We start from the raw sequence: 72,089 nt of genomic DNA on the forward strand, positions 1-72,089 counted from the left end.
GTATAGTGCGTAAGAATACTCCCATGCTACAAAACTCCCATAAAGTGTTTCCTACCCTCGGGAGACAGAACTAGTGTAAACTGCCTCTAACTACTTCCAATGTACAGAAATCCTGTAAGCTGCTTCTCTTTTACTCAGACTACTGAAATCCTGCATAGAGCGTAAGACTACACTCATGCTACAGAACTCCTGTGAAGTGTTTTCTACCCTCAGGATGCAGAACTCCTGTAAACTGCCTCTCACTACTTCCAATGTACAGAAATCCTGTAAGCTGCTTCTCTTTTACTCAGACTACTGAAATCCTGCATAGAGCGTAAGACTACACTCATGCTACAGAACTCCCGTGAAGTGTTTTCTACCCTCAGGATGCAGAACTCCTGTAAACTGCCTCTCACTACTTCCAATGTACAGAAATCCTGTAAGCTGCTTCTCTTTAACTCGGACTACTGAAAACCCTCATAGTGCGTAAGACTACTCCCATGCTACAGAACTCCCATAAAGTGTTTTCTACACTCAGGATGCAGAACTCCTGTAAACTGCCTCTCACTACTTCCAATGTACAGAAATCCTGTAAGCTGCTTCTCTTTTACTCAGACTACTGAAAACCCGCATAGTGCGTAAGACTACTCCCATGCTACAGAACTCCCGTAAAGTGTTTCCTACACTCAGGATACAGAACTCCTGTAAACTGCCTCTCACTACTTCCAATGTACAGAAATCCTGTAAGCTGCTTCTCTTTTACTCAGACTACTGAAAACCCGCATAGAGCGTAAAACTACTCCCATGCTACAGAACTCCCGTAAGTGTTTCCTACCCTCAGGATGCAGGACTGCTTTAAACTGTCACTCACTACTTCCAATGTACAGAAATCCTGTAAGCTGCTTCTCTATTACTCAGACTGCTGAAAACCCGCATACAGAGGAAGAATTCTCCCATGCGACAGAACACCCGTAAAGTGATTCCTACACTCAGGATGCAGAACTCCTGTAAACTGCCTCTCACTACTTCCAATGTACAGAAATCCTGTAAGCTGCTTCTCTTTTACTCAGACTACTGAAAACCCGCATAGTGCGTAAGACTACTTCCATGCTACAGAACTCCCGTAAAGTGTTTCCTACACTCAGGATGCAGAACTCCTGTAAACTGCCTCTCTCTACTTCCAATGTACAGAAATCCTGTAAGCTGCTTCTCTTTTACTCAGACTACTGAAAACCCGCATAGTGCGTAAGACTACTTCCATGCTACAGAACTCCCGTAAAGTGTTTCCTACACTCAGGATGCAGAACTCCTTTAAACTGCCTCTCACTACTTCCAATGTACAGAAATCCTGTAAGCTGCTTCTCTTTTACTCAGACTACTGAAAACCCGCATAGTGCGTGATAATACTCCCATGCTACAGAACTCCCGTAAAGTGTTTCCTACCCTCAGGAGGCAGAACTCCTGTAAACTGCCTCTCACTACTTCCAATGTACAGAAATCCTGTAAGCTGCTTCTCTTTTACTCAGACTGTTGAAACCCGCATAGTGAGTAAGCATTCTCCCATGCTACAGAACTCCCGTAAAGTGTTTCCTACACTCAGGATGCAGAACTCCTGTAAACTGACTCTCACTACTTCCAATGTACAGAAATCCTGTAAGCTGCTTCTCTTTTACTCTGACTACTGAAAACCCTCATAGTGCGTAAGACTACTCCCATGCTACAGAACTCCCGTAAAGTATTTCCTACACTCAGGATGCAGAACTCCTGTAAACTGCCTCTCACTACTTCCAATGTACAGAAATCCTGTAAGCTGCTTCTCTTTTACTCAGACTACTGAAAACCCGCATAGTGCGTAAGAATTCTCCCATGCAAGAGAACTCCCGTAAAGTGTTTCCTACACTCAGGATGCAGAACTCCTTTAAACTGCCTCTCACTACTTCCAATGTACAGAAATCCTGTAAGCTGCTTCTCTTTTACTCAGACTACTGAAAACCCGCATAGTGCGTAAAACTACTCCCATGCTACAGAACTCCCGTAAAGTGTTTCGTATACTCAGGATGCAGAACTCCTGTAAACTGCCTCTCACTACTTCCAATGTACAGAAATCCTGGAAGCTGCTTCTCTTTTACTCAGACTACTGAAAACCCGCATAGTGCGTAAGACTACTCCCATGCTACAGAACTCCCGTAAAGTGTTTCTTACACTCAGGATGCAGAACTCCTTTAAACTGCCTCTCACTACTTCCAATGTACAGAAATCCTGGAAGCTGCTTCTCTTTTACTCAGACTACTGAAAACCCGCATAGTGCGTAAGACTACTCCCATGCTACAGAACTCCCGTAAAGTGTTTCCTACCCTCAGGATGCAGGACTCCTTTAAACTGCCTCTCACTACTTACAATGTACAGAAATCCTGTAAGCTGCTTCTCTTTTACTCTGACTACTGAAAACCCTCATAGTGCGTAAGACTACTCCCATGCTACAGAACTCCCGTAAAGTGTTTCCTACACTCAGGATGCAGAACTCCTGTAAACTGCCTCTCACTGCTTCCAATGTACAGAAATCCTGTAAGCTGCTTCTCTTTTACTCAGACTACTGAAAACCCGCATAGTGCGTAAGAATTCTCCCATGCAAGAGAACTCCCGTAAAGTGTTTCCTACACTCAGGATGCAGAACTCCTTTAAACTGCCTCTCACTACTTCCAATGTACAGAAATCCTGTAAGCTGCTTCTCTTTTACTCAGACTACTGAAAACCCGAGTAGTGCGTAAAACTACTCCCATGCTACAAAACTCCCATAAAGTGTTTCCTACCCTCGGGAGACAGAACTAGTGTAAACTGCCTCTAACTACTTCCAATGTACAGAAATCCTGTAAGCTGCTTCTCTTTTACTCAGACTACTGAAATCCTGCATAGAGCGTAAGACTACACTCATGCTACAGAACTCCTGTGAAGTGTTTTCTACCCTCAGGATGCAGAACTCCTGTAAACTGCCTCTCACTACTTCCAATGTACAGAAATCCTGTAAGCTGCTTCTCTTTTACTCAGACTACTGAAATCCTGCATAGAGCGTAAGACTACACTCATGCTACAGAACTCCCGTGAAGTGTTTTCTACCCTCAGGATGCAGAACTCCTGTAAACTGCCTCTCACTACTTCCAATGTACAGAAATCCTGTAAGCTGCTTCTCTTTAACTCTGACTACTGAAAACCCTCATAGTGCGTAAGACTACTCCCATGCTACAGAACTCCCGTAAAGTGTTTCCTACACTCAGGATGCAGAACTCCTGTAAACTGCCTCTCACTGCTTCCAATGTACAGAAATCCTGTAAGCTGCTTCTCTTTTACTCAGACTACTGAAAACCCGCATAGTGCGTAAGACTACTCCCATGCTACAGAACTCCCGTAAAGTGTTTCCTACACTCAGGATACAGAACTCCTGTAAACTGCCTCTCACTACTTCCAATGTACAGAAATCCTGTAAGCTGCTTCTCTTTTACTCAGACTACTGAAAACCCGCATAGAGCGTAAAACTACTCCCATGCTACAGAACTCCCGTAAGTGTTTCCTACCCTCAGGATGCAGGACTGCTTTAAACTGTCACTCACTACTTCCAATGTACAGAAATCCTGTAAGCTGCTTCTCTATTACTCAGACTGCTGAAAACCCGCATACAGAGGAAGAATTCTCCCATGCGACAGAACACCCGTAAAGTGATTCCTACACTCAGGATGCAGAACTCCTGTAAACTGCCTCTCACTACTTCCAATGTACAGAAATCCTGTAAGCTGCTTCTCTTTTACTCAGACTACTGAAAACCCGCATAGTGCGTAAGACTACTTCCATGCTACAGAACTCCCGTAAAGTGTTTCCTACACTCAGGATGCAGAACTCCTGTAAACTGCCTCTCACTACTTCCAATGTACAGAAATCCTGTAAGCTGCTTCTCTTTTACTCAGACTACTGAAAACCCGCATAGTGCGTAAGACTACTTCCATGCTACAGAACTCCCGTAAAGTGTTTCCTACACTCAGGATGCAGAACTCCTTTAAACTGCCTCTCACTACTTCCAATGTACAGAAATCCTGTAAGCTGCTTCTCTTTTACTCAGACTACTGAAAACCCGCATAGTGCGTGATAATACTCCCATGCTACAGAACTCCCGTAAAGTGTTTCCTACCCTCAGGAGGCAGAACTCCTGTAAACTGCCTCTCACTACTTCCAATGTACAGAAATCCTGTAAGCTGCTTCTCTTTTACTCAGACTGTTGAAACCCGCATAGTGAGTAAGCATTCTCCCATGCTACAGAACTCCCGTAAAGTGTTTCCTACACTCAGGATGCAGAACTCCTGTAAACTGCCTCTCACTACTTCCAATGTACAGAAATCCTGTAAGCTGCTTCTCTTTTACTCAGACTACTGAAAACCCGCATAGTGCGTAAGAATTCTCCCATGCAAGAGAACTCCCGTAAAGTGTTTCCTACACTCAGGATGCAGAACTCCTTTAAACTGCCTCTCACTACTTCCAATGTACAGAAATCCTGTAAGCTGCTTCTCTTTTACTCAGACTACTGAAAACCTGAGTAGTGCGTAAAACTACTCCCATGCTACAGAACTCCCGTAAAGTGTTTCGTATACTCAGGATACAGAACTCCTGTAAATGCCTCTCACTACTTCCAATGTACAGAAATCCTGGAAGCTGCTTCTCTTTTACTCAGACTACTGAAAACCCGCATAGTGCGTAAGACTACTCCCATGCTACAGAATTCCCGTAAAGTGTTTCCTACCCTCAGGATGCAGGACTCCTTTAAACTGCCTCCCACTACTTACAATGTACAGAAATCCTGTAAGCTGCTTCTCTTTTACTCAGACTACTGAAAACCCGCATAGTGCGTAAGACTACTCCCATGCTACAAAACTCCCGTAAAGTGTTTCCTACACTCAGGATACAGAACTCCTGTAAACTGCCTCTCACTACTGTCAATGTACAGAAATCCTGCAAGCTGCTTCTCTTTTACTCAGACTACTGAATCCCCGTATAGTGCGTAAGAATACTCCCATGCTACAAAACTCCCATAAAGTGTTTCCTACCCTCGGGAGACAGAACTAGTGTAAACTGCCTCTAACTACTTCCAATGTACAGAAATCCTGTAAGCTGCTTCTCTTTTACTCAGACTACTGAAATCCTGCATAGAGCGTAAGACTACACTCATGCTACAGAACTCCTGTGAAGTGTTTTCTACCCTCAGGATGCAGAACTCCTGTAAACTGCCTCTCACTACTTCCAATGTACAGAAATCCTGTAAGCTGCTTCTCTTTTACTCAGACTACTGAAATCCTGCATAGAGCGTAAGACTACACTCATGCTACAGAACTCCCGTGAAGTGTTTTCTACCCTCAGGATGCAGAACTCCTGTAAACTGCCTCTCACTACTTCCAATGTACAGAAATCCTGTAAGCTGCTTCTCTTTAACTCGGACTACTGAAAACCCTCATAGTGCGTAAGACTACTCCCATGCTACAGAACTCCCATAAAGTTTTTTCTACACTCAGGATGCAGAACTCCTGTAAACTGCCTCTCACTACTTCCAATGTACAGAAATCCTGTAAGCTGCTTCTCTTTTACTCAGACTACTGAAAACCCGCATAGTGCGTAAGACTACTCCCATGCTACAGAACTCCCGTAAAGTGTTTCCTACACTCAGGTTACAGAACTCCTGTAAACTGCCTCTCACTACTTCCAATGTACAGAAATCCTGTAAGCTGCTTCTCTTTTACTCAGACTACTGAAAACCCGCATAGAGCGTAAAACTACTCCCATGCTACAGAACTCCCGTAAGTGTTTCCTACCCTCAGGATGCAGGACTGCTTTAAACTGTCACTCACTACTTCCAATGTACAGAAATCCTGTAAGCTGCTTCTCTATTACTCAGACTGCTGAAAACCCGCATACAGAGGAAGAATTCTCCCATGCGACAGAACACCCGTAAAGTGATTCCTACACTCAGGATGCAGAACTCCTGTAAACTGACTCTCACTACTTCCAATGTACAGAAATCCTGTAAGCTGCTTCTCTTTTACTCAGACTACTGAAAACCCGCATAGTGCGTAAGACTACTTCCATGCTACAGAACTCCCGTAAAGTATTTCCTACACTCAGGATGCAGAACTCCTGTAAACTGCCTCTCACTACTTCCAATGTACAGAAATCCTGTAAGCTGCTTCTCTTTTACTCAGACTACTGAAAACCCGCATAGTGCGTAAGACTACTTCCATGCTACAGAACTCCCGTAAAGTGTTTCCTACACTCAGGATGCAGAACTCCTTTAAACTACCTCTCACTACTTCCAATGTACAGAAATCCTGTAAGCTGCTTCTCTTTTACTCAGACTACTGAAAACCCGCATAGTGCGTGATAATACTCCCATGCTACAGAACTCCCGTAAAGTGTTTCCTACCCTCAGGAGGCAGAACTCCTGTAAACTGCCTCTCACTACTTCCAATGTACAGAAATCCTGTAAGCTGCTTCTCTTTTACTCAGACTGTTGAAACCCGCATAGTGAGTAAGCATTCTCCCATGCTACAGAACTCCCGTAAAGTGTTTCCTACACTCAGGATGCAGAACTCCTGTAAACTGCCTCTCACTACTTCCAATGTACAGAAATCCTGTAAGCTGCTTCTCTTTTACTCTGACTACTGAAAACCCTCATAGTGCGTAAGACTACTCCCATGCTACAGAACTCCCGTAAAGTGTTTCCTACACTCAGGATGCAGAACTCCTGTAAACTGCCTCTCACTACTTCCAATGTACAGAAATCCTGTAAGCTGCTTCTCTTTTACTCAGACTACTGAAAACCCGCATAGTGCGTAAGAATTCTCCCATGCAAGAGAACTCCCGTAAAGTGTTTCCTACACTCAGGATGCAGAACTCCTGTAAACTGCCTCTCACTACTTCCAATGTACAGAAATCCTGTAAGCTGCTTCTCTTTTACTCAGACTACTGAAAACCCGAGTAGTGCGTAAAACTACTCCCATGCTACAGAACTCCCGTAAAGTGTTTCGTATACTCAGGATGCAGAACTCCTGTAAACTGCCTCTCACTACTTCCAATGTACAGAAATCCTGGAAGCTGCTTCTCTTTTACTCAGACTACTGAAAACCCGCATAGTGCGTAAGACTACTCCCATGCTACAGAACTCCCGTAAAGTGTTTCTTACACTCAGGATGCAGAACTCTTTTAAACTGCCTCTCACTACTTCCAATGTACAGAAATCCTGTAAGCTGCTTCTCTTTTACTCAGACTACTGAAAACCCGCATAGTGCGTAAGACTACTTCCATGCTACAGAACTCCCGTAAAGTGTTTCCTACACTGAGGATGCAGAACTCCTGTAAACTGCCTCTCACTACTTCCAATGTACAGAAATCCTGTAAGCTGCTTCTCTTTTACTCAGACTACTGAAAACCCGCATAGTGCGTAAGACTACTTCCATGCTACAGAACTCCCGTAAAGTGTTTCCTACACTCAGGATGCAGAACTCCTTTAAACTGCCTCTCACTACTTCCAATGTACAGAAATCCTGTAAGCTGCTTCTCTTTTACTCAGACTACTGAAAACCCGCATAGTGCGTGATATTACTCCCATGCTACAGAACTCCCGTAAAGTGTTTCCTACCCTCAGGAGGCAGAACTCCTGTAAACTGCCTCTCACTACTTCCAATGTACAGAAATCCAGTAAGCTGCTTCTCTTTTACTCAGACTGTTGAAACCCGCATAGTGAGTAAGCATTCTCCCATGCTACAGAACTCCCGTAAAGTGTTTCCTACACTCAGGATGCAGAACTCCTGTAAACTGACTCTCACTTCTTCCAATGTACAGAAATCCTGTAAGCTGCTTCTCTTTTACTCTGACTACTGAAAACCCTCATAGTGCGTAAGACTTCTCCCATGCTACAGAACTCCCCTAAAGTGTTTCCTACACTCAGGATGCAGAACTCCTGTAAACTGCCTCTCACTGCTTCCAATGTACAGAAATCCTGTAAGCTGCTTCTCTTTTACTCAGACTACTGAAAACCCGCATAGTGCGTAAGAATTCTCCCATGCAAGAGAACTCCCGTAAAGTGTTTCCTACACTCAGGATGCAGAACTCCTTTAAACTGCCTCTCACTACTTCCAATGTACAGAAATCCTGTAAGCTGCTTCTCTTTTACTCAGACTACTGAAAACCCGAGTAGTGCGTAAAACTACTCCCATGCTACAGAACTCCCGTAAAGTGTTTCGTATACTCAGGATGCAGAACTCCTGTAAACTGCCTCTCACTACTTCAAATGTACAGAAATCCTGTAAGCTGCTTCTCTTTTACTCAGACTACTGAAAACCCGCATAGTGCGTAAGACTACTCCCATGCTACAGAACCCCGTAAAGTGTTTCCTACACTCAGGATGCAGAACTCCTGGAAACTGCTGCTCACTACTTCCAATGTACAGAAATCCTGTAAGCTGCTTCTCTTTTACTCTGACTACTGAAAACCCGCATAGTGCGTAAGACTACTCCCATGCTACAGAACTCCCGTAAAGTGTTTCCTACACTCAGGATGCAGAACTCCTGTAAACTGCCTCTCACTACTTCCAATGTACAGAAATCCTGGAAGCTGCTTCTCTTTTACTCAGACTACTGAAAACCCGCATAGTGCGTAAGACTACTCCCATGCTACAGAACTCCCGTAAAGTGTTTCCTACCCTCAGGATGCAGAACTCCTTTAAACTGCCTCTCACTACTTACAATGTACAGAAATCCTGTAAGCTGCTTCTCTTTTACTCAGACTACTGAAAACCCGCATAGTGCGTAAGACTACACCCATGCTACAAAACTCCCGTAAAGTGTTTCCTACACTCAGGATACAGAACTCCTGTAAACTGCCTCTCACTACTGCCAATGTACAGAAATCCTGCAAGCTGCTTCTCTTTTACTCAGACTGCTGAATCCCCGTATAGTGCGTAAGAATACTCCCATGCTACAGAACTCCCGTAAAGTGTTTCCTACCCTCGGGAGACAGAACTAGTGTAAACTGCCTCTAACTACTTCCAATGTACAGAAATCCTGTAAGCTGCTTCTCTTTAACTCGGACTACTGAAAACCCTCATAGTGCGTAAGACTACTCCCATGCTACAGAACTCCCATAAAGTGTTTTCTACACTCAGGATGCAGAACTCCTGTAAACTGCCTCTCACTACTTCCAATGTACAGAAATCCTGTAAGCTGCTTCTCTTTTACTCAGACTACTGAAAACCCGCATAGTGCGTAAGACTTCTCCCATGCTACAGAACTCCCGTAAAGTGTTTCCTACACTCAGGATACAGAACTCCTGTAAACTGCCTCTCACTACTTCCAATGTACAGAAATCCTGTAAGCTGCTTCTCTTTTACTCAGACTACTGAAAACCCGCATAGAGCGTAAAACTACTCCCATGCTACAGAACTCCCGTAAGTGTTTCCTACCCTCAGGATGCAGGACTGCTTTAAACTGTCACTCACTACTTCCAATGTACAGAAATCCTGTAAGCTGCTTCTCTATTACTCAGACTGCTGAAAACCCGCATACAGAGGAAGAATTCTCCCATGCGACAGAACACCCGTAAAGTGATTCCTACACTCAGGATGCAGAACTCCTGTAAACTGCCTCTCACTACTTCCAATGTACAGAAATCCTGTAAGCTGCTTCTCTTTTACTCAGACTACTGAAAACCCGCATAGTGCATAAGACTACTTCCATGCTACAGAACTCCCGTAAAGTGTTTCCTACACTCAGGAGGCAGAACTCCTGTAAACTGCCTCTCACTACTTCCAATGTACAGAAATCCTGTAAGCTGCTTCTCTTTTACTCAGACTGTTGAAACCCGCATAGTGAGTAAGCATTCTCCCATGCTACAGAACTCCCGTAAAGTGTTTCCTACACTCAGGATGCAGAACTCCTGTAAACTGCCTCTCACTACTTCCAATGTACAGAAATCCTGTAAGCTGCTTCTCTTTTACTCTGACTACTGAAAACCCTCATAGTGCGTAAGACTACTCCCATGCTACAGAACTCCCGTAAAGTGTTTCCTACACTCAGGATGCAGAACTCCTGTAAACTGCCTCTCACTACTTCCAATGTACAGAAATCCTGTAAGCTGCTTCTCTTTTACTCAGACTACTGAAAACCCGCATAGTGCGTAAGAATTCTCCCATGCAAGAGAACTCCCGTAAAGTGTTTCCTACACTCAGGATGCAGAACTCCTTTAAACTGCCTCTCACTACTTCCAATGTACAGAAATCCTGTAAGCTGCTTCTCTTTTACTCAGACTGTTGAAACCCGCATAGTGAGTAAGCATTCTCCCAAGCTACAGAACTCCCGTAAAGTGTTTCCTACACTCAGGATGCAGAACTCCTGTAAACTGACTCTCACTACTTCCAATGTACAGAAATCCTGTAAGCTGCTTCTCTTTTACTCTGACTACTGAAAACCCTCATAGTGCGTAAGACTACTCCCATGCTACAGAACTCCCGTAAAGTGTTTCCTACACTCAGGATGCAGAACTCCTGTAAACTGCCTCTCACTGCTTCCAATGTACAGAAATCCTGTAAGCTGCTTCTCTTTTACTCAGACTACTGAAAACCCGCATAGTGCGTAAGACTACTCCCATGCTACAGAACTCCCGTAAAGTGATTCCTACACTCAGGATGCAGAACTCCTGTAAACTGCCTCTCACTACTTCCAATGTACAGAAATCCTGTAAGCTGCTTCTCTTTTACTCAGACTACTGAAAACCCGCATAGTGCGTAAGACTACTCCCATGCTACAGAACTCCCGTAAAGTGTTTCCTACCCTCAGGATGCAGAACTCCTGTATACTGCCTCTCACTACTTCCAATGTACAGAAATCCTGTAAGCTGCTTCTCTTTTACTCAGACTACTGAAAACCCGAGTAGTGCGTAAAACTACTCCCATGCTACAGAACTCCCGTAAAGTGTTTCGTATACTCAGGATGCAGAACTCCTGTAAACTGCCTCTCACTACTTCCAATGTACAGAAATCCTGGAAGCTGCTTCTCTTTTACTCAGACTACTGAAAACCCGCATAGTGCGTAAGACTACTCCCATGCTACAGAACTCCCGTAAAGTGTTTCTTACACTCAGGATGCAGAACTCTTTTAAACTGCCTCTCACTACTTCCAATGTACAGAAATCCTGTAAGCTGCTTCTCTTTTACTCAGACTACTGAAAACCCGCATAGTGCGTAAGACTACTTCCATGCTACAGAACTCCCGTAAAGTGTTTCCTACACTGAGGATGCAGAACTCCTGTAAACTGCCTCTCACTACTTCCAATGTACAGAAATCCTGTAAGCTGCTTCTCTTTTACTCAGACTACTGAAAACCCGCATAGTGCGTAAGACTACTTCCATGCTACAGAACTCCCGTAAAGTGTTTCCTACACTCAGGATGCAGAACTCCTTTAAACTGCCTCTCACTACTTCCAATGTACAGAAATCCTGTAAGCTGCTTCTCTTTTACTCAGACTACTGAAAACCCGCATAGTGCGTGATATTACTCCCATGCTACAGAACTCCCGTAAAGTGTTTCCTACCCTCAGGAGGCAGAACTCCTGTAAACTGCCTCTCACTACTTCCAATGTACAGAAATCCAGTAAGCTGCTTCTCTTTTACTCAGACTGTTGAAACCCGCATAGTGAGTAAGCATTCTCCCATGCTACAGAACTCCCGTAAAGTGTTTCCTACACTCAGGATGCAGAACTCCTGTAAACTGACTCTCACTTCTTCCAATGTACAGAAATCCTGTAAGCTGCTTCTCTTTTACTCTGACTACTGAAAACCCTCATAGTGCGTAAGACTACTCCCATGCTACAGAACTCCCCTAAAGTGTTTCCTACACTCAGGATGCAGAACTCCTGTAAACTGCCTCTCACTGCTTCCAATGTACAGAAATCCTGTAAGCTGCTTCTCTTTTACTCAGACTACTGAAAACCCGCATAGTGCGTAAGAATTCTCCCATGCAAGAGAACTCCCGTAAAGTGTTTCCTACACTCAGGATGCAGAACTCCTTTAAACTGCCTCTCACTACTTCCAATGTACAGAAATCCTGTAAGCTGCTTCTCTTTTACTCAGACTACTGAAAACCCGAGTAGTGCGTAAAACTACTCCCATGCTACAGAACTCCCGTAAAGTGTTTCGTATACTCAGGATGCAGAACTCCTGTAAACTGCCTCTCACTACTTCAAATGTACAGAAATCCTGTAAGCTGCTTCTCTTTTACTCAGACTACTGAAAACCCGCATAGTGCGTAAGACTACTCCCATGCTACAGAACCCCGTAAAGTGTTTCCTACACTCAGGATGCAGAACTCCTGGAAACTGCTGCTCACTACTTCCAATGTACAGAAATCCTGTAAGCTGCTTCTCTTTTACTCTGACTACTGAAAACCCGCATAGTGCGTAAGACTACTCCCATGCTACAGAACTCCCGTAAAGTGTTTCCTACACTCAGGATGCAGAACTCCTGTAAACTGCCTCTCACTACTTCCAATGTACAGAAATCCTGGAAGCTGCTTCTCTTTTACTCAGACTACTGAAAACCCGCATAGTGCGTAAGACTACTCCCATGCTACAGAACTCCCGTAAAGTGTTTCCTACCCTCAGGATGCAGAACTCCTTTAAACTGCCTCTCACTACTTACAATGTACAGAAATCCTGTAAGCTGCTTCTCTTTTACTCAGACTACTGAAAACCCGCATAGTGCGTAAGACTACACCCATGCTACAAAACTCCCGTAAAGTGTTTCCTACACTCAGGATACAGAACTCCTGTAAACTGCCTCTCACTACTGCCAATGTACAGAAATCCTGCAAGCTGCTTCTCTTTTACTCAGACTGCTGAATCCCCGTATAGTGCGTAAGAATACTCCCATGCTACAGAACTCCCGTAAAGTGTTTCCTACCCTCGGGAGACAGAACTAGTGTAAACTGCCTCTAACTACTTCCAATGTACAGAAATCCTGTAAGCTGCTTCTCTTTAACTCGGACTACTGAAAACCCTCATAGTGCGTAAGACTACTCCCATGCTACAGAACTCCCATAAAGTGTTTTCTACACTCAGGATGCAGAACTCCTGTAAACTGCCTCTCACTACTTCCAATGTACAGAAATCCTGTAAGCTGCTTCTCTTTTACTCAGACTACTGAAAACCCGCATAGTGCGTAAGACTTCTCCCATGCTACAGAACTCCCGTAAAGTGTTTCCTACACTCAGGATACAGAACTCCTGTAAACTGCCTCTCACTACTTCCAATGTACAGAAATCCTGTAAGCTGCTTCTCTTTTACTCAGACTACTGAAAACCCGCATAGAGCGTAAAACTACTCCCATGCTACAGAACTCCCGTAAGTGTTTCCTAACCTCAGGATGCAGGACTGCTTTAAACTGTCACTCACTACTTCCAATGTACAGAAATCCTGTAAGCTGCTTCTCTATTACTCAGACTGCTGAAAACCCGCATACAGAGGAAGAATTCTCCCATGCGACAGAACACCCGTAAAGTGATTCCTACACTCAGGATGCAGAACTCCTGTAAACTGCCTCTCACTACTTCCAATGTACAGAAATCCTGTAAGCTGCTTCTCTTTTACTCAGACTACTGAAAACCCGCATAGTGCATAAGACTACTTCCATGCTACAGAACTCCCGTAAAGTGTTTCCTACACTCAGGATGCAGAACTCCTGTAAACTGCCTCTCACTACTTCCAATGTACAGAAATCCTGTAAGCTGCTTCTCTTTTACTCAGACTACTGAAAACCCGCATAGTGCGTAAGACTACTTCCATGCTACAGAACTCCCGTAAAGTGTTTCCTACACTCAGGATGCAGAACTCCTTTAAACTGCCTCTCACTACTTCCAATGTACAGAAATCCTGTAAGCTGCTTCTCTTTTACTCAGACTACTGAAAACCCGCATAGTGCGTGATATTACTCCCATGCTACAGAACTCCCGTAAATTGTTTCCTACCCTCAGGAGGCAGAACTCCTGTAAACTGCCTCTCACTACTTCCAATGTACAGAAATCCTGTAAGCTGCTTCTCTTTTACTCAGACTGTTGAAACCCGCATAGTGAGTAAGCATTCTCCCATGCTACAGAACTCCCGTAAAGTGTTTCCTACACTCAGGATGCAGAACTCCTGTAAACTGACTCTCACTACTTCCAATGTACAGAAATCCTGTAAGCTGCTTCTCTTTTACTCTGACTACTGAAAACCCTCATAGTGCGTAAGACTACTCCCATGCTACAGAACTCCCGTAAAGTGTTTCCTACACTCAGGATGCAGAACTCCTTTAAACTGCCTCTCACTACTTCCAATGCACAGAAATCCTGTAAGCTGCTTCTCTTTTACTCAGACTACTGAAAACCCGCATAGTGCGTAAGAATTCTCCCATGCAAGAGAACTCCCATAAAGTGTTTCCTACACTCAGGATGCAGAACTCCTTTAAACTGCCTCTCACTACTTCCAATGTACAGAAATCCTGTAAGCTGCTTCTCTTTTACTCAGACTACTGAAAACCCGAGTAGTGCGTAAAACTACTCCCATGCTACAGAACTCCCGTAAAGTGTTTCGTGTACTCAGGATGCAGAACTCCTGTAAACTGCCTCTCACTACTTCCAATGTACAGAAATCCTGGAAGCTGCTTCTCTTTTACTCAGACTACTGAAAACCCGCATAGTGCGTAAGACTACTCCCATGCTACAGAACTCCCGTAAAGTGTTTCTTACACTCAGGATGCAGAACTCCTTTAAACTGCCTCTCACTACTTCCAATGTACAGAAATCCTGGAAGCTGCTTCTCTTTTACTCAGACTACTGAAAATCCGCATAGTGCGTAAGACTACTCCCATGCTACAGAACTCCCGTAAAGTGTTTCCTACCCTCAGGATGCAGGACTCCTTTAAACTGCCTCTCACTACTTACAATGTACAGAAATCCTGTAAGCTGCTTCTGTTTTACTCAGACTACTGAAAACCCGCATAGTGAGTAAGACTACTCCCATGCTACAAAACTCCCGTAAAGTGTTTCCTACACTCAGGATACAGAACTCCTGTAAACTGCCTCTCACTACTGCCAATGTACAGAAATCTTGCAAGCTGCTTCTCTTTCACTCAGACTACTGAATCCCCGTATAGTGCGTAAGAATACTCCCATGCTACAGAACTCCCGTAAAGTGTTTCCTACCCTCGGGAGACAGAACTAGTGTAAACTGCCTCTAACTACTTCCAATGTAAAGAAATCCTGGAAGCTGCTTCTCTTTTACTCAGACTACTGAAATCCTGCATAGAGCGTAAGACTACACTCATGCTACAGAACTCCTGTGAAGTGTTTTCTACCCTCAGGATGCAGAACTCCTGTAAACTGCCTCTCACTACTTCCAATGTACAGAAATCCTGTAAGCTGCTTCTCTTTTACTCAGACTACTGAAAACCCGCATAGTGCGTAAGACTACTCCCATGCTACAGAACTCCCATAAAGTGTTTTCTACACTCAGGATGCAGAACTCCTGTAAACTGCCTCTCACTACTTCCAATGTACAGAAATCCTGTAAGCTGCTTCTCTTTTACTCAGACTACTGAAAACCCGCATAGTGCGTAAGACTACTCCCATGCTAGAGAACTCCCGTAAAGTGTTTCCTACTCTCAGGATACAGAACTCCTGTAAACTGCCTCTCACTACTTCCAATGTACAGAAATCCTGTAAGCTGCTTCTCTTTTACTCAGACTACTGAAAACCCGCATAGAGCGTAAAACTACTCCCATGCTACAGAACTCCCGTAAAGTGTTTCCTACCCTCAGGATGCAGGACTGCTTTAAACTGTCACTCACTACTTCCAATGTACAGAAATCCTGTAAGCTGCTTCTCTATTACTCAGACTGCTGAAAACCCGCATACAGAGGAAGAATTCTCCCATGCGACAGAACACCCGTAAAGTGATTCCTACACTCAGGATGCAGAACTCCTGTAAACTGCCTCTCACTACTTCCAATGTACAGAAATCCTGTAAGCTGCTTCTCTTTTACTCAGACTACTGAAAACCCGCATAGTGCGTAAGACTACTTCCATGCTACAGAACTCCCGTAAAGTGTTTCCTACACTGAGGATGCAGAACTCCTGTAAACTGCCTCTCACTACTTCCAATGTACAGAAATCCTGTAAGCTGCTTCTCTTTTACTCAGACTACTGAAAACCCGCATAGTGCGTAAGACTACTTCCATGCTACAGAACTCCCGTAAAGTGTTTCCTACACTCAGGATGCAGAACTCCTTTAAACTGCCTCTCACTACTTCCAATGTACAGAAATCCTGTAAGCTGCTTCTCTTTTACTCAGACTACTGAAAACCCGCATAGTGCGTGATATTATTCCCATGCTACAGAACTCCCGTAAAGTGTTTCCTACCCTCAGGAGGCAGAACTCCTGTAAACTGCCTCTCACTACTTCCAATGTACAGAAATCCTGTAAGCTGCTTCTCTTTTACTCAGACTGTTGAAACCCGCATAGTGAGTAAGCATTCTCCCATGCTACAGAACTCCCGTAAAGTGTTTCCTACACTCAGGATGCAGAACTCCTGTAAACTGACTCTCACTACTTCCAATGTACAGAAATCCTGTAAGCTGCTTCTCTTTTACTCTGACTACTGAAAACCCTCATAGTGCGTAAGACTACTCCCATGCTACAGAACTCCCGTAAAGTGTTTCCTACACTCAGGATGCAGAACTCCTGTAAACTGCCTCTCACTGCTTCCAATGTACAGAAATCCTGTAAGCTGCTTCTCTTTTACTCAGACTACTGAAAACCCGCATAGTGCGTAAGAATTCTCCCATGCAAGAGAACTCCCGTAAAGTGTTTCCTACACTCAGGATGCAGAACTCCTTTAAACTGCCTCTCACTACTTCCAATGTACAGAAATCCTGTAAGCTGCTTCTCTTTTACTCAGACTACTGAAAACCCGAATAGTGCGTAAAACTACTCCCATGCTACAGAACTCCCGTAAAGTGTTTCGTATACTCAGGATGCAGAACTCCTGTAAACTGCCTCTCACTACTTCCAATGTACAGAAATCCTGTAAGCTGCTTCTCTTTTACTCAGACTACTGAAAACCCGCATAGTGCGTAAGACTACTCCCATGCTACAGAACTCCCGTAAAGTGTTTCTTACACTCAGGATGCAGAACTCCTTTAAACTGCCTCTCACTACTTCAAATGTACAGAAATCCTGTAAGCTGCTTCTCTTTTACTCAGACTACTGAAAACCCGCATAGTGCGTAAGACTACTCCCATGCTACAGAACCCCGTAAAGTGTTTCCTACACTCAGGATGCAGAACTCCTGGAAACTGCTGCTCACTACTTCCAATGTACAGAAATCCTGTAAGCTGCTTCTCTTTTACTCAGATTACTGAAAACCCGCATAGTGCGTAAGACTACTCCCATGCTACAGAACTCCCGTAAAGTGTTTCCTACCCTCAGAATGCAGAACTCCTGTAAACTGCCTCTCACTACTTCCAATGTACAGAAATCCTGGAAGCTGCTTCTCTTTTACTCAGACTACTGAAAACCCGCATAGTGCGTAAGACTACTCCCATGCTACAGAACTCCCGTAAAGTGTTTCCTACCCTCAGGATGCAGTACTCCTTTAAACTGCCTCTCACTACTTACAATGTACAGAAATCCTGTAAGCTGCTTCTCTTTTACACAGACTACTGAAAACCCGCATAGTGCGTAAGACTACTCCCATGCTACAAAACTCCCGTAAAGTGTTTCCTACACTCAGGATACAGAACTCCTGTAAACTGCCTCTCACTACTGCCAATGTACAGAAATCCTGCAAGCTGCTTCTCTTTTACTCAGACTACTGAATCCCCGTATAGTGCGTAAGAATACTCCCATGCTACAGAACTCCCGTAAAGTGTTTGCTACCCTCGGGAGACAGAACTAGTGTAAACTGCCTCTAACTACTTCCAATGTACAGAAATCCTGTAAGCTGCTTCTCTTTTACTCAGACTACTGAAATCCTGCATAGAGCGTAAGACTACACTCATTCTACAGAACTCCTGTGAAGTGTTTTCTACCCTCAGGATGCAGAACTCCTGTAAACTGCCTCTCACTACTTCCAATGTACAGAAATCCTGTAAGCTGCTTCTCTTTTACTCAGACTACTGAAAACCCGCATAGAGCGTAAAACTACTCCCATGCTACAGAACTCCCGTAAAGTGTTTCCTACCCTCAGGATGCAGGACTGCTTTAAACTGTCACTCACTACTTCCAATGTACAGAAATCCTGTAAGCTGCTTCTCTATTACTCAGACTGCTGAAAACCCGCATACAGAGGAAGAATTCTCCCATGCGACAGAACACCCGTAAAGTGATTCCTACACTCAGGATGCAGAACTCCTGTAAACTGCCTCTCACTACTTCCAATGTACAGAAATCCTGTAAGCTGCTTCTCTTTTACTCAGACTACTGAAAACCCGCATAGTGCGTAAGACTACTTCCATGCTACAGAACTCCCGTAAAGTGTTTCCTACACTGAGGATGCAGAACTCCTGTAAACTGCCTCTCACTACTTCCAATGTACAGAAATCCTGTAAGCTGCTTCTCTTTTACTCAGACTACTGAAAACCCGCATAGTGCGTAAGACTACTTCCATGCTACAGAACTCCCGTAAAGTGTTTCCTACACTCAGGATGCAGAACTCCTTTAAACTGCCTCTCACTACTTCCAATGTACAGAAATCCTGTAAGCTGCTTCTCTTTTACTCAGACTACTGAAAACCCGCATAGTGCGTGATATTACTCCCATGCTACAGAACTCCCGTAAAGTGTTTCCTACCCTCAGGAGGCAGAGCTCCTGTAAACTGCCTCTCACTACTTCCAATGTACAGAAATCCTGTAAGCTGCTTCTCTTTTACTCAGACTGTTGAAACCCGCATAGTGAGTAAGCATTCTCCCAAGCTACAGAACTCCCGTAAAGTGTTTCCTACACTCAGGATGCAGAACTCCTGTAAACTGACTCTCACTACTTCCAATGTACAGAAATCCTGTAAGCTGCTTCTCTTTTACTCTGACTACTGAAAACCCTCATAGTGCGTAAGACTACTCCCATGCTACAGAACTCCCGTAAAGTGTTTCCTACACTCAGGATGCAGAACTCCTGTAAACTGCCTCTCACTGCTTCCAATGTACAGAAATCCTGTAAGCTGCTTCTCTTTTACTCAGACTACTGAAAACCCGCATAGTGCGTAAGAATTCTCCCATGCAAGAGAACTCCCGTAAAGTGTTTCCTACACTCAGGATGCAGAACTCCTTTAAACTGCCTCTCACTACTTCCAATGTACAGAAATCCTGTAAGCTGCTTCTCTTTTACTCAGACTACTGAAAACCCGAATAGTGCGTAAAACTACTCCCATGCTACAGAACTCCCGTAAAGTGTTTCGTATACTCAGGATGCAGAACTCCTGTAAACTGCCTCTCACTACTTCCAATGTACAGAAATCCTGTAAGCTGCTTCTCTTTTACTCAGACTACTGAAAACCCGCATAGTGCGTAAGACTACTCCCATGCTACAGAACTCCCGTAAAGTGTTTCTTACACTCAGGATGCAGAACTCCTTTAAACTGCCTCTCACTACTTCAAATGTACAGAAATCCTGTAAGCTGCTTCTCTTTTACTCAGACTACTGAAAACCCGCATAGTGCGTAAGACTACTCCCATGCTACAGAACCCCGTAAAGTGTTTCCTACACTCAGGATGCAGAACTCCTGGAAACTGCTGCTCACTACTTCCAATGTACAGAAATCCTGTAAGCTGCTTCTCTTTTACTCAGATTACTGAAAACCCGCATAGTGCGTAAGACTACTCCCATGCTACAGAACTCCCGTAAAGTGTTTCCTACCCTCAGGATGCAGAACTCCTGTAAACTGCCTCTCACTACTTCCAATGTACAGAAATCCTGGAAGCTGCTTCTCTTTTACTCAGACTACTGAAAACCCGCATAGTGCGTAAGACTACTCCCATGCTACAGAACTCCCGTAAAGTGTTTCCTACCCTCAGGATGCAGTACTCCTTTAAACTGCCTCTCACTACTTACAATGTACAGAAATCCTGTAAGCTGCTTCTCTTTTACACAGACTACTGAAAACCCACATAGTGCGTAAGACTACTCCCATGCTACAAAACTCCCGTAAAGTGTTTCCTACACTCAGGATACAGAACTCCTGTAAACTGCCTCTCACTACTGCCAATGTACAGAAATCCTGCAAGCTGCTTCTCTTTTACTCAGACTACTGAATCCCCGTATAGTGCGTAAGAATACTCCCATGCTACAGAACTCCCGTAAAGTGTTTGCTACCCTCGGGAGACAGAACTAGTGTAAACTGCCTCTAACTACTTCCAATGTACAGAAATCCTGTAAGCTGCTTCTCTTTTACTCAGACTACTGAAATCCTGCATAGAGCGTAAGACTACACTCATTCTACAGAACTCCTGTGAAGTGTTTTCTACACTCAGGATGCAGAACTCCTGTAAACTGCCTCTCACTACTTCCAATGTACAGAAATCCTGTAAGCTGCTTCTCTTTTACTCAGACTACTGAAAACCCGCATAGAGCGTAAAACTACTCCCATGCTACAGAACTCCCGTAAAGTGTTTCCTACCCTCAGGATGCAGGACTGCTTTAAACTGTCACTCACTACTTCCAATGTACAGAAATCCTGTAAGCTGCTTCTCTATTACTCAGACTGCTGAAAACCCGCATACAGAGGAAGAATTCTCCCATGCGACAGAACACCCGTAAAGTGATTCCTACACTCAGGATGCAGAACTCCTGTAAACTGCCTCTCACTACTTCCAATGTACAGAAATCCTGTAAGCTGCTTCTCTTTTACTCAGACTACTGAAAACCCGCATAGTGCGTAAGACTACTTCCATGCTACAGAACTCCCGTAAAGTGTTTCCTACACTGAGGATGCAGAACTCCTGTAAACTGCCTCTCACTACTTCCAATGTACAGAAATCCTGTAAGCTGCTTCTCTTTTACTCAGACTACTGAAAACCCGCATAGTGCGTAAGACTACTTCCATGCTACAGAACTCCCGTAAAGTGTTTCCTACACTCAGGATGCAGAACTCCTTTAAACTGCCTCTCACTACTTCCAATGTACAGAAATCCTGTAAGCTGCTTCTCTTTTACTCAGACTACTGAAAACCCGCATAATGCGTGATATCACTCCCATGCTACAGAACTCCCGTAAAGTGTTTCCTACCCTCAGGAGGCAGAACTCCTGTAAACTGCCTCTCACTACTTCCAATGTACAGAAATCCTGTAAGCTGCTTCTCTTTTACTCAGACTGTTGAAACCCGCATAGTGAGTAAGCATTCTCCCATGCTACCGAACTCCCGTAAAGTGTTTCCTACACTCAGGATGCAGAACTCCTGTTAACTGACTCTCACTACTTCCAATGTACAGAAATCCTGTAAGCAGCTTCTCTTTTACTCTGACTACTGAAAACCCTCATAGTGCGTAAGACTACTCCCATGCTACAGAACTCCCGTAAAGTGTTTCCTACACTCAGGATGCAGAACTCCTGTAAACTGCCTCTCACTGCTTCCAATGTACAGAAATCCTGTAAGCTGCTTCTCTTTTACTCAGACTACTGAAAACCCGCATAGTGCGTAAGAATTCTCCCATGCAAGAGAACTCCCGTAAAGTGTTTCCTACACTCAGGATGCAGAACTCCTTTAAACTGCCTCTCACTACTTCCAATGTACAAAAATCCTGTAAGCTGCTTCTCTTTTACTCAGACTACTGAAAACCCGAGTAGTGCGTAAAACTACTCCCATGCTACAGAACTCCCGTAAAGTGTTTCCTACCCTCAGGATGCAGAACTCCTGTAAACTGCCTCTCACTACTTCCAATGTACAGAAATCCTGTAAGCTGCTTCTCTATTACTCAGACTGCTGAAAACCCGCATACAGAGGAAGAATTCTCCCATGCGACAGAACACCCGTAAAGTGATTCCTACACTCAGGATGCAGAACTCCTGTAAACTGCCTCTCACTACTTCAAATGTACAGAAATCCTGTAAGCTGCTTCTCTTTTACTCAGACTACTGAAAACCCGCATAGTGCGTAAGACTACTCCCATGCTACAGAACCCCGTAAAGTGTTTCCTACACTCAGGATGCAGAACTCCTGGAAACTGCTGCTCACTACTTCCAATGTACAGAAATCCTGGAAGCTGCTTCTCTTTTACTCAGACTACTGAAAACCCGCATAGTGCGTAAGACTACTCCCATGCTACAGAACTCCCGTAAAGTGTTTCCTACCCTCAGGATGCAGGACTCCTTTAAACTGCCTCTCACTACTTACAATGTACAGAAATCCTGTAAGCTGCTTCTCTTTTACTCAGACTACTGAAAACCCGCATAGTGCGTAAGACTACTCCCATGCTACAAAACTCCCGTAAAGTGTTTCCTACACTCAGGATACAGAACTCCTGTAAACTGCCTCTCACTACGGCCAATGTACAGAAATCCTGCAAGCTGCTTCTCTTTTACTCAGACTACTGAATCCCCGTATAGTGCGTAAGAATACTCCCATGCTACAGAACTCCTGTGAAGTGTTTTCTACCCTCAGGATGCAGAACTCCTGTAAACTGCCTCTCACTACTTCCAATGTACAGAAATCCTGTAAGCTGCTTCTCTTTTACTCAGACTACTGAAATCCTGCATAGAGCGTAAGACTACACTCATGCTACAGAACTCCCGTGAAGTGTTTTCTACCCTCAGGATGCAGAACTCCTGTAAACTGACTCTCACTACTTCCAATGTACAGAAATCCTGTAAGCTGCTTCTCTTTAACTCGGACTACTGAAAACCCGCATAGTGCGTAAGACTACTCCCATGCTACAGAACTCCCGTAAAGTGTTTCCTACACCCAGGATGCAAAACTCCTGTAAACTGCCTCTCACTACTTCCAATGTACAGAAATTCTGTAAGCTGCTTTTCTTTTACGCAGAATACTCAAACCCCGCATAGTGCGTAAAATTGCTCCCATGCTACATAACTCCCGTAAAGTGCTTCCTACACTCACGATGCAGAAGTCCTGCAAACTGCATCTCACTACTTCCAGCTAACAGAAATCCTGTAAGCTGCTTCTCTTTTACTCAGACTCCTGAAAACCCGTACAGTTGCGAAAGGCTACTCCCATGCTACCGAACTCCCGTAAAGTGTTTCCTACACTCAGGATACAGAACTCCTGTAAACTACCTCCCACTACTTCCAATGTACAGAAATCCTCTAAGCTGCTTCTCTTTTTCTCAGACTACTGGAAACCCGCATAGTGCGTAAGACTTCTCCCATGCTACCGAACTCCCGTAAAGTGTTTCCTACACTCAGGATGCAGAACTCCTTTAAACTGCATCACACTACTTCCAATGTAAAGAAATCCTGTAAGCTGCTTCTCTTTAACTCAGACTACTGAAAAACTGCATAGTGCATAAGACTTCTCCCATACTACCGATCTTCCGTAAAGTGTTTCCTACACTCAGGATGCAGAACTCCTTTAAACTGCATCACACTACTTCCAATGTAAAGAAATCCTGTAAGCTGCTTCTCTTTTACTCAGACTACTGAAAACCCGCATAGTGCGTAAGACTTCTCCCATGCTACCGAACTCCCGTAAAGTGTTTCCTGCACTCAGGATGCAGAACTCCTGTAAACTGCCTCTCAATACTTCCAATGTACAGAAATCCTGTAAGCTGCTTTTCTTTTCTCCGACTACTGAAAACCCGCATAGAGCGTAAGACTACTCCTATGCTACAGAACTCCCGTAAAGTGTTTCCCACACTCAGGATGCAGAACTCCTTTAAACTGCCTCTCACTACTTCCAATGTACAGAAATCCTGTAAGCTACTTCTCTTTTACTCAGACTACTCAAAAACCGCATAGTGCGTAAGACGACTCTAATGCTACCAAACTCCCGCAAAGTGTTTCCTACACTCAGGATACAGAACTCCTGTAAACTACCTCCCACTACTTCCAATGTACAGAAATCCTGTAAGCTGCTTCTCTTTTACTCAGACTACTGAAAACCCGCATAGTGCGTAAGACTACTCCCATGCTACAGAACTCCTACACTCAGGATGCAGAACTCCTGTAAACTGCCTCTCAGTACTTCCAATGTACAGAAATCCTGTAAGCTGCTTCTCTTTTACTCAGACTACTGAAAGCCCGCATAGTGCGTAAGACTACTCCCATGCTACAGAACTCCCGTAAAGTATTTCCTACACTCAGGCAGCAGAATTCCAGTAAACTGCTTCGCTCTACATCCAGCTTACAGAAATCCTGTGAGCAGCATCTCCTACACACAGGCTACGGAAATCCGGCATACTGAGTATGGCAAGAGCCATGTTACAGATCTCCCTTAAACTGTCTCCTACACTCAGGATGCAGAACTCCAGTAAACTGCGTCTTTCTACTTCCAGCTAACAGAAATCCTGTAAGCTGCTTCTCTTTTACACAGACTACTGAAAACCCACATAGTGCGTACGACTACTCCCATGCTACAGAACTCCCGTAAAGTGTTTCCTACACCCAGGATGCAGAACTCCTGTAAACTGCCTCTCACTACTTCCAATGTACAGAAATTCTGTAAGCTGCTTCTCTTTTACTCAGACTACTCAAAACCGCATAGTGCGTAAGACTACTCTCATGCTACAGAAATCCCGTAAAGTGTTTCCTACACTCAGGATACAGAACTCATGTAAACTGCCTCTCACTACTTCCAATGTACAGAAATCCTGTAAGCTGCTTCTCTTTTACTCAGACTACTGAAAACCCGTATAGTTGCGTAAGGCTACTCCCATGCTACAGAACTCCCGTAAAGTGTTTCCTACCCTCAGGATGCAGAACTCCTGTAAACTGCCTCCCACGACTTCCAATGTACAGAAATCCTGTAAGCTGCTTCTCTTTTACTCAGACTACTGAAAACCCGTATAGTTGCGTAAGGCTACTCCCATGCTACAGAACTCCCGTAAAGTGTTTCCTACCCTCAGGATGCAGAACTCCTGTAAACTGCCTCCCACGACTTCCAATGTACAGAAATCCTGTAAGCTGCTTCTCTTTTACTCAGACTACTGAAAACCCGCATAGTTGCGTTAGACTACTCCCATGCTACAGAACTCCCGTAAAGTCTTTCCTACACTCTGGATGCAGAATTCCTTTAAACTGCCCCTCACTACTTCCAATGTACAGAAATCCTGTAAGCTGCTTCTCTTTTACTCAGATTACTGAAAACCCGCATAGTTGAGTGAGACTAATCCCATGCTACAGAACCCCGTAAAGTGTTTCCTACATTCAGGATGCAGAAATCCTGTAAACTGCCTCTCACTACTTCCAATGTACAGAAGTCCTGTAAGCTGCTTCTCTTTTACTCAGACTTCTGAAAACCCGCATAATGCGTAAGACTACAACCCTGCTACAGTACTCCCGTAAAGTGTTTCCTACACTCAGGCAGCAGAATTCCAGTAAACTGCTTTGCTCTACATCCAGCTTACAGAAATCCTGTGAGCTGCATCTGCTACACACAGGATACGGAAATATGACATACTGAGTATGGCTAGAGCCATGTTACAGAACTCCCTTTAACTGTCTCCTACACTCAGGATGCAGAACTCCAGTAAACTGCGTCTTTCTACTTCCAGCTAACAGAAATCCTGTAAGCCTCTTCTCTTTTACTCAGACTACTGGAAACCCGCATAGTGCGTAAGACTTCTCCCATGCTACCGAACTCCCGTAAAGTGTTTCCTACACTCAGGATGCAGAACCTCTTTAAACTGCATCACACTACTTCCAATGTAAAGAAATCCTGAAATCTGCTTCTCTTTTACTCATACTATTGAAAACCTGCATATTGCGTAAGAATTCTCCCATGCTACCGAACTCCCGTAAAGTGTTTCCTACACTCAGGATGCAGAATTCCTTTAAACTGCATCACACTACTTCCAATGTAAAGAAATCCTCTAAGCTGCTTCTCATTTACTCAGACTACTCAAAACCCGCATAGTGCGTAATACTACTCCCATGCTACAGAACTTCCGTAAAAAGTTTCCTACACTCAGGATGCAGAACTCCTGTAAACTTCCACTCACTATCTCCAATGTACAGAAATCCTGTAAGCTACTTCTCTTTTACTCAGACTACTGAAAACCCGCATAGTGCGTAATACTACTTCCATGATACAGAACACCCGTAAAGTGTTTCCTACACTCAGGATGCAGAACTCCTTTAAACTGCCTCTCACGACTTCCAATGTACAGAAATCCTCTAAGGTGCTTCTCTTTTACTCAGACTACTGAAAACCCACATAGTGCGTAAGACTACTCCCATGCTACAGAACTCCCGTAAAGTGTTTCCTACACTCAGGATGCAGAACTGTAAACTGCCACTCACTACTTCCAATGTACAGAAATCCTCTAAGCTGCTTCTCATTTACTCAGACTACTCAAAACCCGCATAGTGCGTAAGACTACTCCCATGCTACAGAACTTCCGTAAAAAGTTTCCTACACTCAGGATGCAGAACTCCTGTAAACTTCCATTCACTACCTCCAATGTACAGAAATCCTGTAAGCTGCATCTCTTTTACTCAGACTACTGAAAACCCGCATAGTGCGTAAGACTTCTCCCATGCTACTGAACTCCCGTAAAGTGTTTCCTACACTCAGGATGCAGAACTCCTTTAAACTGCATCACACTACTTCCAATGTAAAGAAATCCTGTAAGCTGCTTCTCTTTTACTCAGTCCACTGAAAACCCGCATAGTGCGTAAGACTACTCCCATGCTACAGAACTCCCGTAAAGTGTTTCCCACACTCAGGATGCAGAATTCCTTTAAACTGCCCCTCACTACTTCCAATGTACAGAAATCCTGTAAGCTGCTTCTCTTTTACTCAGATTACTGAAAACCCGCATAGTTGCGTGAGACTAATCCCATGCTACAGAACTCCCGTAAAGTGTTTCCTACACTCAGGATGCAGAACTCCTGTAAGCTGCCTCTCACTACTTCCAATGTACAGAAGTCCTTTAAGCTGCTTCTCTTTTACTCGGACTACTGAAAACCCGCATAGTGCGTAAGACTACAACCATGCAACAGAACTCCCGTAAAGTGTTTCCTATACTCAGGCAGCAGAATTGTAGTAAACTGCTTCGCTCTACATCCAGCTTACAGAAATCCTGTGAGCTGCATCTGCTACACACAGGATACAGAAATCCGACATACTGAGTATGGCTAGAGCCATGTTACAGAACTCCCGTAAACTGTCTCCTACACTCAGGATGCAGAACTCCAGTAAACTGCGTCTTTCTACTTCCAGCTAACAGAAATCCTGTAAGCTGCTTCTCTTTTACTCAGACTACTGAAAACCCATATAGTTGCGTAAGGCTACTCCCATGCTACCGAACTCCTGTAAAGTGTTTCCTACACTCAGGATGCAGAACTCCTTTAAACTGCCTCTCACTACTTCCAATGTACAGAAATCCGGTAAGCTGCTTCTCTTTTACTCAGACTACTGAAAATCCGCACAGTGCGTAAGACTTCTCCCATGCTACTGAGCTCCCGTAAAGTTTTTCCTACACTCAGGATGCAGAACTCCTTTAAACTGCATCACACTACTTCCAATGTGAAGAAATCCTGTATGCTGCTTCTCTTTTACTCAGACTACTGAAAACCCGCATAGTGCGTAAGACTACTCCCATGCTACAGAACTCCCGTAAAGTGTTTCCTACACTCAGGATGCAGAACTCCTGTAAACTGCCTCTCACTACTTCCAATGTACAGAAGTCCTTTAAGCTGCTTCTCTTTTACTCAGACTACTGAAAACCCGCATAGTGCGTAAGACTACTCCCATGCTACAGAACTCACGTAAAGTGTTTCCTACACTCAGGCAGCAGAATTCCAGTAAACTGCTTCGCTCTACATCCAGCTTACAGAAATCCTATGAGCAGCATCTCCTGCACACAGGCTACGGAAATCCGACATACTGAGTATGGCAAGAGCCATGTTACAGATCTCCCTTAAACTGTCTCCTACACTCAGGATGTAGAACTCCAGTAAACTGCGTCTTTCTACTTCCACCTAACAGAAATCCTGTAAGCTGCTTCTCTTTTACACAGACTACTGAAAACCCACATAGTGCGTACGACTACTCCCATGCTACAGAACTCCCGTAAAGTGTTTCCTACACTCAGCATGCAGAATTCCTTTAAACTGCATCACACTACTTCCAATGTAAAGAAATCCTGTAAGCTGCTTCTGTTTTACTCAGACTACTTGAAACCCGCATATTGCGTAAGACTTCTCCCATGTTACCGAACTCCCGTAAAGTGTTTCCTGCACTCAGGATGCAGAACTCCTGTAAACTGCCACTCTCTACTTCCAATGTACAGAAATCCTGTAAGCAGCTTCTCTTTTACTCAGACTACTCAAAACCCACATAGTGCGTAAGACTACTCCCATGCTACAGAACTCCCGTAAAGTGTTTCCTACACTCAGGATGCAGAACTCCTGTAAACTGCCTCTCACTACTTCCAATGTACAGAAATCCTGTAAGCTGCTTCTCTTTTACTCAGACTACTGAAAACCCGCATATTGCGTATGTCTACTCCCACGCTAAAGAACTCCTGTAAAGTGTTTCCTACACTCAGGATGCAGAATTCCTGTAAACTGACTCTCACTACTTCCAAAGTACAGAAATCCTGTAAGCTGCTTCTCTTTTACTCAGAATACTGAATACCCGCATATTGCGTAAGACTACTCCCATGCTACCAAACTCCCGTAAAGTGTTTCCTACACTGGATGCAGAACTCCTTTAAACTGCCTCTCACTACTTCCAAAGTACAGAAATCCTGTAAGCTGCTTCTCTTTTACTCAGACTACTGAAAACCCGGATTGTGCATAAGACTTCTCCTATGCTACAGAACTCCCCTAAAGTGTTTCCTACACTCAGGATGCAGAACTCCTGTAAACTGCCTCTCACTACTTCCAATGTACAGAAACCCTGTAAGCTGCTTCTCTTTTACTCAGACTACTGAAAACCCGCATAGTTGCGAAACACTACTCCCATGCTACAGAACTCCTGTAATGTGTTTCCTAACGTCAGGATGCAGAACTACTGTAAACTGCCTCTCTGTATATCCAGCTAACAGAAATCCTGTAAGCTGCTTCTCTTTTACTCAGAGTACTCAAAACCGCATAGTGCGTAAGACTACTCCCATGCTACCAAACTCCCGTAAAGTGTTTCCTACACTGGATGCAGAACTCCTTTAAACTGCCTCTCACTACTTCCAAAGTACAGAAATCCTGTAAGCTGCTTCTCTTTTACTCAGACTACTGAAAACCCGCATAGTGCGTAAGACTTCTCCCATGCTACAGAACTCCCGTAAATTGTTTCCTACACTCAGGATGCAGAACTCCAGTAAACTGCCTCTCACTACTTCCAATGTACAGAAATCGTGCAAGCTGCTTCTCTTTTACTCAGACTACTGAAAACCCGCATAGTGCGTACGACTACTCCCATGCTACAGAACTCCCGTAAAGTGTTTCCTACACTCAGGATGCAGAACTCCTGTAAACTGCCTCTCACTACTTCCAATGTACAGAAATCCTGTAAGCTGCTTCCCTTTTACTCAGACTACTGAAAACCCGCATAGTGCGTAAGACTTCTCCCATGCTACAGAACTCCCGTAAAGTGTTTACTACACTCAGGCAGCAGAATTCCAGTAAACTGCTTCGCTCTACATCCAGCTTACAGAAATCCTATGAGCAGCATCTCCTACACACAGGCTACGGAAATCCGACATACTGAGTATGGCAAGAGCCATGTTACAGATCTCCCTTAAACTGTCTCCTACACTCAGGATGCAGAACTCCAGTAAACTGCGTCTTTCTACTTCCACCTAACAGAAATCCTGTAAGCTGCTTCTCTTTTACACAGACTACTGAAAACCCACATAGTGCGTACGACTACTCCCATGCTACAGAACTCCCGTAAAGTGTTTCCTACACTCAGCATGCAGAATTCCTTTAAACTGCATCACACTACTTCCAATGTAAAGAAATCCTGTAAGCTGCTTCTGTTTTACTCAGACTACTTGAAACCCGCATATTGCGTAAGACTTCTCCCATGTTACCGAACTCCCGTAAAGTGTTTCCTGCACTCAGGATGCAGAACTCCTGTAAACTGCCACTCTCTACTTCCAATGTACAGAAATCCTGTAAGCTGCTTCTCTTTTACTCAGACTACTCAAAACCCACATAGTGCGTAAGACTACTCCCATGCTACAGAACTCCCGTAAAGTGTTTCCTACACTCAGGATGCAGAACTCCTGTAAACTGCCTCTCACTACTTCCAATGTACAGAAATCCTGTAAGCTGCTTCTCTTTTACTCAGACTACTGAAAACCCGCATATTGCGTATGTCTACTCCCACGCTAAAGAACTCCTGTAAAGTGTTTCCTACACTCAGGATGCAGAATTCCTGTAAACTGACTCTCACTACTTCCAAAGTACAGAAATCCTGTAAGCTGCTTCTCTTTTACTCAGAATACTGAATACCCGCATAGTGCGTAAGACTACTCCCATGCTACCAAACTCCCGTAAAGTGTTTCCTACACTCAGGATGCAGAACTCCTGTAAACTGCCTCTCACTACTTCCAAAGTACAGAAATCCTGTAAGCTGCTTCTCTTTTACTCAGACTACTCAAAACCCGGATTGTGCATAAGACTTCTCCTATGCTACAGAACTCCCGTAAAGTGTTTCCTACACTCAGGATGCAGAACTCCTGTAAACTGCCTCGCACTACTTCCAATGTAAACAATTCCTGTAAGCTGCTTCTCTTTTACTCAGACTACTGAAAACCCGCATAGTTGCGAAACACTACTCCCATGCTACAGAACTCCTGTAATGTGTTTCCTAACGTCAGGATGCAGAACTCTTGTAAACTGCCTCTCTGTATATCCAGCTAACAGAAATCCTGTAAGCTGCTTCTCTTTTACTCAGACTACTCAAAACCGCATAGTGCGTAAGACTACTCCCATGCTACCAAACTCCCGTAAAGTGTTTCCTACACTGGATGCAGAACTCCTTTAAACTGCCTCTCACTACTTCCAAAGTACAGAAATCCTGTAAGCTGCTTCTCTTTTACTCAGACTACTGAAAACCCGCATAGTGCGTAAGACTTCTCCCATGCTACAGAACTCCCGTAAAGTGTTTCCTACACTCAAGATGCAGAACTCCAGTAAACTGCCTCTCACTACTTCCAATGTACAGAAATCGTGCAAGCTGCTTCTCTTTTACTCAGACTACTGAAAACCCGCATAGTGCGTACGACTACTCCCATGCTACAGAACTCCCGTAAAGTGTTTCCTACACTCAGGATGCAGAACTCCTGTAAACTGCCTCTCACTACTTCCAATGTACAGAAATCCTGTAAGCTGCTTCCCTTTTACTCAGACTACTGAAAACCCGCATAGTGCGTAAGACTACTCCCATGCTACAGAACTCCCGTAAAGTGTTTCCTACACTCAGGCAGCAGAATTCCAGTAAACTGCTTCGCTCTACATCCAGCTTACAGAAATCCTATGAGCAGCATCTCCTACACACAGGCTACGGAAATCCGACATACTGAGTATGGCAAGAGCCATGTTACAGATCTCCCTTAAACTGTCTCCTACACTCAGGATGCAGAACTCCAGTAAACTGCGTCTTTCTACTTCCACCTAACAGAAATCCTGTAAGCTGCTTCTCTTTTACTCAGACTACTGAAAACCCACATAGTGCGTACGACTACTCCCATGCTACAGAACTCCCGTAAAGTGTTTCCTACACTCAGCATGCAGAATTCCTTTAAACTGCATCAAACTACTTCCAATGTAAAGAAATCCTGTAAGCTGCTTCTGTTTTACTCAGACTACTTGAAACCCGCATATTGCGTAAGACTTCTCCCATGTTACCGAACTCCCGTAAAGTGTTTCCTGCACTCAGGATGCAGAACTCCTGTAAACTGCCACTCTCTACTTCCAATGTACAGAAATCCTGTAAGCTGCTTCCTTTTACTCAGACTACTCAAAACCCACATAGTGCGTAAGACTACTCCCATGCTACAGAACTCCCGTAAAGTGTTTCCTACACTCAGGATGCAGAACTCCTGTAAACTGCCTCTCACTACTTCCAATGTACAGAAATCCTGTAAGCTGCTTCTCTTTTACTCAGACTACTGAAAACCCGCATATTGCGTATGTCTACTCCCACGCTAAAGAACTCCTGTAAAGTGTTTCCTACACTCAGGATGCAGAATTCCTGTAAACTGACTCTCACTACTTCCAAAGTACAGAAATCCTGTAAGCTGCTTCTCTTTTACTCAGAATACTGAATACCCGCATAGTGCGTAAGACTACTCCCATGCTACCAAACTCCCGTAAAGTGTTTCCTACACTCAGGATGCAGAACTCCTGTAAACTGCCTCTCACTACTTCCAAAGTACAGAAATCCTGTAAGCTGCTTCTCTTTTACTCAGACTACTCAAAACCCGGATTGTGCATAAGACTTCTCCTATGCTACAGAACTCCCGTAAAGTGTTTCCTACACTCAGGATGCAGAACTCCTGTAAACTGCCTCGCACTACTTCCAATGTAAACAAATCCTGTAAGCTGCTTCTCTTTTACTCAGACTACTGAAAACCCGCATAGTTGCGAAACACTACTCCCATGCTATAGAACTCCTGTAAAGTGTTTCCTAACGTCAGGATGCAGAACTCCTGTAAACTGCCTCTCTGTATATCCAGCTAACAGAAATCCTGTAAGCTGCTTCTCTTTTACTCAGACTACTCAAAACCGCATAGTGCGTAAGACTACTCCCATGCTACCAAACTCCCGTAAAGTGTTTCCTACACTCAGGATGCAGAACTCCTGTAAACTGCCTCTCACTACTTCCGAAGTACAGAAATCCTGTAAGCTGCTTCTCTTTTACTCAGACTACTGAAAACCCGCATAGTGCGTAAGACTTCTCCCATGCTACAGAACTCCCGTAAAGTGTTTCCTACACTCAGGATGCAGAACTCCAGTAAACTGCCTCTCACTACTTCCAATGTACAGAAATCCTGCAAGCTGCTTCTCTTTTACTCAGACTACTGAAAACCCGCATAGTGCGTAAGACTACTCCCATGCTACAGAACTCCCGTAAAGTGTTTCCTACACTCAGGATGCAGAACTCCTGTAAACTGCCTCTCACTACTTCCAATGTACAGAAATCCTGTAAGCTGCTTCTCTTTTACTCAGACTACTGAAAACCCGCATAGTGCGTAAGACTACTCCCATGCTACAGAACTCACGTAAAGTGTTTCCTACACTCAGGCAGCAGAATTCCAGTAAACTGCTTCGCTCTACATCCAGCTTACAGAAATCCTATGAGCAGCATCTCCTACACACAGGCTACGGAAATCCGGCATACTGAGTATGGCAAGAGCCATGTTACAGATCTCCCTTAAACTGTCTCCTACACTCAGGATGCAGAACTCCAGTAAACTGCGTCTTTCTACTTCCACCTAACAGAAATCCTGTAAGCTGCTTCTCTTTTACACAGACTACTGAAAACCCACATAGTGCGTACGACTACTCCCATGCTACAGAACTCCCGTAAAGTGTTTCCTACACTCAGCATGCAGAATTCCTTTAAACTGCATCACACTACTTCCAATGTAAAGAAATCCTGTAAGCTGCTTCTGTTTTACTCAGACTACTTGAAACCCGCATATTGCGTAAGACTTCTCCCATGTTACCGAACTCCCGTAAAGTGTTTCCTACACTCAGGATGCAGAACTCCTGTAAACTGCCTCTCACTACTTCCAATGTACAGAAATCCTGTAAGCTGCTTCCCTTTTACTCAGACTACTGAAAGCCCGCATAGTGCGTAAGACTACTCCCATGCTACAGAACTCCCGTAAAGTGTTTCCTACACTCAGGCAGCAGAATTCCAGTAAACTGCTTCGCTCTACATCCAGCTTACAGAAATCCTGTGAGCAGCATCTCCTACACACAGGCTACGGAAATCCGGCATACTGAGTATGGCAAGAGCCATGTTACAGATCTCCCTTAAACTGTCTCCTACACTCATGATGCAGAACTCCAGTAAACTGCGTCTTTCTACTTCCAGCTAACAGAAATCCTGTAAGCTGCTTCTCTTTTACACAGACTACTGAAAACCCACATAGTGCGTACGACTACTCCCATGCTACAGAACTCCCGTAAAGTGTTTGCTACCCTCAGGATGCAGAAATACATTAAACTGCTTCGCTCTACATCCAGCTTACAGAAATCCTGTAAGCTGCTTCTCTTTTACTCAGACTTCTGAAATCCTGCATAGTGCGTAAGACTACAACCATGCTACAGAACTCCCGTAAAGTGTTTCCTACACTCAGGCAGCAGAATTCTAGTAAACTGCTTCGCTCTACATCCAGCTTACAGAAATCCTGTGAGCTGCATCTGCTACACACAGGATACAGAAATCCGACATACTGAGTATGGCTAGAGCCATGTTACAGAACTCCCTTAAACTGTCTCCTACACTCAGGATACAGAACTCCAGTAAACTGCGTCTTTCTACTTCCACCTAACAGAAATCCTGTAAGCTGCTTCTCTTTTACACAGACTACTGAAAACCCGAATAGCGCGTACGACTACTCCCATGGTACAGAACACCCGTAAAGTGTTTCCTACACTCAGGATGCAGAATTCCTTTACACTGCCTCTCAATACTTCCAGCTAACAGAAATCCTGTAAGCTGCTTCTCTTTTACTCAGACTACTGAAAACCCATATAGTTGCGTAAGGCTACTCCCATGCTACCGAACTCCCGTAAAGTGTTTCCTACACTCAGGATGCAGAACTCCTGTAAACTGCCTCTCACTACTTCCAATGTACAGAAATCCGGTAAGCTGCTTCTCTTTTACTCAGACTACTGAAAACCCGCATAGTGCGTAAGACTACTCCCATGCTACAGAGCTCCCGTAAAGTGTTTCCTACACTCAGGATGCAGAACTCCTTTAAACTGCATCACACTACTTCCAATGTGAAGAAATCCTGTATGCTGCTTCTCTTTTTCTCAGACTACTGAAAACCCGCATAGTGCGTAAGACTACTCCCATGCTACAGAACTCCCGTAAAGTGTTTCCTACACTCAGGATGCAGAACTCCTGTAAACTGCCTCTCACTACTTCCAATGTACAGAAGTCCTTTAAGCTGCTTCTCTTTTACTCAGACTACTGAAAACCTGCATAGTGCGTAAGACTACAACCATGCTACAGAACTCCCGTAAAGTGTTTCCTATACTCACGATATAGAAGTCCTGCAAACTGCCTCTCACGCCTTCCAGCTAACAGAAATCCTGTAAGCTGCTTCTCTTTTACTCAGACTCCTGAAAACCCGTACAGTCGCGAAAGGCTACTCCCATGCTACAGAACTCCCGTAAAGTGTTTCCTACACTCAGGATGCAGAACTCCTTTGAACTGAATCACACTACTTCCAATGTAAAGTAATCCTGTAAGCTGCTTCTCTTTTACTCAGACTACTGGAAACCCGCATAGTGCGTAAGGCTACTCCCATGCTACCGAACTCCCGTAAAGTGTTTCCTACACTCAGGATGCAGAACTCCTGTAAACTGCCTCTCACTACTTCCGAAGTACAGAAATCCTGTAAGCTGCTTCTCTTTTACTCAGACTACTGAAAACCCGCATAGTGCGTAAGACTTCTCCCATGCTACAGAACTCCCGTAAAGTGTTTCCTACACTCAGGATGCAGAACTCCAGTAAACTGCCTCTCACTACTTCCAATGTACAGAAATCCTGCAAGCTGCTTCTCTTTTACTCAGACTACTGAAAACCCGCATAGTGCGTACGACTACTCCCATGCTACAGAACTCCCGTAAAGTGTTTCCTACACTCAGGATGCAGAACTCCTGTAAACTGCCTCTCACTACTTCCAATGTACAGAAATCCTGTAAGCTGCTTCTCTTTTACTCAGACTACTGAAAACCCGCATAGTGCGTAAGACTACTCCCATGCTACAGAACTCACGTAAAGTGTTTCCTACACTCAGGCAGCAGAATTCCAGTAAACTGCTTCGCTCTACATCCAGCTTACAGAAATCCTATGAGCAGCATCTCCTACACACAGGCTACGGAAATCCGGCATACTGAGTATGGCAAGAGCCATGTTACAGATCTCCCTTAAACTGTCTCCTACACTCAGGATGCAGAACTCCAGTAAACTGTGTCTTTCTACTTCCACCTAACAGAAATCCTGTAAGCTGCTTCTCTTTTACACAGACTACTGAAAACCCACATAGTGCGTACGACTACTCCCATGCTACAGAACTCCCGTAAAGTGTTTCCTACACTCAGCATGCAGAATTCCTTTAAACTGCATCACACTACTTCCAATGTAAAGAAATCCTGTAAGCTGCTTCTGTTTTACTCAGACTACTTGAAACCCGCATATTGCGTAAGACTTCTCCCATGTTACCGAACTCCCGTAAAGTGTTTCCTACACTCAGGATGCAGAACTCCTGTAAACTGCCTCTCACTACTTCCAATGTACAGAAATCCTGTAAGCTGCTTCCCTTTTACTCAGACTACTGAAAGCCCGCATAGTGCGTAAGACTACTCCCATGCTACAGAACTCCCGTAAAGTGTTTCCTACACTCAGGCAGCAGAATTCCAGTAAACTGCTTCGCTCTACATCCAGCTTACAGAAATCCTGTGAGCAGCATCTCCTACACACAGGCTACGGAAATCCGGCATACTGAGTATGGCAAGAGCCATGTTACAGATCTCCCTTAAACTGTCTCCTACACTCATGATGCAGAACTCCAGTAAACTGCGTCTTTCTACTTCCAGCTAACAGAAATCCTGTAAGCTGCTTCTCTTTTACACAGACTACTGAAAACCCACATAGTGCGTACGACTACTCCCATGCTACAGAACTCCCGTAAAGTGTTTGCTACCCTCAGTATGCAGAAATACATTAAACTGCTTCGCTCTACATCCAGCTTACAGAAATCCTGTAAGCTGCTTCTCTTTTACTCAGACTTCTGAAATCCTGCATAGTGCGTAAGACTACAACCATGCTACAGAACTCCCGTAAAGTGTTTCCTACACTCAGGCAGCAGAATTCCAGTAAACTGCTTCGCTCTACATCCAGCTTACAGAAATCCTGTGAGCTGCATCTGCTACACACAGGATACAGAAATCCGACATACTGAGTATGGCTAGAGCCATGTTACAGAACTCCCTTAAACTGTCTCCTACACTCAGGATACAGAACTCCAGTAAACTGCGTCTTTCTACTTCCACCTAACAGAAATCCTGTAAGCTGCTTCTCTTTTACACAGACTACTGAAAACCCGAATAGCGCGTACGACTACTCCCATGGTACAGAACACCCGTAAAGTGTTTCCTACACTCAGGATGCAGAATTCCTTTACACTGCCTCTCAATACTTCCAGCTAACAGAAATCCTGTAAACTGCTTCTCTTTTACTCAGACTACTGAAAACCCATATAGTTGCGTAAGGCTACTCCCATGCTACCGAACTCCCGTAAAGTGTTTCCTACACTCAGGATGCAGAACTCCTGTAAACTGCCTCTCACTACTTCCAATGTACAGAAATCCGGTAAGCTGCTTCTCTTTTACTCAGACTACTGAAAACCCGCATAGTGCGTAAGACTACTCCCATGCTACAGAGCTCCCGTAAAGTGTTTCCTACACTCAGGATGCAGAACTCCTTTAAACTGCATCACACTACTTCCAATGTGAAGAAATCCTGTATGCTGCTTCTCTTTTTCTCAGACTACTGAAAACCCGCATAGTGCGTAAGACTACTCCCATGCTACAGAACTCCCGTAAAGTGTTTCCTACACTCAGGATGCAGAACTCCTGTAAACTGCCTCTCACTACTTCCAATGTACAGAAGTCCTTTAAGCTGCTTCTCTTTTACTCAGACTACTGAAAACCTGCATAGTGCGTAAGACTACAACCATGCTACAGAACTCCCGTAAAGTGTTTCCTATACTCACGATATAGAAGTCCTGCAAACTGCCTCTCACGCCTTCCAGCTAACAGAAATCCTGTAAGCTGCTTCTCTTTTACTCAGACTCCTGAAAACCCGTACAGTCGCGAAAGGCTACTCCCATGCTACAGAACTCCCGTAAAGTGTTTCCTACACTCAGGATGCAGAACTCCTTTGAACTGAATCACACTACTTCCAATGTAAAGTAATCCTGTAAGCTGCTTCTCTTTTACTCAGACTACTGGAAACCCGCATAGTGCGTAAGGCTACTCCCATGCTACCGAACTCCCGTAAAGTGTTTCCTACACTCAGGATGCAGAACTCCTGTAAACTGCCTCTCACTACTTCCGAAGTACAGAAATCCTGTAAGCTGCTTCTCTTTTACTCAGACTACTGAAAACCCGCATAGTGCGTAAGACTTCTCCCATGCTACAGAACTCCCGTAAAGTGTTTCCTACACTCAGGATGCAGAACTCCAGTAAACTGCCTCTCACTACTTCCAATGTACAGAAATCCTGCAAGCTGCTTCTCTTTTACTCAGACTACTGAAAACCCGCATAGTGCGTAAGACTACTCCCATGCTACAGAACTCCCGTAAAGTGTTTCCTACACTCAGGATGCAGAACTCCTGTAAACTGCCTCTCACTACTTCCAATGTACAGAAATCCTGTAAGCTGCTTCTCTTTTACTCAGACTACTGAAAACCCGCATAGTGCGTAAGACTACTCCCATGCTACAGAACTCACGTAAAGTGTTTCCTACACTCAGGCAGCAGAATTCCAGTAAACTGCTTCGCTCTACATCCAGCTTACAGAAATCCTATGAGCAGCATCTCCTACACACAGGCTACGGAAATCCGGCATACTGAGTATGGCAAGAGCCATGTTACAGATCTCCCTTAAACTGTCTCCTACACTCAGGATGCAGAACTCCAGTAAACTGTGTCTTTCTACTTCCACCTAACAGAAATCCTGTAAGCTGCTTCTCTTTTACACAGACTACTGAAAACCCACATAGTGCGTACGACTACTCCCATGCTACAGAACTCCCGTAAAGTGTTTCCTACACTCAGCATGCAGAATTCCTTTAAACTGCATCACACTACTTCCAATGTAAAGAAATCCTGTAAGCTGCTTCTGTTTTACTCAGACTACTTGAAACCCGCATATTGCGTAAGACTTCTCCCATGTTACCGAACTCCCGTAAAGTGTTTCCTACACTCAGGATGCAGAACTCCTGTAAACTGCCTCTCACTACTTCCAATGTACAGAAATCCTGTAAGCTGCTTCCCTTTTACTCAGACTACTGAAAGCCCGCATAGTGCGTAAGACTACTCCCATGCTACAGAACTCCCGTAAAGTGTTTCCTACACTCAGGCAGCAGAATTCCAGTAAACTGCTTCGCTCTACATCCAGCTTACAGAAATCCTGTGAGCAGCATCTCCTACACACAGGCTACGGAAATCCGGCATACTGAGTATGGCAAGAGCCATGTTACAGATCTCCCTTAAACTGTCTCCTACACTCATGATGCAGAACTCCTGTAAACTGCGTCTTTCTACTTCCAGCTAACAGAAATCCTGTAAGCTGCTTCTCTTTTACACAGACTACTGAAAACCCACATAGTGCGTACGACTACTCCCATGCTACAGAACTCCCGTAAAGTGTTTGCTACCCTCAGGATGCAGAAATACATTAAACTGCTTCGCTCTACATCCAGCTTACAGAAATCCTGTAAGCTGCTTCTCTTTTACTCAGACTTCTGAAATCCTGCATAGTGCATAAGACTACAACCATGCTACAGAACTCCCGTAAAGTGTTTCCTACACTCAGGCAGCAGAATTCTAGTAAACTGCTTCGCTCTACATCCAGCTTACAGAAATCCTGTGAGCTGCATCTGCTACACACAGGATACAGAAATCCGACATACTGAGTATGGCTAGAGCCATGTTACAGAACTCCCTTAAACTGTCTCCTACACTCAGGATGCAGAACTCCAGTAAACTGCGTCTTTCTACTTCCAGCTAACAGAAATCCTGTAAGCTGCTTCTCTTTTACACAGACTACTGAAAACCCGCATAGTGCGTACGACTACTCCCATGGTACAGAACTCCCGTAAAGTGTTTCCTACACCCAGGATGCAGAACTCCTGTAAACTGCCTCTCACTACTTCCAATGCACAGAAATCCGGTAAGCTTTTTCTCTTTTACTCAGAATACTCAAACCCCGCATAGTGCGTAAAACTGCTCCCATGCTACATAACTCCCGTAAAGTGTTTATTACACTCACGATGCAGAAGTCCTGCAAACTGCCTCTCACTCCTTCCAGCTAACAGAAATCCTGTAAGCTGCTTCTCTTTTACACAGACTACTGGAAACCCGCATAGTGCGTAAGACTTCTCCCATACTACCGAACTCCCGCAAAGTGTTTCCTACACTCAGGATGCAGAACTCCTTTAAACTGCATCACACTACTTCCAATGTAAAGAAATCCTGTAAGCTGCTTCTCTTTTACTCAGACTACTCAAAACCCGCATAGTGCGTAAGACGACTCTAATGCTACCAAACTCCCGCAAAGTGTTTCCTACACTCAGGATACAGAACTCCTGTAAACTACCTCCCACTACTTCCAATGTACAGAAATCCTCTAAGCTGCTTCTCTTTTACTCAGACTACTGAAAACCCGCATAGTGCGTAAGACTACTCCCATGCTACGGAACTCCCGTAAAGTGTTTCCTACACTCAGGATGCAGAACTCCTGTAAACTGCCTCTCAGTACTTCCAATGTACAGAAATCCTGTAAGCTGCTTCTCTTTTACTCAGACTACTGAAAGCCCGCATAGTGCGTAAGACTACTCCCATGCTACAGAACTCCCGTAAAGTGTTTCCTACACTCTGGCAGCAGAATTCCAGTAAACTGCTTCGCTCTACATCCAGCTTACAGAAATCCTGTGAGCAGCATCTCCTACACACAGGCTACGGAAATCCGGCATACTGAGTATGGCAAGAGCCATGTTACAGATCTCCCTTAAACTGTCTCCTACAGTCATGATGCAGAACTCCAGTAAACTGCGTCTTTCTACTTCCAGCTAACAGAAATCCTGTAAGCTGCTTCTCTTTTACACAGACTACTGAAAACCCACATAGTGCGTACGACTACTCCCATGCTACAGAACTCCCGTAAAGTGTTTGCTACCCTCAGGATGCAGAACTACATTAAACTGCTTCGCTCTACATCCAGCTTACAGAAATCCTGTAAGCTGCTTCTCTTTTACTCAGACTACTCAAAAACCGCATAGTGCGTAAGACGACTCTAATGCTACCAAACTCCCGCAAAGTGTTTCCTACACTCAGGATACAGAACTCCTGTAAACTGCCTCTCTCTACATCCAGCTTACAGAAATCCTGTAAGCTGCTTCTCTTTTACTCAGACTACTGAAAACCCGCATAGTGCGTAAGACTACTCCCATGCTACAGAACTCCCGTAAAGTGTTTCCTACACTCAGGATGCAGAATTCCTTTACACTGCCCCTCACTACTTCCAATGTACAGAAATCCTGTAAGCTGCTTCTCTTTTACTCAGACTACTGAAAACCCGCATAGTGCGTAAGACTACTCCCATGCTACAGAACTCCCGTAAAGTGTTTCCTACACTCAGGATGCAGAATTCCTTTACACTGCCCCTCACTACTTCCAATGTACAGAAATCCTGTAAGCTGCTTCTCTTTTACTCAGACTACTGAAAACCCATATAGTTGCGTAAGGCTACTCCCATGCTACCGAACTCCCGTAAAGTGTTTCCTACATTCAGGATGCAGAACTCCTGTAAACTGCCTCTCACTACTTCCAGTGTACAGAAATCCGGTAAGCTGCTTCTCTTTTACTCAGACTACTGAAAACCCGCATAGTGCGTAAGACTACTCCCATGCTACAGAGCTCCCGTAAAGTGTTTCCTACACTCAGGATGCAGAACTCCTTTAAACTGCATCACACTACTTCCAATGTGAAGAAATCCTGTATGCTGCTTCTCTTTTTCTCAGACTACTGAAAACCCGCATAGTGCGTAAGACTACTCCCATGCTACAGAACTCCCGTAAAGTGTTTCCTACACTCAGGATGCAGAACTCCTGTAAACTGCCTCTCACTACTTCCAATGTACAGAAATCCTGTAAGCTGCTTCTCTTTTACTCAGACTACTGAAAACCTGCATAGTGCGTAAGACTACAACCATGCTACAGAACTCCCGTAAAGTGTTTCCTATACTCACGATGTAGAAGTCCTGCAAACTGCCTCTCACGCCTTCCAGCTAACAGAAATCCTGTAAGCTACTTCTCTTTTACTCAGACTCCTGAAAACACGTACAGTTGCGAAAGGCTACTCCCATGCTACAGAACTCCCGTAAAGTGTTTCCTACACTCAGGATGCAGAACTCCTTTGAACTGAATCACACTACTTCCAATGTAAAGAAATCCTGTAAGCTGCTTCTCTTTTACTCAGACTACTGGAAACCCGCATAGTGCGTAAGACTTCTCCCATGCTACCGAACTCCCGTAAAGTGTTTCCTACACTCAGGCAGTAGAATTCCAGTAAACTGCTTCGCTCTACATCCAGCTTACAGAAATCCTGTGAGCAGCATCTCCTACACACAGGCTACGGAAATCCGGCATACTGAGTATGGCAAGAGCCATGTTACAGATCTCCCTTAAACTGTCTCCTACACTCAGGATGCAGAACTCCAGTAAACTGCGTCTTTCTACTTCCAGCTAACAGAAATCCTGTAAGCTGCTTCTCTTTTACACAGACTACTGAAAACCCACATAGTGTGTACGACTACTCCCATGCTACAGAACTCCCGTAAAGTGTTTGCTACCCTCAGGATGCAGAACTACATTAAACTGCTTCGCTCTACATCCAGCTTACAGAAATCCTGTAAGCTGCTTCTCTTTTACTCAGACTTCTGAAAACCTGCATAGTGCGTAAGACTACAACCATGCTACAGAACTCCCGTAAAGTGTTTCCTACACTCAGGCAGCAGAATTCTAGTAAACTGCTTCGCTCTACATCCAGCTTACAGAAATCCTGTGAGCTGCATCTGCTACACACAGGATACAGAAATCCGACATACTGAGTATGGCTAGAGCCATGTTACAGAACTCCCTTAAACTGTCTCCTACACTCAGGATGCAGAACTCCAGTAAACTGCGTCTTTCTACTTCCAGCTAACAGAAATCCTGTAAGCTGCTTCTCTTTTACACAGACTACTGAAAACCCGCATAGTGAGTACGACTACTCCCATGGTACAGAACTCCCGTAAAGTGTTTCCTACACCCAGGATGCAGAACTCCTGTAAACTGACTCTCACTACTTCCAATGCACAGAAATCCGGTAAGCTTTTTCTCTTTTACTCAGAATACTCAAACCCCGCATAGTGCGTAAAATTGCTCCCATGCTACATAACTCCCGTAAAGTGCTTCCTACACTCACGATGCAGAAGTCCTGCAAACTGCATCTCACTACTTCCAGCTAACAGAAATCCTGTAAGCTGCTTCTCTTTTACTCAGACTCCTGAAAACCCGTACAGTTGCGAAAGGCTACTCCCATGCTACCGAACTCCCGTAAAGTGTTTCCTACACTCAGGATACAGAACTCCTGTAAACTACCTCCCACTACTTCCAATGTACAGAAATCCTCTAAGCTGCTTCTCTTTTTCTCAGACTACTGGAAACCCGCATAGTGCGTAAGACTTCTCCCATGCTACCGAACTCCCGTAAAGTGTTTCCTACACTCAGGATGCAGAACTCCTTTAAACTGCATCACACTACTTCCAATGTAAAGAAATCCTGTAAGCTGCTTCTCTTTAACTCAGACTACTGAAAAACTGCATAGTGCATAAGACTTCTCCCATACTACCGATCTTCCGTAAAGTGTTTCCTACACTCAGGATGCAGAACTCCTTTAAACTGCATCACACTACTTCCAATGTAAAGAAATCCTGTAAGCTGCTTCTCTTTTACTCAGACTACTGAAAACCCGCATAGTGCGTAAGACTTCTCCCATGCTACCGAACTCCCGTAAAGTGTTTCCTGCACTCAGGATGCAGAACTCCTGTAAACTGCCTCTCAATACTTCCAATGTACAGAAATCCTGTAAGCTGCTTTTCTTTTCTCCGACTACTGAAAACCCGCATAGTGCGTAAGACTACTCCTATGCTACAGAACTCCCGTAAAGTGTTTCCCACACTCAGGATGCAGAACTCCTTTAAACTGCCTCTCACTACTTCCAATGTACAGAAATCCTGTAAGCTACTTCTCTTTTACTCAGACTACTCAAAAACCGCATAGTGCGTAAGACGACTCTAATGCTACCAAACTCCCGCAAAGTGTTTCCTATACTCAGGATACAGAACTCCTGTAAACTACCTCCCACTACTTCCAATGTACAGAAATCCTCTAAGCTGCTTCTCTTTTACTCAGACTACTGAAAACCCGCATAGTGCGTAAGACTACTCCCATGCTACAGAACTCCCTTAAAGTGTTTCCTACACTCAGGATGCAGAACTCCTGTAAACTGCCTCTCAGTACTTCCAATGTACAGAAATCCTGTAAGCTGCTTCTCTTTTACTCAGACTACTGAAAACCTGCATAGTGCGTAAGACTACTCCCATGCTACAGAACTCCCGTAAAATGTTTCCTACACTCAGGCAGCAGAATTCCAGTAAACTGCTTCGCTCTACATCCAGCTTACAGAAATCCTGTGAGCAGCATCTCCTACACACAGGCTACGGAAATCCGGCATACTGAGTATGGCAAGAGCCATGTTACAGATCTCCCTTAAACTGTCTCCTACACTCATGATGCAGAACTCCAGTAAACTGCGTCTTTCTACTTCCAGCTAACAGATATCCTGTACGCTGCTTCTCTTTTACTCAGACTACTCAAAACCCGCATAGTGCGTAAGACTACAACCAGGCTACAGAACTCCCGTAAAGTGTTTCCTATACTCACGATGTAGAAGTCCTGCAAACTGCCTCTCACGCCTTCCAGCTAACAGAAATCCTGTAAGCTGCTTCTCTTTTACTCAGACTCCTGAAAACCCGTACAGTTGCGAAGGGCTACTCCCATGCTACAGAACTCCCGTAAAGTGTTTCCTACACTCAGGATGCAGAACTACTTTGAACTGAATCACACTACTTCCAATGTAAAGAAATCCTGTAAGCTGCTTCTCTTTTACTCAGACTACTGGAAACCCGCATAGTGCGTAAGACTTCTCCCATGCTACCGAACTCCCGTAAAGTGTTTCCTACCCTCAGGAGGCAGAACTCCTGTAAACTGCCTCTCACTACTTCCAATGTACAGAAATCCTGTAAGCTGCTTCTCTTTTACTCAGACTACTGAAAACCCGCATAGTGCGTAAGACTACTCCCATGCTACAGAACTTCCGTAAAAAGTTTCCTACACTCAGGATGCAGAACTCCTGAAAACTTCTACTCACTATCTCCAATGTACAGAAATCCTGTAAGCTACTTCTCTTTTACTCAGACTACTGAAAACCCGCATAGTGCGTAATACTACTTCCATGATACAGAACACCCGTAAAGTGTTTCCTACACTCAGGATGCAGAATTCCTTTACTCTGCCTCTCACTACTTCCAGCTAACAGAAATCCTGTAAGCTACTTCTCTTTTACTCAGACTACTAAAAACCCATATAGCTGCGTAAGGCTACTCCCATGCTACCGAACTCCGGTAAAGTGTTTCCTACACTCAGGATGCAGAACTCCTTTATACTGCCTCTCACTACTTCCAATGTACAGAAATCCTCTAAGGTGCTTCTCTTTTACTCAGACTACTGAAAACCCACATAGTGCGTAAGACTACTCCCATGCTACAGAACTCCCGTAAAGTGTTTCCTACACTCAGGATGCAGAACTGTAAACTGCCTCTCACTACTTCCAATGTACAGAAATCCTCTAAGCTGCTTCTCATTTACTCAGACTACTCAAAACCCGCATAGTGCGTAAGACTACTCCCATGCTACAGAACTTCCGTAAAAAGTTTCCTACACTCAGGATGCAGAACTCCTGTAAACTTCCATTCACTACCTCCAATGTACAGAAATCCTGTAAGCTGCATCTCTTTTACTCAGACTACTGAAAACCCGCATATTGCGTAAGACTTCTCCCATGCTACTGAACTCCCGTAAAGTGTTTCCTACACTCAGGATGCAGAACTCCTTTAAACTGCATCACACTACTTCCAATGTAAAGAAATCCTGTAAGCTGCTTCTCTTTTACTCAGTCTACTGAAAACCCGCATAGTTCGTAAGACTACTCCCATGCTACAGAACTCCCGTAAAGTGTTTCCTACACTCAGGATGGATAACTCCTGTAAACTGCCTCTTACTACTTCCAATGTACAGAAGTCCTTTAAGCTGCTTCTCTTTTACTCAGACTACTGAAAACCTGCATAGTGCGTAAGACTACAACCATGCTGCAGAACTCCCGTAAAGTGTTTCCTATACTCAGGCAGCAGAATTGTAGTAAACTGCTTCGCTCTACATCCAGCTTACAGAAATCCTGTGAGCTGCATCTCCTACACACAGGCTACGGAAATCCCGCATACTGAGTATGGCTAGAGCCATGTTACAGAACTCCCTTAAACTGTCTCCTACACTCAGGATGCAGAACTCCAGTAAACTGCGTCTTTCTACTTCCAGCTAACAGAAATCCTGTAAGCTGCTTCTCTTTTACACAGACTACTGAAAACCCACATAGTGCGTACGACTACTCCCATGCTACAGAACTCCCGTAAAGTGTTTCCTACACCCAGGATGCAGAACTCCTGTAAACTGCCTCTCACTACTTCCAATGTACAGAAATTCTGTAAGCTGCTTTTCTTTTACTCAGAATACTCAAAAGCCGCATAGTGCGTAAGACTACTCTCATGCTACAGAAATCCCGCAAAGTGTTTCCTACACTCAGGATACAGAACTCATGTAAACTGCCTCTCACTACTTCAAATGTACAGAAATCCTGTAAGCTGCTTCTCTTTTACTCAGACTGCTGAAAACCCGCATAGTGCGTAAGACTACTCCCATGATACAGATCACCCGTAAAGTGTTTCCTACACTCAGGATGCAGAATTCCTTTACACTGCCTCTCAATACTTCCAGCTAACAGAAATCCTGTAAGCTGCTTCTCTTTTGCTCAGACTGCTGAAAACCCGTATAGTTGCGTAAGGCTACTCCCATGCTACAGAACTCCCGTAAAGTGTTTCCTACCCTCAGGATGCAGAACTCCTGTAAACTGCCTCCCACTACTTCCAATGTACAGAAATCCTGTAAGCTGCTTCTCTTTTACTCAGACTACTGAAAACCCGCATAGTTGCGTTAGACTACTCCCATGCTACAGAACTCCCGTAAAGTCTTTCCTACACTCTGGATGCAGAATTCCTTTAAACTGCCTCTCACTACTTCCAATGTACAGAAATCCTGTAAGCTGCTTCTCTTTTACTCAGATTACTGAAAACCCGCATAGTTGCGTGAGACTAATCCCATGCTACAGAACTCCCGTAAAGTGTTTCCTACACTCAGGATGCAGAACTCCTGTAAACTGCCTCTCACTACTTCCAATGTACAGAAGTCCTGTAAGCTGCTTCTCTTTTACTCAGACTTCTGAAAACCCGCATAATGCGTAAGACTACAACCCTGCTACAGTACTCCCGTAAAGTGTTTCCTACACTCAGGCAGCAGAATTCCAGTAAACTGCTTTGCTCTACATCCAACTTACAGAAATCCTGTGAGCTGCATCTGCTACACACAGGCTACGGAAATCCGACATACTGAGTATGGCTAGAGCCATGTTACAGAACTCCCTTAAACTGTCTCCTACACTCAGGATGCAGAACTCCAGTAAACTGCGTCTTTCTACTTCCAGCTAACAGAAATCCTGTAAGCTGCTTCTCTTTTACTCAGACTACTGGAAACCCGCATAGTGCGTAAGACTTCTCCCATGCTACCGAACTCCCGTAAAGTGTTTCCTACACTCAGGATGCAGAACCTCTTTAAACTGCATCACACTACTTCCAATGTAAAGAAATCCTGAAATCTGCTTCTCTTTTACTCAGACTATTGAAAACCTGCATATTGCGTAAGAATTCTCCCATGCTACCGAACTCCCGTAAAGTGTTTCCTACACTCAGGATGCAGAATTCCTTTAAACTGCATCACACTACTTCCAATGTAAAGAAATCCTCTAAGCTGCTTCTCATTTACTCAGACTACTCAAAACCCGCATAGTGCGTAAGACTACTCCCATGCTACAGAACTTCCGTAAAAAGTTTCCTACACTCAGGATGCAGAACTCCTGTAAACTTCCACTCACTATCTCCAATGTACAGAAATCCTGTAAGCTACTTCTCTTTTACTCAGACTACTAAAAACCCGCATAGTGCGTAATACTACTTCCATGATACAGAACACCCGTAAAGTGTTTCCTACACTCAGGATGCAGAATTCCTTTACTCTGCCTCTCACTACTTCCAGCTAACAGAAATCCTGTAAGCTACTTCTCTTTTACTCAGACTACTAAAAACCCATATAGCTGCGTAAGGCTACTCCCATGCTACCGAACTCCGGTAAAGTGTTTCCTACACTCAGGATGCAGAACTCCTTTAAACTGCCTCTCACTACTTCCAATGTACAGAAATCCTCTAAGGTGCTTCTCTTTTACTCAGACTACTGAAAACCCACATAGTGCGTAAGACTACTCCCATGCTACAGAACTCCCGTAAAGTGTTTCCTACACTCAGGATGCAGAACTGTAAACTGCCTCTCACTACTTCCAATGTACAGAAATCCTCTAAGCTGCTTCTCATTTACTCAGACTACTCAAAACCCGCATAGTGCGTAAGACTACTCCCATGCTACAGAACTTCCGTAAAAAGTTTCCTACACTCAGGATGCAGAACTCCTGTAAACTTCCATTCACAACCTCCAATGTACAGAAATCCTGTAAGCTGCATCTCTTTTACTCAGACTACTGAAAACCCGCATACTGCGTAAGACTTCTCCCATGCTACTGAACTCCCGTAAAGTGTTTCCTACACTCAGGATGCAGAACTCCTGTAAACTGCCTCTCACTACTTCCAATGTACAGAAGTCCTTTAAGCTGCTTCTCTTTTACTCGGACTACTGAAAACCTGCATAGTGCGTAAGACTACAACCATGCAACAGAACTCCCGTAAATTGTTTCCTATACTCAGGCAGCAGAATTGTAGTAAACTGCTTCGCTCTACATCCAGCTTACAGAAATCCTGTGAGCTGCATCTGCTACACACAGGATACAGAAATCCGACATACTGAGTATGGCAAGAGCCATGTTACAGAACTCCCTTAAACTGTCTCCTACACTCAGGATGCAGAACTCCAGTAAACTGCGTCTTTCTACTTCCAGCTAACAGAAATCCTGTAAGCTGCTTCTCTTTTACACAGACTACTGAAAACCCACATAGTGCGTACGACTACTCCCATGCTACAGAACTCCCGTAAAGTGTTTCCTACACCCAGGATGCAGAACTCCTGTAAACTGCCTCTCACTACTTCCAATGAACAGAAATCCTGTAAGCTGCTTCTCTTTTACTCAGAATACTCAAACCCCGCATAGTGCGTAAGACTACTCCCATGCTACAGAACTCCCGTAAAGTGTTTCCTACATTCACGATGCAGAAGTCCTGCAAACTGCCTCTCACTACTTCCAGCTAACAGAAATCCTGTAAGCTGCTTCTCTTTTACTCAGCCTCCTGAAAACCCGTACAGTTGCGAAAAGCTACTCCCATGCTACCGAACTCCCGTAAAGTGTTTCCTACACTCAGGATGCAGAACTCCTGTAAACTGCCTCTCACTACTTCCAACGTACAGAAATCCTGTAAGCTGCTTCTCTTTTACTCAGACTACTCAAAAACCGCATAGTGCGTAAGACTACTCTCATGCTACAGAAATCCCGCAAAGTGTTTCCTACACTCAGGATACAGAACTCATGTAAACTGCCTCTCACTACTTCCAATGTACAGAAATCCTGTAAGCTGCTTCTCTTTTACTCAGACTACCGAAAACCCGCATAGTGCGTAAGACTACTCCCATGATACAGAACACCCGTAAAGTGTTTCCTACACTCAGGATGCAGAATTCCTTTACAGTGCCTCTCAATACTTCCAGCTAACAGAAATCCTGTAAGCTGCTTCTCTTTTACTCAGACTGCTGAAAACCCGTATAGTTGCGTAAGGCTACTCCAATGCTACAGAACTCCCGTAAAGTGTTTCCTACACTCAGGATGCAGAACTCCTGTAAACTGCCTCTCACTACTTCCAATGTACAGAAGTCCTTTAAGCTGCTTCTCTTTTACTCAGACTTCTGAAAACCTGCATAATGCGTAAGACTACAACCATGCTACAGTACTCCCGTAAAGTGTTTCCTACACTCAGGCAGCAGAATTCCAGTAAACTGCTTTGCTCTACATCCAGCTTACAGAAATCCTGTGAGCTGCATCTGCTACACAAAGGCTACGGAAATCCGACATACTGAGTATGGCTAGAGCCATGTTACAGAACTCCCTTAAACTGTTTCCTACACTCAGGATGTAGAACTCCAGTAAACTGCGTCTTTCTACTTCCAGCTAACAGAAATCCTCTAAGCTGCTTCTCTTTTACTCAGACTACTGAAAACCCGCATAGTGCGTACGACTACTCCCATGCTACAGAACTCCCCTAAAGTGTTTCCTACACTCAGGATGCAGAACTCCTGTAAACTGCCTCGCACTACTTCCAATGTAAAGAAATCCTGTAAGCTGCTTCTCTTTTACTCAGACTTCTGAAAAAACGCATAGTGCATAACACTACTCCCATGCTACAGAACTCCTATAAAGTGTTTCCTACACTCAGGATGCAGAACTCCTGTAAACTGCCTCTCACTGCTTCCAATGCACAGATATCCTGTAAGCTGCTTGTCTTTTACTCAGACTACTGAAAACCTGCATATTGCGTAAGACTACATCAATGCTACAGAACTCCCGTAAAGTGTTTCCTACACCCAGGATGCAGAACTCCTGTAAACTGCCTCTCACTACTTCCAATGTACAGAAATCTGGTAAGCTGCTTCTCTTTTACTCAGAATACTCCCGCATAGTGCGTAAGACTACACCCATGCTACAGAACTCCCGTAAAGTGTTTCCTACACTGTCGATGCAGAAGTCCTGCAAACTGCCTCTCACTACTTCCAGCTAACAGAAATCCTGTAAGCTGCTTCTCTTTTTCAGACTCCTGAAAACCCGTACAGTCGCGAAAGGCTACTCCCATGCTACAGAACTCCCGGAAAGTGTTTCCTACACTCAGGATACAGAACTCCTTTAAACTGCATCACACTACTTCGAAAGTAAAGAAATCCTGTAAGCTGCTTCTCTTTTTCTCAGACTACTGGAAACCCGCATAGTGCGAAAGACTTCTCCCATGCTACAGAACTCCCGTAAAGTGTTTCCTACCCTCAGGATGCAGAACTCCTATAAACTGCCTCCCACTACTTCCAATGTACAGAAATCCTGTAAGCTGCTTCTCTTTTACTCAGACTACTGAAAACCCGCATAGTTGCGTTAGACTACTCCCATGCTACAGAACTCCCGTAAAGTCTTTCCTACACTGTGGATGCAGAATTCCTTTAAACTGCCCCTCACTACTTCCAATGTACAGAAATCCTGTAAGCTGCTTCTCTTTTACTCAGACTACTGAAAACCCGCATAGTTGCGTGAGACTACTCCCATGCTACAGAACTCCCGTAAAGTGTTTCCTACACTCAGGATGCAGAACTCCTGTAAACTGCCTCTCACTACTTCCAATGTACAGAAGTCCTGTAAGCTGCTTCTCTTTTACTCAGACTTCTGAAAACCTGCATAAAGCGTAAGACTACAACCATGCTACAGAACTCCCGTAAAGTGTTTCCTACACTCAGGCAGCAGAATTCCAGTAAACTGCTTCGCTCTACATCCAGCTTTCAGAAATCCTGTGAGCTGCATTTGCTACACACAGGCTACGGAAATCCGACATACTGAGTATGGCTAGAGCCATGTTACAGAACTCCCTTAAACTGTCTCCTACACTCAGGATGCAGAACTCCAGTAAACTGCGTCTTTCTACTTCCAGCTAACAGAAATCCTGTAAGCTGCTTCTCTTTTACTCAGACTACTCAAAACCCGGATAGTGCGTAAGAATACTCCCATGCTACAGAACTCCCGTAAAGTGTTTCCTACACTCAGGATGCAGAACTCCTGTAAACTGCCTCTCACTACTTCCAATGTACAGAAATCCTATAAGCTGCTTCTCTTTTACTCACACCACACAAAACCCGCATAGTGCGTAAGATTACTCCCATGCTACCAAACTCCCGTAAAGTGTTTCCTACACTGGATGCAGAACTCCTTAAACTGCCTCTCACTACTTCCAAAGTATAGAAATCCTGTAAGCTGCTTCTTTTTTACTCAGACTACTGAAAACCCGCATAGTGCGTAAGAACTCCCGTAAAGTGTTTCTAACCTCAGGATGCCCAACTCCTGTAAACTGCCTCTCACTACTTCCAATGTACAAAAATCCTGTAAACTGCTTCTCTTTTACTCAGACTACTGAAAACCCGCATAGTGCGTAAGAATTCTCCCATGCAAGAGAACTCCCGTAAAGTGTTTCCTACACTCAGGATGCAGAACTCCTGTAAACTGCCTCTCACTACTTCCAATGTACAGAAATCCTGTAAGCTGCTTCTCTTTTACTCAGCCTCCTGAAAACCCGTACAGTTGTGAAAAGCTGCTCCCATGCTACCGAACTCCCGTAAAGTGTTTCCTACACTCAGGATGCAGAACTCCTGTAAACTGCCTCTCACTACTTCCAATGTACAGAAATCCTGTAAGCTGCTTCTCTTTTACTCAGACTACTCAAAAACCGCATAGTGCGTAAGACTACTCTCATGCTACAGAAATCCCGCAAAGTGTTTCCTACACTCAGGATACAGAACTCCTGTAAACTGCCTCTCACTACTTCCAATGTACAGAAATCCTGTAAGCTGCTTCTCTTTTACTCAGACTACTGAAAACCCGCATAGTGCGTAAGACTACTCCCATGATACAGAACACCCGTAAAGTGTTTCCTACACTCAGGATGCAGAATTCCTTTACACTGCCTCTCAATACTTCCAGCTAACAGAAATCCTGTAAGCTGCTTCTCTTTTACTCAGACTGCTGAAAACCCGTATAGTTGCGTAAGGCTACTCCCATGCTACAGAACTCCCGTAAAGTGTTTCCTACACTCAGGATGCAGAACTCCTGTAAACTGCCTCTCACTACTTCCAATGTACAGAAGTCCTTTAAGCTGCTTCTCTTTTACTCAGACTTCTGAAAACCTGCATAGTGCGTAAGACTACAACCATGCTACAGAACTCCCGTAAAGTGTTTCCTACACTCAGGCAGCAGAATTCCAGTAAACTGCTTTGCTCTACATCCAGCTTACAGAAATCCTGTGAGCTGCATCTGCTACACAAAGGCTACGGAAATCCGACATACTGAGTATGGCTAGAGCCATGTTACAGAACTCCCTTAAACTGTTTCCTACACTCAGGATGTAGAACTCCAGTAAACTGCGTCTTTCTACTTCCAGCTAACTGAAATCCTCTAAGCTGCTTCTCTTTTACTCAGACTACTGAAAACCCGCATAGTGCGTACGACTACTGCCATGCTACAGAACTCCCCTAAAGTGTTTCCTACACTCAGGATGCAGAACTCCTGTAAACTGCATCACACTACTTCCAATGTAAAGAAATCCTGTAAGCTGCTTCTCTTTTACTCAGACTTCTGAAAAAACGCATAGTGCATAACACTACTCCCATGCTACAGAACTCCTATAAAGTGTTTCCTACACTCAGGATGCAGAACTCCTGTAAACTGCCTCTCACTACTTCCAATGCACAGATATCCTGTAAGCTGCTTGTCTTTTACTCAGACTACTGAAAACCTGCATATTGCGTAAGACTACATCAATGCTACAGAACTCCCGTAAAGTGTTTCCTACACCCAGGATGCAGAACTCCTGTAAACTGCCTCTCACTACTTCCAATGTACAGAAATCCGGTAAGCTGCTTCTCTTTTACTCAGAATACTCCCGCATAGTGCGTAAGACAACACCCATGCTACAGAACTCCCGTAAAGTGTTTCCTACACTGACGATGCAGAAGTCCTGCAAACTGCCTCTCACTACTTCCAGCTAACAGAAATCCTGTAAGCTGCTTCTCTTTTACTCAGACTTCTGAAAACCCGTACAGTTGCGAAAGGCTACTCCCATGCTACAGAACTCCCGGAAAGTGTTTCCTACACTCAGAATACAGAACTCCTTTAAACTGCATCACACTACTTTGAAAGTAAAGAAATCCTGTAAGCTGCTTTTCTTTTTCTCAGACTACTGGAAACCCGCATAGTGCGTAAGACTTCTCCCATGCTACAGAACTCCCGTAAAGTGTTTCCTACCCTCAGGATGCAGAATTCCTGTAAACTGCCTCCCACTACTTCCAATGTACAGAAATCCTGTAAGCTGCTTCTCTTTTACTCAGACTACTGAAAACCCGCATAGTTGCGTTAGACTACTCCCATGCTACAGAACTCCCGTAAAGTCTTTCCTACACTGTGGATGCAGAATTCCTTTAAACTGCCCCTCACTACTTCCAATGTACAGAAATCCTGTAAGCTGCTTCTCTTTTACTCAGACTACTGAAAACCCGCATAGTTGCGTGAGACTACTCCCATGCTACAGAACTCCCGTAAAGTGTTTCCTACACTCAGGATGCAGAACTCTTGTAAACTGTCTCTCACTACTTCCAATGTACAGAAGTCCTGTAAGCTGCTTCTCTTTTACTCAGACTTCTGAAAACCTGCATAAAGCGTAAGACTACAACCATGCTACAGAACTCCCGTAAAGTGTTTCCTACACTCAGGCAGCAGAATTCCAGTAAACTGCTTCGCTCTACATCCAGCTTACAGAAATCCTGTGAGCTGCATTTGCTACACACAGGCTACGGAAATCCAACATACTGAGTATGGCTAGAGCCATGTTACAGAACTCCCTTAAACTGTCTCCTACACTCAGGATGCAGAACTCCAGTAAACTGCGTCTTTCTACTTCCAGCTAACAGAAATCCTGTAAGCTGCTTCTCTTTTACTCAGACTACTCAAAACCCGGATAGTGCGTAAGAATACTCCCATGCTACAGAACTCCCGTAAAGTGTTTCCTACACTCAGGATGCAGAACTCCTGTAAACTGCCTCTCACTACTTCCAATGTACAGAAATCCTATAAGCTGCTTCTCTTTTACTCACACCACACAAAACCCGCATAGTGCGTAAGATTACTCCCATGCTACCAAACTCCCGTAAAGTGTTTCTACACTGGATGCAGAACTCCTTAAACTGCCTCTCACTACTTCCAAAGTATAGAAATCCTGTAAGCTGCTTCTTTTTAACTCAGACTACTGAAAACCCGCATAGTGCGTAAGACTTCTCCCATGCTACAGAACTCCCGTAAACTGTTTCTAACCTCAGGATGCCCAACTCCTGTAAACTGCCTCTCACTACTTCCAATGTACAAAAATCCTGTAAACTGCTTCTCTTTTACTCAGACTACTGAAAACCCGCATAGTGCGTACAACTACTCCCACGCTACAGAACTCCCGTAAAGTGTTTGCTACACTCAGGATGCAGAACTCCTGTAAACTGCCTCTCACTACTTCCAATGTAAAGAAATCCTGTAAGCTGCTTCTCTTTTACTCAGACTACTGAAAACCCGCATAGTTGCGTGAGACTACTCCCATGCTACAGAACTCCCGTAAAGTGTTTCCTACACTCAGGATGCAGAACTCCTGTAAACTGCCTCTCACTACTTCCAATGTACAGAAATCCTGTAAGCTGCTTCTCTTTTACTCAGACTACTGAAAACCCGCATATTACGTATGTCTACTCCCACGGTAAAGAACTCCTGTAAAGTGTTTCCTACACTCAGGATGCAGAATTCCTGTAAACTGACTCTCACTACTTCCAAAGTACAGAAATCCTGTAAGCTGCTTCTCATTTACTCAGACTACTCAAAACCCTCATAGTGGGTAAGACTAATCCCGTGTTACAGAACTTCCGTAAAAAGTTTCCTACACTCAGGATGCAGAACTCCTGTAAACTTCCACTCACTACCTCCAATGTACAGAAATCCTGTAAGCTACTTCTCTTTTACTCAGACTACTGAAAACCGTATAGTGCGTAAGACTACTCGATGATAGAGAACACCCGTAAAGTGTTTCCTACACTCAGGATGCAGAATTCCTTTACTCTGCCTCTCACTACTTCCAGCTAACAGAAATCCTGTAAGCTGCTTCTCTTTTACTCAGACTACTGAAAACCCATATAGTTGCGTTAGGCTACTCCCATGCTACCGAACTCCTGTAAAGTGTTTCCTACACTCAGGATGCAGAACTCCTTTAAACTGCCTCTCACTACTTCCAATGTACAGAAATCCGGTAAGCTGCTTCTCTTTTACTCAGACTACTGAAAACCCGCACAGTGCGTAAGACTTCTCCCATGCTACTGAGCTCCCGTAAAGTTTTTCCTACACTCAGGATGCAGAACTCCTTTAAACTGCATCACACTACTTCCAATGTGAAGAAATCCTGTATGCTGCTTCTCTTTTACTCAGACTACTGAAAACCCGCATAGTGCGTAAGACTACTCCCATGCTACAGAACTCCCGTAAAGTGTTTCCTACACTCAGGATGCAGAACTCCTGTAAACTGCCTCTCACTACTTCCAATGTACAGAAATCCTGTAAGCTGCTTCTCTTTTACTCAGACTACTCAAAACCGCATAGTGCGTAAGACTACTCCCATGCTACAGAACTCACGTAAAGTGTTTCCTACACTCAGGCAGCAGAATTCCAGTAAACTGCTTCGCTCTACATCCAGCTTACAGAAATCCTATGAGCAGCATCTCCTACACACAGGCTACGGAAATCCGACATACTGAGTATGGCAAGAGCCATGTTACAGATCTCCCTTAAACTGTCTCCTACACTCAGTATGCAGAACTCCAGTAAACTGCGTCTTTCTACTTCCACCTAACAGAAATCCTGTAAGCTGCTTCTCTTTTACACAGACTACTGAAAACCCACATAGTGCGTACGACTACTCCCATGCTACAGAACTCCCGTAAAGTGTTTCCTACACTCAGCATGCAGAATTCCTTTAAACTGCATCACACTACTTCCAATGTAAAGAAATCCTGTAAGCTGCTTCTGTTTTACTCAGACTACTTGAAACCCGCATATTGCGTAAGACTTCTCCCATGTTACCGAACTCCCGTAAAGTGTTTCCTGCACTCAGGATGCAGAACTCCTGTAAACTGCCACTCTCTACTTCCAATGTACAGAAATCCTGTAAGCTGCTTCTCTTTTACTCAGACTACTCAAAACCCACATAGTGCGTAAGACTACTCCCATGCTACAGAACTCCCGTAAAGTGTTTCCTACACTCAGGATGCAGAACTCCTGTAAACTGCCTCTCAGTACTTCCAATGTACAGAAATCCTGTAAGCTGCTTCTCTTTTACTCAGACTACTGAAAACCCGCATATTGCGTATGTCTACTCCCACGCTAAAGAACTCCTGTAAAGTGTTTCCTACACTCAGGATGCAGAATTCCTGTAAACTGACTCTCACTACTTCCAAAGTACAGAAATCCTGTAAGCTGCTTCTCTTTTACTCAGAATACTGAATACCCGCATAGTGCATAAGACTACTCCCATGCTACCAAACTCCCGTAAAGTGTTTCCTACACTGGATGCAGAACTCCTTTAAACTGCCTCTCACTACTTCCAAAGTACAGAAATCCTGTAAGCTGCTTCTCTTTTACTCAGACTACTCAAAACCCGGATTGTGCATAAGACTTCTCCCATGCTACAGAACTCCCGTAAAGTGTTTCCTACACTCAGGATGCAGAACTCCTGTAATCTGCTTCTCACTACTTCCAATGTGCAGAAATCCGGTAAGCTGCTTCTCTTTTACTCAGACTACTGAAAACCCGCATAGTGCAAAAGACTTCTCCCATGCTACTGAGCTCCCGTAAAGTGTTTCCTACACTCACGATGCAGAAGTCCTGCAAACTGCCTCTCACTACTTCCAGCTAACAGAAATCCTGTAAGCTGCTTCTCTTTTACTTAGCCTCCTGAAAACCCGTACAGTTGCGAAAGGCTACTCCCATGCTACCGAACTCCCGTAAAGTGTTCCCTACACACAGGATACAGAACTCCTTTAAACTGCATCACACTACTTCCAATGTAAAGAAATCTTGTAAGCTGCTTCTCTTTTTCTCAGACTACTGAAAACCCGCATAGTGCGTAAGACTTCTCCCATGCTTCCGAACTCCTGTAAAGTGTTTCCTACACTCAGGATGCAGAACTCATGTAAACTGCCTCTCACTACTTCCAATGTAAAGAAATCCTGTAAGCTGCTTCTCTTTTACTCAGACTACTCTAAACTGGAAAGTGCGTAAGACTACTTTCATGCTACAGAACTCCCGCAAAGTGTTTCCTACACTCAGGATACAGAACTCATGTGAACTGCCTCTCACTACTTCCAATGTACAGAAATCCTGTAAGCTGCTTCTCTTTTACTCAGACTACTGAAAACCCGCATAGTGCGTAAGACTTCTTCCATACTACCGAACTTCCGTAAAGTGTTTCCTACACTCAGGATGCGGAACTCCTTTAAAGTGCATCACACTACTTCCAATGTATAGAAATCCTGTAAGCTGCTTCTCTTTTACTCAGACTACTCAAAAACCGCATAGTGCGTAAGACTACTCTCATGCTACCAAACTCCCGCAAAGTGTTTCCTACACTCAGGATACAGAACTCCTGTAAACTGCCTCTCACTACTTCTAATGCACAGATGTCCTGTAAGCTGCTTGTCTTTTACTGAGACTACTGAAAACCTGCATATTGCGTAAGACTACACCCATGCTACAGAACTCCCGTGAAGTGTTTACTACACTCAGGATCCAGAAATCCTGTAAACTGCCTCTCACTAGTTCCAATGTACAGAAATCGTGTAAGCTGCTTCTCTTTTACTCAAACTACTCAAAACTGGAAAGTGCGTAAGACAACTCTCATGCTACAGAACTCCCGCAAAGTGTTTCCTACACTCAGGATGCAGAACTCATGTAAACTGCCTCTCACTACTTCCAATGTACAGAAATCCTGTAAGCTGTTTCTCTTTTACTCAGACTACTGAAAACCCGTATAGTTGCGTAAGGCTACTCCCATGCTACAGAATTCCCGTAAAGTGTTTCCTACACTCAGTATGCAGAACTCCTGTAAACTGCCTCTCACGACCTCCAATGTAAAGAAATCCTGTAAGGTGCTTCTCTTTTACTCAGACTACTGAAAACCCGCATAGTGCGTAAGACTTCCCCATGCTACCGAACTCCCGTAAAGTCTTTCCTACAGCCAGCATGCAGAACTCCTGTAAACTGCCTCTCACGACTTCCAATGTACAGAAATCCGGTAAGCTGCTTCTCTTTTACTCAGAATACTCAAACCCCGCATAGTGCGTAAGACTACTCCCATGCTACAGAACTCCCGTAAAGTGTTTCCTACACACAGGATGCAGAAGTCCTGCAAACTGCCTCTCACTACTTCCAGCTTAGAGAAATCCTGTAAGCTGCTTCTCTTTTACTCAGACTACTGAAAACCCGCATAGTGCGTAAGACTTCTCCCATACTACCGAACTTCCGTAAAGTGTTTCCTACACTCAGGATGCGGAACTCCTTTAAACTGCATCACACTACTTCCAATGTACAGAAATCCTGTAAGCTGCTTCTCTTTTACTCAGACTACTCAAAAACCGCATAGTGCGTAAGACTACTCCCATGCTACCAAACTCCCGCAAAGTGTTTCCTACACTCAGGATGCAGAACTCCTTTAAACTGCATCACACTACTTCCAATGTAAAGAAATCCTGTAAGCTGCTTCTCTTTTACTCAGACTTCTGAAAACCCGCATAGTGCATAACACTACTCCCACGCTACAGAACTCCTGTAAAGTGTTTCCTACACTCAGGATGCAGAACTCCTGTAAACTGCCTCTCACTACTTCCAATGCACAGATGTCCTGTAAGCTGCTTGTCTTTTACTCAGACTACTGAAAACCTGCATATTGCGTAAGACTACACCAATGCTACAGAACTCCCGTAAAGTGTTTCCTACACCCAGGATGCAGAACTCCTGTAAACTGCCTCTCACTACTTCCAATATACAGAAATCCGGTAAGCTGCTTCTCTTTTACTCAGAATACTCAAACGCCGCATAGTGCGTAAGACTACTCCCATGCTACAGAACTCCCGTAAAGTGTTTCCTACACCCACGATGCAGAACTCCTGCAAACTGCCTCTCACTACTTCCAGCTAACAGAAATCCTGTAAGCTGCCTCTCTTTTACTCAGACTCCTGAAAACCCGTACAGTTGCGAAAGGCTACTCCCATGCTACAGAACTCCCGTAAAGTGTTTCCTACACTCAGGATACAGAACTCCTTTAAACTGCATCACACTACTTCCAATGTAAAGAAATCCTGTAAGCTGCTTCTCTTTTTCTCAGACTACTGGAAACCCGCATAGTGCGTAAGACTTCTCCCATGCTTCCGAACTTCCGTAAAGTGTTTCCTACCCTCAGGATCCAGAACTCCTTTAAACTGCATCACACTACTTCCAATGTAAAGAAATCCTGTAAGCTGCTTCTCTTTTCCTCAGACTACTGAAAACCCGCATAGTGCCAAAGACTACTACCATGCTACAGAACTCCCGTAAAGTGTTTCCTACACTCAGGATGCAGGACTCCTTTAAACTGCCTCTCACTACTTCCAATGTACAGAAATCCTGTAAGCTGCTTCTCTTTTACTCAGACTGTTGAAACCCGCATAGTGAGTAAGACTACTCCCATGCTACAGAACTCCCGTAAAGTGTTTCCTACACTCAGGATACAGAACTCGTGTAAACTGCCTCTCACTACTTCCAATGTACAGAAATCCTGCAAGCTGCTTCTCTTTTACTCAGACTACTGAAAACCCGCATAGTGCGTAAGACTTCTCCCATTCTACAGAATTCCCGTAAAGTGTTTCCTACACTCAGGATGCAGAACTCCTTTAAACTGCATCACACTACTTCCAATGTAAAGAAATCCTGAAAGCTGCTTCTCTTTTACTCAGACTACTGAAAACCTGCATAGTGCGTAAGACTTCTCCCATGCTAACGAACTCCTGTAAAGTGTTTCCTACACTCAGGATGCAAAACTCCTGTAAATTGCCTCTCACTAATTCCAATGTACAGAAATCCTGTAAGCTGCTTCTCTTTTACTCAGACTACTGAAAATCCGTATAGTTGCGTAAGGCTGCTCCCATGCTACAGAACTCCCGTAAAGTGTTTCCTACACTCTTGATGCAGAACTCCTGTAAACTGCCTCTCACTACTTCCAATGAACAGAAATCCTGTAAGCTGCTTCTCTTTTACTCAGACTACTGAAAACCCGTATATTTGGGTAAGGCTACTCCCATGCTACAGAATTCCCGTAAAGTGTTTCCTACACTCAGGATGCAGAACTCCTGTAAACTGCCTCTCACTACTTCCAATGTACAGAAATCCTGTAAGCTGCTTCTCTTTTACTCAGACTACTGAAAACCCGCATAATGCGTAAGACTACTCCCATGCTACAGAACTCCGTAAAGTGTTTCCTACACTCAGGATGCAGAACTCCTGTAAACTGCCTCTCACTACTTCCAACGTACAGAAATCCTGTAAGCTGCTTCTCTTTTACTCAGACTACTGAAAACCCGCATAGTTGCGTAAGACTACGCCCATGCTACAGAACTCCCGTAAGGTGTTTCCTACCCTCAAGATGCAGAACTCCTGTAAACTGCCTCTCACTACTTCCAATGTACAGAAATCCTCTAAGGTGCTTCTCTTTTACTCAGACTACTGAAAACCCCCATAGTGCGTAAGACTTCTCCCATCATACCGAACTCCCGTAAAGTGTTTCCTACACTCAGGATGTAGAACTCCTGTAAACTGCCTCTCACTACTTCCAATGTAAAGAAATCCTGTAAGCTGCTTCTCTTTTACTCAGACTACTGAAAACCCGCATAGTGCGTAAGACTACTCCCATGCTACAGAACTCCCGTAAAGTGTTTACTACACTCAGGTTGCAGAACTCCTGTAAACTGCCTCTCACTACTTCCAATGTACAGAAATCCTGTAAGCTGCTTCTCTTTTACTCAGACTACTGAAACCCTGCATAGTGCGTAAGACTACAACCATGCTACTGAACTCCCGTAAAGTGCTTCCTACACTCAGGCAGCAGAATTCCGGTAAACTGCTTCGCTCTACATCCAACTTACAGAAATCTTGTGAGCTGCATCTGCTACACACAGGCTACGGAAATCCGGCATATTGAGTATGGCTAGAGCCATGTTACAGAACTCCCTTAAACTGTCTACTACACTCAGGATGCAGAACTCCAGTAAACTGCGTCTTTCTACTTCCAGCTAACAGAAATCCTGTAAGCTGCTTGTCTTTTACACAAACTACTGAAAACCCGCATAGTGCCAAAGACTACTCCCATGCTACAGAACTCCCGTAAAGTGTTTCCTACACTCAGGATTCAGAACTCCTGTAAACTGCCTCGCACTACTTCCAATGTACAGAAATCCTCTAAGCTGCTTCTCTTTTACTCAGACTACTCAAAATCCTCATATTGCGTAAGACTTCTCCCATGTTACCGAACTCCCGTAAAGTGTTTCCTACACTCAGGATGCAGAACTCCTGTAAACTGCCTCTCACTACTTCCAATGTACAGAAATCCTGCAAGCTACTTCTATTTTACTCAGACTACTGAAAACCCCCATAGTGCGTAAGACTTCTCCCATCATACCGAACTCCCGTAAAGTGTTTCCTACACTCAGGATGCAGAATTCCTTTACACTGCCTCTCACTACTTCCAGCTAACCGAAATCCTGTAAGCTGCTTCTCTTTTACTCAGAATACTGAAAACCCGTATAGTTGTGTAAGGCTACTCCCATGCTACAGAATTCCCGTAAAGTGTTTCCTACACTCAGTATGCAGAACTCCTGTAAACTGCCTCTCACGACCTCCAATGTACAGAAATCCTGTAAGCTGCTTCTCTTTTACTCAGACTACTGAAAACCCGCATAGTGCGTAAGACTACTCCCATGCTACAGAACTCCCGTAAAGTGTTTCCTACACTCAGGATGCAGAACTCCTGTAAACTGCCTCTCACTACTTCCAATGTACGGAAATCCTGTAAGCTTCTTCTCTTTTACTCAGACTACTGAAAACCCGCATAGTTGCGTAAGACTACTCCCATGCTACAGAACGCCCGTAAAGTTTTTCCTACCCTCAGGATGCAGAACTCCTGTAAACTGCCTCTCACTACTTCCAATGTACAGAAATCCTGCAAGCTGCTTCTCTTTTACTCAGACTACTGAAAACCCGCATAGTGCGTAAGACTTCTCCCATTCTACAGAATTCCCGTAAAGTGTTTCCTACACTCAGGATGCAGAACTCCTTTAAACTGCATCACACTACTTCCAATGTAAAGAAATCCTGAAAGCTGCTTCTCTTTTACTCAGACTACTGAAAACCTGCATAGTGCGTAAGACTTCTCCCATGCTACCGAACTCCTGTAAAGTGTTTCCTACACTCAGGATGCAGAACTCCTGTAAATTGCCTCTCACTAATTCCAATGTACAGAAATCCTGTAAGCTGCTTCTCTTTTACTCAGACTACTGAAAACCCGCATAGTGCGTAAGACTTCTCCCATGGTACCGAGCTCCCGTAAAGTGTTTCCTACCCTCAGGATGCAGAACTCCTGTAAACTGCCTCTCACTACTTCCAATGTACCGAGGTCTTTTTTTTTTTTTCACTTTTTTTGCCATTGTAGTTTTTTTTTTTAAATTTTTTTTTAATTTTTTTTATTTTTTTTATCTTTTATTTAATGAATATAAATTTCCAAAGTACGACTCATGTGTTACAATGGCTTCCCCCCCAATACCGTCCCTCCGACCCACAACGCCCCCCTTCCCACTCCCTCTCCCCCTCCATTGACGTCAAGATTCATTTTCGATTATCTTAATATACAGAAGATCAGCCTAGCATACCTTAAGTAAGTATTTCAACAGTTTGCTCCCACACAGAAACATAAAGTGAAAAATAATAGATGATTTTTTTTAAATGATGATGAAATCAGATCAGACCTATTGTCATGTTTAATCCCAGTGAGAGTCAAGTTTGGAATTGATAATTAATTTTTTTTTTTTACAGAAGATCAGTTTAGTGTACATTAAGTAAAGATTTCAATCGTTTGCACCGCCATAGAAACACAAAGTGAAATATACTGTTTGAGTACTCGTTATAGCATTAAGCCTCAGTGTACAGCACGTTAAGGACAGAGATCCTACATGAGGAGTAAGTGCACAGTGACTCCTGCCGTTGACCTCACAAATTGACATCCTGTTTATGGCATCAGTAATCTCCCTATGCACCAGTTATGAGTTTCCAAGGCTATGGAAGCCCCCTGAGTTCTCCGACTCTTATCTTGTTTAGACACGGTCATAGTCAAAGTGGAGGTTCTCTCCTCCCTTCAGAGAAAGGCACCTCCCTCTTTGAAGACCTGTTCTTTCCACTGGGATCTCACTCACAGAGATCTTTTTGCCAGAGTGTCTTGGCTTTCCATGCCTGAAATACTCTCATGGGCTTTTCAGCCAGATCCGAGTGCCTTCAGGGCTGATTCTGAGGCCGGAGTGCTATTTAGGACATCCGCCATTCTATGAGTCTGCTGAGCATCTCACTTCCCATGCTGGACCACTCTCCCCTTTATCCATTCTATCGGTTGGTGTCAGCAGATACTAGACTTGCCCATGTGCTCCCCTTGACTCTCAGTCCTTTCATTATGATCAATTGTGAACTGAAATTGATCAATTGGAATAGCGAGATGGCATTGGCACATGCCACCTTGATGGGATTGAATTGGAATCCCCTGGTATGTTTCCAACTCTACCAATTGGGGCAAGTCAGCCCGAGCATGCCCCAAATTACACATCTCTTCCCTCTCTTATTCCCACTCTTACGTTCAACAGGGATCACATTTCAGTTAATTTTCAACACTCAAGAATAACTGTGTGATAATTACAGAATTAAACCAGTCATATCAAGTAGAACAGACAAAAAAAATACTATGAGGGATAATGTATTAAGTTGTCCATCAGCAGTCAGGGCTATGCTGATCAAGTCACCATTTCTCATAGAGTCCACTTCACTTCAGGAGGTTTCCCCTTTGGTGTTCAGTCAGTTGTCACCGATCAGGGAGGACATATGGTATTTGTCCCTTTGGGACTGGCTTACTTCACTCAGCATGATGTGTTCCAGATTCCTCCATTTTGTTGCAAATGACTGGATTTCGTTGTTTCTTACTGCGGTATAGTACTCTAAAGAATACATATCCCATAATTTCTTTATCCAGTCTACCGTTGATGGGCATTTAGGTTGGTTCCAGGTCTTGGCTATTGTGAATTGTGCTGCAATAAACATTAGGGTGCAGACCGCTTTTTTGTTTATCAATTTAAACTCCTTTGGGTAAATTCCAAGGAGTGGGATGGCTGGGTCGAATGGTAGGGTTATAATCAGGTTTCTGAGGAATCTCCAGACTGATTTCCATAGTGGCTTGACCAGTTTGCATTCCCACCAACAGTGGGTTAGTGTCCCTTTTTCCCCACATGCTCGCCAGCATCTGTTGTTGGTAGATTTCTGTATGTGAGCCATTCTAACCGGGGTGAGGTGAAACCTCATTGTGGTTTTGATTTGCATTTCCCTGATTGCTAGTGACCTTGAACATTTTTTCATGTGCCTGTTGGCCATTTGGATTTCCTCTTTTGAAAAATGTCTATTGAAGTCCTTGGCCCATCTCTTAAGTGGGTTGTTGGTTTTGTTTTTGTGGAGTTTCTTGATCTCTTTGTAGATTCTGGTTATTAACCCTTTATCTGTTGCATAGTTTGCAAATATTTTTTCCCATTCTGTCGGTTGTCTCTTCACTCTCCTGACTGTTTCTTTTGCAGTACAGAAACTTCTCAATTTGATGCAATCCCAATAGTTGATTTTGGCTTTGACTGTCTGTGCCTCCCGGGTCTTTTCCAGAAATTCTTTGCCTGTGCCAATATCTTGAAGGGTTTCTCCAATGTTCTCTAATAACTTAATGGTGTCAGGACGAAGATTTAGGTCTTTAATCCACGTTGAGTGGATTTTTGTGTAAGGTGTAAGGTAGGGGTCTTGCTTCATGATTCTGCACGTGGAAATCCAGTTTTCCCAGCACCATTTATTGAATAGACTGTCCTTGCTCCAGGAATTAGTTTTAGGTCCTTGATCAAATATAAGCTGGCTGTAGATGTTTGGGTTGATTTCTGGTGTTTCAATTCTGTTCCATTGGTCTATCCATCTGTTTCTGTACCAGTACCATGCTGTTTTGATTACAACTGCCCTGTAGTATGTCCTGAAGTCTGGTATTGTGATGCCTCCGGCTTTGTTTTTGTTGTACAAGATTGCTTTAGCTATTCGAGGTCTCTTGTGCCTCCATATGAATTTCAGCATCATTTTTTCTAGATCTGCGAAGAATGTCTTTGGTATCTTGATTGGGATTGCATTGAATCTATAAATTGCTTTTGGGAGAATGGACATTTTGATGATGTTGATTCTTCCAATCCATGAGCATGGAAGATTTTTCCATTTTTTGGTATCCTCTTCTATTTCTTTCTTTAAGGTTTTGTAATTTTCATCGTAGAGATCTTTAACGTCCTTGGTTAAGTTTATTCCAAGGTATTTGATTGTTTTTGTAGCTATTGTGAATGGGATTGATCTTAGAAGTTCTTCCTCAGCCATGGCATTGTCTGTGTATACAAAGGCTGTTGATTTTTGTGCATTGATTTTATATCCTGCCACTTTGCCAAACTCCTCTATGAGTTCCAATAGTCTCTTAGTAGAGTTCTTTGGATCCTCTAAGTACAGAATCATATCGTCTGCAAAGAGGGATAGTTTGACTTCTTCCTTCTTGATTTGTATTCCTTTGATTTCTTTTTCTTGTCTGATGGCTCTGGCTAAAACTTCCAGAACTATGTTAAATAGCAGTGGTGAGAGTGGGCATCCCTGCCTGGTGCCAGATTTCAGTGGAAATGCTTCCAACTTTTCCCCATTCAATAGGATGCTGGCTGTGGGTTTTTTATAAATTGCTTTGATTATATTGAGGAATGTTCCTTCTATACCCAATTTGCTTAGAGTTTTCATCATGAAAGGGTGTTGAATTTTATCAAATGCTTTCTCTGCATCAATTGAGATAATCATATGGTTTTTCTTCTGCAGTCTGTTAATGTGGTGAATCACATTGATTGATTTGCGAATGTTGAACCATCCCTGCATACCAGGGATGAATCCCACTTGGTCTGGGTGGATGATTTTCCTGATGTGTTGTTGTATTCTATTGGCCAGAGTTTTATTGAGGATTTTTGCGTCTATGTTCATCAGGGATATTGGTCTGTAATTTTCTTTCAGTGTTGCATCTTTCTCTGGCTTAGGGATTAAGGTGATGCTGGCTTCATAGAAAGAATTTGGGAGGATTCCCTCTTTTTCGATTGTTCTGAATAGTTTGAGAAGAAATGGGATTAGTTCTTCTTTAAATGTCTGGTAGAATTCAGCAGTGAATCCATCTGGTCCTGGGCTTTTCTTTGTTGGGAGGGCCTTTATTACTGTTTCAATTTCTGTTTCAGTTATGGGTCTATTTAGGTTTTCGATTCAATTTAGGTAGGTTGCATGTGTCCAGGAATCTATCCATTTCTGATAGGTTTTCCTGTTTGCTGGCGTACAGGTCCTTGTAGTAATTTCTGATGATTCTTTTTATTTCTGTGGTGTCTGTTGTTACGTTTCCTTTTTCATCTCTGATTTTATTGATTTGGGTCTTTTCTCTTCTTTTTTTAGTTAGTTGGGCCAATGGGGTGTCAATTTTGTTTATTTTTTCAAAAAACCAGCTTCTCGCTTGGCTGATTTTTTGTAATGTTTTTTTTGGATTCAATCCTGTTAATTTCTTCTCTGGTTTTAATTATTTCTCTTCTCCTACTAGATTTGGGTTTGGTTTGCTGCAGTTTTTCTAGGTCCTTGAGGTGCGCTGAAAGCTCATTTATTTGGTACCTTTCCAATTTCTTGGTATAGGCACCTATTGCTATAAATTTGCCTCTCAATACTGCTTTTGCTGTATCCCATAAGTTTTGATATGTTGTGTTGTTGTCTTCATTTACTTCCAGAAAGTTTTTGATTTCTCTTTTGATTTCTTGAATGACCCAGTGTTCATTCAGGAGCATGTTGTTCAGTCTCCATGTGTTTGCATACTTTCTGGGGTTTCCTGAGTTGCTAATTTCCAGCTTCATCCCGCTGTGGTCTGAGAAGCTGCATGGTATGATTCTAATTCTTTTAAATTTGCTGAGACTTGATTTATGGCCTAGTATGTGGTCAATCCTAGAGAAGGTTCCATGCGCTGCTGAGAAGAATGTGAAGTCTGCAGATGTAGGGTTGAAAGTTCTGTAGATATCTGTTAGATCCATTTGGGCAATAGTGTCAATTAAATCTGCTGTTTCCTTGTTGATCTTCTGTCCGGATGATCTGTCTATTTCTGAGAGTGGAGTATTGAAGTCCCCCAGTACTATTGTATTGGAATCTAAATCTCCCTTTAAGTCCCTTAACATATCTTTTAAATAGACCGGTGCCCTGTAATTAGGTGCATATACATTTATAATAGTTACATCTTCCTGTTGAATTGAACCCTTAATCATTATATAGTGTCCCTCTTTGTCTCTCTTAACAGTTTTTGTATTAAAGTTTATTTTGTCTGATATTAATATGGCTACACCTGCTTTTTTTTGGTTTCTGTTGGCATGGAATATCTTTTTCCAACCTTTCACTTTCAGTCTGCATGCCTCTTTGTTAGAGAGATGTGTTTCTTGTAGGCAACAAATAGTTGGGTTGTGTTCTGTGAGCCAGTCAGCTAAACGGTGTCTTTTAACTGAAGAATTCAGACCATTAATGTTCAATGTGACTATTGATACGTAGTGACTTTGCCCTGCCATTTTCCCGGAAATATTTTCTAGTATATGCTTTGAGCTTCCCATGCTCTTTTACTGGTAGGTGTTCTTCCTTTCCCTTCTTTCATATTGATGGCCGTGTTTCTGTGTTTCTGAGTGTAGCACATCTTTAAGTATCTTTTGCAGGGCCAGACGAGTGGCCACAAAGTCTTTCAATTTCTGTTTGCTATGAAAGGTCTTTATTTCACCTTCATTCACAAATGAGAGCTTGGCAGGATATAATATTCTGGGCTGGCAATTTTTCTCTCTTAGCACCTGTGCTATGTCTCGCCATTCCCTCCCAGCTTGTAGGGTTTCTGATGAGAAGTCAGCTGTGAGTCTGATTGGAGATCCTCTGAGAGTAATCTGACGTTTCTCTCTTGCACATTTAGGATCTTTTCTTTATGTTTCACTGTGGTAAGTTTAATTACCACGTGTCGTGGTGAGGATCTCTTTTGGTCATGTTTATTGGGGGTTCTATGAGCTTCCTGTACTAGGATATCTCTGTCCTTCTCCAAACCTGGAAAGTTCTCTGCTAGTATCTCACTAAAAAGGCCTTCTAATCCTTTCTCTCTCTCCATGCCTTCAGGAACTCCTAGAACTCGAATGTTGGTTTTTTTAATAGTATCCTGTAGATTCCCAACAATATTTTTTAGGTTTCTAATTTCCTCTTCTTTTCTTTGGTTTGACTATATGTTTTCCTGTGCTCTATCTTCTAAGTCCGATATTCTCTCTTCTGCTTCACCCATTCTGTTTTTAAGGCTTTCTAATGTGTTTGTCATTTGATCTATTGAGCTCTTCATAAAGAAAGAAAGAAAGAAACTGATAACAATTACTGCTTTTAGAGAGTAGTTAAAATAAAGTTTTGAAAATAAGTCTTTCCCTACCTGTCTTTTTTTTTTTTTTTTTTTTGACAGGCAGAGTGGACAGTGAGAGAGAGAGACAGAGAGAAAGGTCTTCCTTTGCCGTTGGTTCACCCTCCAATGGCCGCCGCGGCCGGCGCGCTGCGGCCGGCGCACCGTGCTGATCCGATGGCAGGAGCCAGGAGCCAGGTGCTTTTCCTGGTCTCCCATGGGGTGCAGGGCCCAAGCACCTGGGCCATCCTCCACTGCACTCCCTGGCCACAGCAGAGGGCTGGCCTGGAAGAGGGGCAACCGGGACAGAATCCGGCGCCCCGACCGGGACTAGAACCCGGTGTGCCGGCGCCGCAAGGCGGAGGATTAGCCTAGTGAGCCGCGGCGCCGGCCCCTACCTGTCTTTTATAAGACTTGAATTTTGAAACTTTTCAATCTATGTCATACATGTAAAAGAGGTCCCTGGAACTCTCATACACTGTTGGGAGGGAATGTACATTAGTACAGTCATTCTAGAAAACAGTATGGAAATTAAAAAACACACCTAAAATTTAGGTGTTAAAATTAAAAAAAAAAACCTAAAATTTAAACAACCGTATAATCTAGCAATTCCACTGCTGGGTATATGTCGAAAAGAAAGGAAATCAGTATGTCAAAAAAACATCTGTACTCCCACGTTTATTGTGGCACAATTAGGAAAAACCTAGATATGGAATAAACTTATGTGTTTGTTGATGGATGAGTGGATTATTAAAAATTGGTAACAGAGAGAATGTTTGGCCTAAGTGATTAAGAAGCCTGCATCCCACATCATGCTGGGGTTCAATTCTGGCTCTGGTTCCTGACTCCAGTTTCTCACCAAAGAAAACTCTGGGAGACAGAGGTGATGGCTCAAATAATTTGGTTTCAGTCTCCCATGGGGGAGAATTGGATTGAGCTCCCAGCTGCCAGCTTCTATCTTGACCCAGTCCCAGCCATTGTAGGCGTTTGGGGAGTAAGCCAGCAGATGGGAACTCTCTCTTCTGTCTGTTCATCTCTCTTGCTTTTTCTCTGAATCTCAAATAAATGAATAAAGCTGTTTTTGAAAATGTAAAATGTGATACAAACATACACATAATGGAATACCATTCAGCCATAAACACAATGAAATCCTGTCATTCTCAGCAACATAGATGACATAGTGTGTCCGACACTGAAAGATAAATACTGCATGTTCTTGCTTGTGTGTGGTATCTAAAAATTTTGCTTTCATGCAAGTAAATAGTAGAAAAGTGGTTATAAGGGAAGGGTGACAGGAGGAAGGTGGCACAGAGGGAGGGTGGTTAACAGGTACTAGGGTGCAGTAGGATATAAGGAATAACTTCTAATGTTCAATAGTACAATAAGATAACTATGGTTGAAAATAACTGTGTATTTTAAAATAACTAGTAGCAGGGATTTTGAATATTCCCAATAAATAGAAATGATAAATGCTTGAAATGATAGATAGATCACTTATTCTGATCATAACACATTGCATACATATATTAAAGTGTCCATAGCATGCATAGTTATTATGTGTCAAATAAAAGTGCCTCTTGATTTATGATATTAATGAACTCCTCTGAGGCTGTTGAAGCTTCAACTCACAAATTCATTTGCTCTGTTTTCCTCCTTCCCTCGTCCTCCTCCGTTCCTCCCCTGTCCTTCTTCCCTTCCCCCTTCCTCATTCTTTCCCCCAGCAGTAACAAAATAAATTTATTTTTAATCTGATGTTTGTGGGCATTTTGCAGCAGAAAGATATTTGGGTTGTATGATAT

The sequence above is a fragment of the Oryctolagus cuniculus genome, chromosome 8, assembly GCF_051225735.1.
Source record: "Oryctolagus cuniculus isolate XC-2025 breed Fujian yellow rabbit chromosome 8, ASM5122573v1, whole genome shotgun sequence".
Classification (NCBI taxonomy): Eukaryota; Metazoa; Chordata; class Mammalia; order Lagomorpha; family Leporidae; genus Oryctolagus; species Oryctolagus cuniculus.